The sequence below is a fragment of the Vicugna pacos genome, chromosome 5 (genome assembly GCF_048564905.1).
Source record: "Vicugna pacos chromosome 5, VicPac4, whole genome shotgun sequence".
NCBI lineage: Eukaryota > Metazoa > Chordata > Mammalia > Artiodactyla > Camelidae > Vicugna > Vicugna pacos.
This window is the reverse complement of record NC_132991.1, coordinates 2,994,076-3,066,164: the sequence shown is the minus strand read 5'-3', so window position 1 is coordinate 3,066,164 and position 72,089 is coordinate 2,994,076. Positions and strand designations below refer to the sequence as shown.

Genomic DNA, 72,089 nt, shown 5'->3' with positions numbered 1-72,089 from the left:
GCAATCTGACTCCAAAAGCCCGAGCTCCTGGAGCACAGATGCCCCGAGGGCAGGAGAAGGTGGCTGTCTCAGCTCCGCGGCCGGCGCACATTCTCCCTTCCCCCACCTTCCTGCGCCTCCCAAGCCCTCACGGGACTGGGCGATGCCCACGCGTATCCTGTGCGCCGTGGGATGGGGGCAACGGCTTCATGCATTTCACCAATTCAGATGCTAGTCTCTCCTGGAAACACCTTCGCAGATACACACAGAGGAGTAACGTTTTACCAGCACCGGGGCATCGCTCAGGCCAGTCGAGCTGACACGTAGTGGAGGTCCTGGCGTGCTGACAGTGGGGCTAGGGGACCCAGTTTCACCAGATCCCTGCACAAGCTTCTTTTCTCCCTGAAGAAAAAGTGTCTGGGGCGTGGAAGGCTCCAGCTTGTGGGGAAGGGCTCCCGTTCCCAGGGGCAGCCCTGCAACCATGAGATACAGCCTGGCCTCCCATCTTTTGCTCTCTCTGCATGTCCCCTCCCTTCCTGGGCCCCAGTTTTGAATCTTGGCTGCTTACCAGAAATCCCTAGGGAGCTTGGCAAAAGGGATGAGCGGACCCCACACCCAGAGCTGTGGCGGGAGCTTTGACATTGGTGTTTTTACAAACACTCCTAGGGATTCTAGACTCCAGCAGGACTGGAGGGCCACCCTCCCCACTCCCTCCCCACCCCCTCCCAGAGGTTTAGCTCCTGTGTTAACTCATGCGAGGGTCTTTTTTCTTTTTTCTTCTTTTTATTTTTAAGCAAAGTTCTGTTTTTGCTTTCTTTTTTTTTTTAAAGCTTTTTTGCTGTGGGGGAGTTTTACTTGTTTATCTATTCTTTTTTTAAATGGAGGTACTGGGGATTGAACCCAGGACCTCATGCATGCTAAGCATGTGCTCCACCGCGGAGCTATACCCTCCAACCTTTTTTTGCTTTTTTTGTGTGTGTGTGTCACTCATGCTTGGTAAGGATGGCTACCGCATTTCCACAACCAGGCAGCTGGTTGACAAGGAGAGTGTGGTCCTTCCTTCTCCTCCTCTTCCCTCCTCATCCTCCATCTTCTATTAACGCCTCTTCCCCATCCTCTGTCTCCTCCTCCTCCATCTTCCTTCATTTATGGAGCAAATGATCAGGAACGCTCTTTGTGGCAGACGCTGATTAAGACCTTGGGGATGGGGCTGTGAACAGAATAGTACTGATGCTGACCCCACAGGGCTTATATTCTGGTGGAGTGAGCTTGGTACATGAATGAATGAGAAATACGTCAGGTGGGGATGGGCGCCATAGGAAAAAAGAAAAAAAAATAAACAACAGAGAGAGAAGATAGGATCTGAGGATGGTGCTATTTTGGATCAGCTGGGTGAGAAAGACTGGTCGGAAGGCATCAAACAGATTACCTGGGAAACTGTGGGAGGAATTCACGTGGTTGGGGCGGGGGGGAGCAGGTACAGAGGTGCTGGGGCGGGAGCATCCTGGCAGGGCGACTGTGATTTTGTTTCCTCTGCTTATCTTTCCGTTGCTTCTCCTGCTCTTTCTGCTTCTTGAGCTTTCCTCCCCGCGTTGTTCTGCTGTCATCACCACCACCATCATATTCACCAGAACACTTTCCGAGACGCTGCTAGTGCCTGTAGGTAAGATGCCTTTGGCCGCCAGTGGCAGAAGGATGGAGAGAGGTCCCTGTGTCCTGGGGGCTGGGATAATTCCACGGAGGCAGGACAGATTTCCCTGGAAGGGTGAGCCGACTCTGCTGAAGAAGAAGGTGGGCTCTCTTAGCTGATGGAACATTTGTGCATTTATCTGTTTGTTCATTCATTCATTCATTCTTCCATTGACTCATTCAACTGCAGCTCCCTGAGTGCCAGCTCCTTCTTGAGCTAAGGGCTTGGGCCAACGTGAATCAGCCACAAACCCTGCCTTCAAAGGATTCCCCATCCAGCAGGGAAACAGTCCCTTGAATAGACATAGAGACTAGACATGACTGTCCTCTGTTGGGCCCGGAGGAGAGGGTCACAGGAGCCTGAGGGGTGGAGGTGCTGTCTGCGCAGTAATGCTTAAATGACACATGCAGGGGGAGTGCTGTTGGCTGGCACAAAGGTGAGGGCAGAGTGTAAGTGGAGAAGTGCAACCACCCAAGGGCTGGAGGTGCCTGGGATGCTCAAGGGATTGGAGGAGGCTCAGCAAGGCTGGAGTGTGGACTGTGCACCAGAGGGGCACTGTGGCTCCACTGCAGTCACTTAGAATAGCTGAAAAGAATGAGCACTGACGACATTCCAGGTGCTTGGTGATCTGCACGATATCTGTACATCTGTTACCTCATTTAATTCTCAGAAAACTGTGAGGTGGGTACTGCTGGTATCCCCAGTTTAGAGTTGAAGGGTCTGAGGGACAGTGAGGCCAACAACCTGCCTAAGGTCACACAGGACTTGGACCTGGGTCTTTGGCTCCGTGGGGAAGGATTTACGCACACTCCGCTGTCCGCAGAGGGCTGTGTTGCCATGTCAAGAGGCTGGACTTTCTCTGAGGGCCCTAGGAAGGACCAATCTGCTCTGAACAAGGGGTGAGCCAGGTTGGGGTTCAGTTTTGCAGATCACCCTGGCTGCGGTGTGAAGAATGGATTCTAGGTATGGATAGAGCAATCTTGGGTGAGATTGTGGTCGGGCTGGTAGGCTGCAGGGAGATGCTGTTTTGGGAGATGCATGTTTAAGAGGCAGAAGGGACAACTGGGTGACTCCAGGCTTCTGCTCAGGTCTGCGTGAACTTGAATGGCTGTGGGATACCCACCCAGAGCAGCTGGGTCTGAGGACCAGAGTGAAGTCTGGGTCTGAGGACCAGAGTGTTCTGTGCTGGAGAAGCAGGCAGAGGAGCCCAGGACTCATTCTGAAGGGAACTAAGGAAATGGGGAGGATGGAGATGTGATTGCTTGGAGTGAGTAGAGCAGGCAATGCTGGGAGAGAGCTGCCTTCTGGCCCAAAGGGTGTTATTGGGGACAGATGTTCAGTGGGTCAGTCAATTAATCCAAAAAATTATCCATTCATCCATCCACCAACCAACCGTCCACACTTTCTCTAAGTTAAGTGTTAAGAATTGCTTGTCTATTCTGAGCATCTGTTTCCTTCTCTGTAAATGACACGTGTTTCCCTTTTCCCTTTGGCCCCTGGGAAGAACAGAATCAACATATATTGTAGAGTTAGTTATGCCCTATAGTTGAATTTCAATTATACTTCCCTGGCTTTGACTTCCAATTGTATATATACATACACATACATACATATACATATTTTTTTCTTAATCCTAATTTGAACATGGAAATGTCACAGTTTAGCACATGATTTTTTTCTCTGAGTCACCTTTGATGTTGTGTTTAATAAGGAATATTTTGCAGTTATAAACTTGTATTTTAGAGAACCTCTGGGGTGGTCAGGACTCTGGTCAGGTAGTAAGCAACATACTAATTTTTAGGAAGAAAACTGTAGGATTGAATGGTTAATTCAGAGAAGGGTTACGGGAGCAGAGAAAGAGAAGAAAAGAGTATGTTGATGGAAGATGGCAGACTTCACATTGGTGTTGGTACGACTCACATATGGATGAATATATTACTATTAGCAGTAATTATAGTTACAATTAAAATAATAATGATAAATAATGGTAAAATAATAATTAATAATAACAATGATGATGATATTTACAAAATATCATTGTAGATTTAAAATATGTTCGGAGGGTAGGGTGTAGCTCAGTGGTAGAGTGCATGCTTACCGTGTATGAGGTCCTGGGTTCAGGCCCCAGTACCTCCGTTAAATACATAATAAATAAATGAACCTAACTATCTCCCTCCCCAAATATTAAAAAAATGTGTTCTAGATTTATATAGCCTTTCCAAGTTAACACAGTGATTTCACACTTATTTTTTTGTATGTTTCTGTCCACTCAGGGTTCCTGCATCTCTTTGTTAAAATAATTCAGAAGCACTTTTGGCAGGGAGGGGATGGGAAATTCCAATGATCTTTGGGATTATGAAGCAATACTGGATGATATTTCAGATTCCAATATGAGTGGCTCTGGCCAAATTATTTAACCCTTCTGCCCTCTGTCTTCGATGGGTATAACTTACTGGAATAGTGCAAGGTTGTTGGGCTTCTGTGATAGTAGAAGCAGGACTTGGCCTGTAAACTCATCCAACAACCCTTTTCTGGGTACTGGTGCCTCGTCCAGGGACTGCTGAGCTCTGAGGACGTTCGCTAGTGCTCAGGAAATCCCAGTTCTAATTTGTGAAATGTGCTGATGTCCTTTACACTCAGGTGACCTCTTAATCTGGGCTTCTCAAAAGCCTCCTGGGGTGCTGGTTAAAAAGCAAAGTTAGAGAAAATGAGCCTCTCAGGGTGGGCACCCCAATGTTCACAGCAGCAGTATTTACGATAGCCAAGATATGGAAACAAACTAAATGTCCATCAATGGATAACTGGATAAATAAGATGTGGCTTATGTCTATATAGTGGGATACTACTCAGCCACAAAAAAGAATTAAATAAGGCCATTTGCAGCAACATGGATGGACCTGGAGATTGTCATGTTAAGTGAAGTAAGTTAGACAGAGAAAGACAAATATATGATATCACTTATATGTGGAACCTAAAAAGAAATGATACAAATTCTATTTACAAACCAAAAACAGACTCACGCACGTAGAAAACAAACTATGGTTACCAAAGGAGAAAGGGTGGGGAGGTTGAGGATTAACAGACACACATGACTGTATATAAAATAGATAAACAACAAGGATCTACTGTATAGCACAGGGAACTATATTCAATTTCTTGTAATAACATGTAATGGAAAAGAATCTGAAAAGAAAAAAAATGTATGTGTACGTATAACTGAATCACTTTACTGTACACATGAAACTAACATTGTAAATCAACTACACCTCAATAGATTTTTAAAAAAAAGCAAAGTTAGAGGGTAAGAGCCTCTCGGGGTGGGCTTAGGAGTTCATGTTGAAGACTCGGGCTCACCCGCCCTGAGCCTGAGGGCTGCCACTCTAGGTGCTGGGCTGCTCCAGAGCGAACCACTGAAGAAGGGTTGGAGCCGGGAATCACTTCCTGTCTCACGCATCCCTAATCAGTAAGGTATGGAGGATGGGGGTTTCATACACAGTCTGGTGGGCAGAGATGCTGCGACCTGGTTCTGCTAACCTGTCCTTGGGTCCTGAGGACTCTAAAATGAAAAAGGCAGTAATTGTGTCCTTAAGGCATTCAGCCCATGGAACAGACTGGCCGGAGGCAGGTAGAGGGTAGGTGAGTGGGCCACTGATGGGGGCAGCTCAGGCAGGACTTTAGCACATGTCACCCGCATGGGGCATCTTTCAAGACAAAGGCTGTGACATTTCTGGTTCCAAGACAATAGATGCCCTTCTCCCTATTCCTCTTGCAAAATAAGTGCTGGGCCTCATGGGTAAACATGAGAAGGCTCTGAAAGCTGTGGAGAGGAAAGAAGACTGAGGAATGACATGGTGGTGACTTCCGGGTTTTCTTTTATCTCCATTACCATTGTTTTAAATTGAAGTATAGTTAATTTACAGTATTGTGTTAATCTGTGCAGCATAGTGATTCAGTTTTACACATAATGTACATAATATATATATAGTCCTTTTCATATTCCTTTTCTTCATAGGCCATTACAAGCTATTGAATAATTAGTCCCTGTGCTCTGCAGTAGGACCTTGTTGTTTATCTATTTTATATATATAGTAATTCGTATCTGTGAAGCCCAAATTTCCAATTTATCCCTCCACCCTCCCCTTTCCCCCCTGGTAACCATAAGTTTGTTCTCTATGTCTGTGAGTCTGTGTCTGTTTTGTAAATAAGTTCATTTGTGTCCTTGTTTTAAGATTCCAAATATAAGTGATATCATATGGGATTTTTCTTTCTCTTTCTGGCTTACTTCACTGAGTATGATGATCTCCAGGTCCATCCATGTTGCTGCAAATAGGATTGTTTTATTCTTTTTTATGGCTGACTAGTATTCCATTGTATAAATATACCACAGCTTCTTTATCCGGTCATCTGTTGATGGACATTTAGGTTGTTTCCATGTCTTGGCTACTGTAAATAGTGCTGCTGTGAACATTGGGTGCAGGTGTCTTTTTGAATTAGAGTTCCTTCTGGACATATGCCCAGGAGTGGGATTACTGGGTCATATGGTAAGTCTATTCCTAGTCTTTTGAGGAATTTCCATTCTGTTTTCCACAGTGGCTGCATCAAACTACATTCCCACCAGCAGTGTAGGAGGGTCCCCTTTTCTCCACAGCCTCTCCAACATTTATCATTTGTGGACTTTTTAATGATGGCCATTCTGACTGGTGTGAGGTGATATCTCATTGTAGTTTTGATTTGCATTTCTCTGATAATTAGCAATACTGAGCATTTTTTCACATTCCTATTGGCCATTTTGTTATGTCTTCATTGGAAAAATGTTTGTTTAGGCCTCCTGCCCATTTTTGGATTGGGTTGTTTGATTTTTGTTATTGAGTTGTATGAGCTATTTGTACATTCTGGAAATTAAGCCCTTTTCTTCATATGTCTCAGACTGGGGACTGGGTGCCAGAGAAGCTGGTGACCCAGATATGCCAATGGACACAGACAAAAAAAAAACCAAAAAAAAAACCAAAAAACTCCAAGAAAAGCCTACTTTCTCTGGTTAAAGGACCAGAAAGGAGCAACCTAGCAAGACAGAAAACTTTTAGGCAATAACCCTTTACCCCAGTGAAACAGCACAGAAGAAACGGCACCTCTCGCCTCCCAGCAGAGACTACGAGGGCATCTCACCTCTGCACACAACAATTACAAGTGCACTCCTCCTGTCCCCCGTCCCTGGGGTGTCCATGGAGGCAGCGGGCGCAATGTCCACCTCCTGGTGGGATGAGGCAGCATTCCCATTCCACCACTGGCACAGTGTCAGGGGAGGCCTGTTAAAGCCGAGAATTTAATAACTTCCAGAGTCTCATTGCAAAATACCCAAATGCTCAGGATACAATTTAAAAGTACTCTTCATACCAAGAATCAGAAACATCTCAGTTTGAGAAAAGACGGCCAACAGATGCCAACGCTGAGATGACAGAGGCGTTGGAATTATTGGAGGATGATTTTTAAAGCAGCCATCATAAAACCCTTTGACCAGCAATTACAAACATGTTTGAGGCAAATTAAAAAATATAAAGTCTCAGCAAAGAAATAGTAGACACAAAGAACCAAATGGAAATTTTAGAATTGAAAAATGCAATAACTGAAATAAAAATCTCAGAAGATGGGCTCAACAGCAGAAGTAAATCTGCAAAGAAAAATATTAATAAACTTAAAGGTAGAAAATCAGAAAATGCCCAACTTGAACAAACCACAGACTGAAAAAGAAATGAACAAAGACATGTTGGACCTTCACAAGCGATCTAACACTTGTGTCATCAAAGTTCCAGAAGAATGGAGAAAGCAGGGCTGAAAAAGTATTTGAAGAAATAATGACTGAAAAGTCCCCAAATTTGACAAAAGGCATAAACCTAGAGATTCATATCAGTGAGCACACTCCAGCCAGAACTGTGATGTTTCATTGTATGTGTCAGTTTGGCATGGCTAAGAGCTAGCTGGTGTTATTTCTGGGTGTGTCTCTGAAGCTGTTTCTCGGAGAGTTAGCATTAGAATTGGTGGTCTAAGAAGATCTCTGTCACCAGTGCTGGTGGGCATGATCCAATCTGTTAAAGGCCAGAATAGAACAAAAACGTTGGAGGAAAGGGGAACTTGCTCTCCGGCTGGGCTAGGACACCAATCTCCTGCTCTCAGACATTGGCACTCCTGGTTCTTGAACCTCCAGACTTGAACCGGGACTTATACCACTGGTTTCTTTGGTTTTCCGGACCTCAGGTTTGAACTGGAGCTACAAAGCTAGTTTTTCTGGGCCTCCAGGTTGCAGATGTGAGATTGTGGAACTTCTTAGCCTCCATAATTGCAAAAATCAATCTCTCATAATAAGTCTTTATCTATCTATCCTCTATCCCATTGGTTCTATATCTCTGTAGAACCCTTACTAATAGAAGAATATACCCAAATAAATTCATACCAAGATATATTATAATCAACTCTTGAAAACAAAGATGCAGCAAAAAAATCTTCCAAGTAGCAAGAGAGAGATGGCACCTTTTTTGTAGGGGAAAAACAATTAGGAAGATAGTAGATTTCTCATCAGAAGCCAGGGAAACCAGAATGCATTGGCACAGCATTCTTTACGTACTGAAACAGAAGAATCATTAACCTGATATTTTGTATCCAGTGAAAATGACCTACAGAAATGAAGCGGAAATCAAGACATTCTCAGAAGAGGGAAAGCTAAGAGAATTTGTCACCAGCAAACCTACTCTAAAACAATGACTAAAGGGAGTTATCTAAGCAGAAATAAAATGATGTAAGAAGAAACCTGGAACATCAGGAATAAAGAATAACCAAAAGAGTACAAATATAGGTGAATACAATAGACTTTTATTCACCTTTTGGTTTCTGAATTATGTTTGATGATTGACACAAAATTGTAACACTGATGTAATTCCCAAAGTATGTAGAGGAAATATTTAAGACAGTTACAAATGGGAGAATGTAAAGGGGTTTAAATGGAGGTAAAATTTCTTCATTTTATTCAAATTGGCAAAACAGTGACACAAGTTATGTATGTGTAATTTAATTAAGTCCATAGTTATATATTAAATAATTTAATTATTAAAGAAATTTAGTGATTAAGTGGGTAATCACTAAAATATCTATGCAAATGTACACACTCAAAACACTGCACAGATATATCAGGATGGAATTCTAAAGAAAGTACAAGTAGCCCACGAGAAAACAAGGTGAAGGAAATAGAGAAATAAAGTAAGAAGGGAAGAAACAGAACACAAAAATTAAAATGCCAGACTTAACAAATTTAAATAACTGTAGTCATCAGAGTATGTTATCTGACCACATGGGAATCAAACTAGAAATGAATAATGGAGGAAAAGCCAAGACAATGTCTAAACATTTGGAAACTTAACAACATCCTTCTAAGTAAACCATTGATCAAGGGCAAATAAAAAATACATTAAACTGAATGAAATAAAAATACAACATATCAAATCTCATGGGACAAAGCTACAACAGCACTGAAAGGAAAACTTACTAAATATTTACATTATCATAAAGAAAAGATCTCAATTTAATATTCTTAAGTTTTCACCTTATAAAACTAGAAAAAAGAGCAAAATAAGTCAAAGCAAGTATAAAAAAGGAAACTGTGGAGATAAGAGCAGAAGTCCATGAAATTGGAAACAGAAGACAACTGGGAAAACCAAAGGGACAAAAAACTGGTTTTTTGAAAAGTGTAATAAAATTGACAGACTCTAGCAAGACTGACAAAGGAAAAAAAAGGGAGAAAATATGAATTATCCATATCACGTGTGAAACAAAGAATATCTCTACAGATCATAGAGTTTCAAAATGAGAAGGGAATACTACAAACAACCCTACAGACATAAAGTTGACAACTTAGATGACACAGACCAATTCCTTAAAGTATGAATTCCTAAAACTTCTCTAATACAAAGTAAATAATTTGACTACCTATATAACTATTAAAAATTGAAATTTTAATTAAAAATATTCTTCCAGAAAATCTCCAGGTCCAAATGACTTCACTAGAGAAATCTATCAAACATTTAAATAAGCATTAACACCAATTTTAAACAATCTCATCCAGAAAGTAAGAGGAAACACTTTTCAAGTCACTTTATGAGGCCAGTTTATTCTGATGCCAAAACTAGACAGACAGTAATAAAATAAAATTAAAGTCAAATATCCCTCATAAATATAAATGCAAAAAAGCTTTAACAAACATTAACAAGTAAAATGCAGTTATAGATAAAAAAATTAAGCATCATAAGGGGGGTATATTCCAGGGATGGGAGGCTAATTCAATGTTTGAAAATGTGACCCATTGTATTAACAGACTCAAGAAGAAAAATCACAGAATCATATCAAATTAATACATAAAAGATATTTGACAAAATTTAATGCACATTAATGATTCCTAAACTTGATTAAAAAAAATCTACAAAGAATAATTGACAGCTAACTTCTTACTTAATAGTGAAAGCCTGAATGTTTCCCTCATAAGTTTGGGATCAAGGAAAGAATTTTCACTCTCATTCCTCTTTTTCAACATAGTACTGGACATCTTGGCCATTGCAAAATAGCAAGAAAAGGAAATAAAAAGCTATAGGTCAGAAAGGAAGAAATAAAATTGTTACTATGTACTGATGACATAATGGTCTATGTAGAATAATCCTTGTGGAATTTACCCAAAAGTTCCTAGAACCAATAAGTGAATATAGCAAGCTTGCAAGACATGAGATCAACGTACAAAAATTAATATATCTCTATATACTGTCAGTATACATGTTGAAATTAAAATAACTAAAATTAAAAATATAATACTTCATATATATTTCTTAATTAAAAATATAATACCATTTAACAATTGCTTAAGAAAGTGAAATATTGAGGTGTATAAGAAAACATATACAGGACTTGTATACTGAAAAGTATAAAACAAAGAAATCAAAGAAGATATAAGTAAATAGAGAGACATACCATCTTCATGGACTGGTTGATGTCAATTCCATCCAAAATGATGTATAGATTTAACACAATTCTTATCAAAATCCCAGAGGAGATTTTTTGTAAATATAGACAAAAGTACTCTAAAATTTATATGGAAAAAGAAAGGAATTAGAATAGGTGAAATAATTTTTTAAAAGAAGAATAAAGTAGGAGGACTCAGCCTACCTGGTTTTAAGACTTATGTTACAGTACTCAAGACAACGTGGTATTCGTGGAGGGATAAACACACAGCTCAATGGAACAGAATGGAGAACCCAGAAATAGCTCCGTGCAAGTATAGCAAATAGATTTTGACAAAGTATTCAATGAAATGAGGATAATCTTTTCAATAAATAGTTCTGGAGAAATTGGATATCATAGGCAAAAAAAAAAATCCCTGAAAAATTATGCCAAAATTAGTTCTAAATGGATCAGAGAATTAAATGTAAAGTGTGAGACTACAACACTTATAGAAGAAGATACCACACTAGAAAATCTTTGGGACTTTGGCCTTGGTGAGGAGTTTTTAAGACATGACAATGAAAGCACAACTCATAAAAAAAATTGATAACTCAGACTGTATCAAAATGAAAAGGCTTTTGGCCAGAATACTCAAAGAATTCTTAAAACTGGACATTAAAAAACCAAATAACCTGATTAGAAAATGGGCAAAGGATATGTGGAAAAAATTCACTGAAGGGGCTACATTGATGACAAATGAGCACATGAAAAGATTTCAGCCTCATCGGACACTAGAGTAATGCAAAATTAAGATGATACCATGATGAGATCTAATTTCTCCTGTCTATCCTACCATTGGAACAGCTGAAATAATAAAAAAAAATGACAATACCAAATACTGATGAGGATGTGAAGAAATTGCATCTCTCATAATTGCTGATGAGACTGTAAAATGGTTCCGCCATTCTGGAAAATAATTTGGCAGTTTCTTAAGAAAATGGCACATAACTTACACAGCAATCATTTTGGGCATTTGTACCAGATAAATAAAAATTTATAGTCACACAAAAAGCTGTACATAAATGTTCATAAGAGCTCTGTGATGCCCCAAACTGGAAACGACCCAAATGTTCCTCACTAGGCGGATAGCTAAGCAGATTGTGGTACATTCATACAGTGAAATCCTGCTGTAGTTACCAGAGCCCTAACTACTGAGCCACTCGACACCTTGGATTGATCTTAAGGACACTGAGGGAGTGTTCCCTCCAGGGACACAGATGCCCTTCTGCTTAGATCTGCCGGAGCTGCGGCCGCGTTGGAAGCGATGCTATTTGATTTCTTCGCCTGGATCACACGGGGTGATACAGGTCACAGTCTTTGCCTTGGGGAGCTCACCAAGGACCCAGCACCACCTTGCGAGGAAGCCAAGCACATGGGACCTGCCGTGCTCCAGCCCCAGCTGCAGCTGGGCTGCTCTGATCCCCACCAGTGGGTCTCAGCAGGACATCAGGCATTCCAGTCCAGCCTCTGAGTCCCCTACTGATGCTAAGTGGTGCAGAGATGAGTGTTCCTGTGGGCAGATGAAATATCACTATTGTTTTCATTCACGAGGTCTTCCAAAGGAGCAAAAGATGCTCCGAACAGTCTGTGTGTCGGTGTGCGTGTGTCTGCATGCCTGCAGAGGGGAGGCTGGCTGCCTGATTCCTGAGATACTGAAAGGCCAGGACCCAGGCAGCAGATGTGCTGAGTCCACAGGAGAACCAGCTATGGGGATGAATATTCCGGCCCCCTTCCCTGGAGGCTGTCCACCCATCTCAAGGCTGTGTTCATTCATCTGTGGGATTCCAGGTGGAAGCAGGGCCAAGGCACGGGGACATCCAGGATTGCCTGACAATTTGGTGTCTCTTTTAATAGACTGCCTTTACATTTATCCGCGGTGCACAGGCCAAGGACACCAGTGCTGAGGCCAGCTCAGCTCTCCTCAGCAGTGAGGGTCTGCTCTGACCCTGGTATGCAGACACTGCTCAGCAAAACAGGCTGCAGTGGTCTGTGGCGAATGCCCTCTCTCCAGACTCGGACGGGTGTCCCCTCAGACAGGGTATCCTTGTCTCACATGACTGGGATCTTTCTGGACCTCATGTGCCTGGAGCAACCTGCCCCTTCTTCTGGTTCCAGAAGTCTTCCCAAGACTCTGCAAATTTAGGTACGGATGTCCTGGCATGTTTCAGGTACGATGCAGCTGCAATGAGTCAGAGAGAAAGAACCTAACTTCTTTTACTAAAGCTTTGAGGCGTGATCTATCATGTAATAACAGTAATTAAAGGAGTGAGAAGGACAATGGGAGAACTAGATTGTTCAGAGAAGGGCCATTTAATACAATGAAATTGAAGGTAATAGATCTGGGGGGGTGGGCATAATGAAATCTACCTGTCAGGTAACCAATGGCAGGTGTCACGGGTGACTCAGTGAGGAGGAAAGACCTAGATGTGTGACCAGGGCAATAGCAGGTCAATATATGACAGCAAACTCTTTTTGAAGGAATTTGCAGCACAGTATTCTCATTCGTTCGTTCGTTCATTCATTCACACAGTTACTGAGCGCCTCTGTGAGCCCAACACCACTCGAGATACTGCGACACCAGACTGAACGCGGGAACCTGGTTTCTGCTGCCACATCACCCACACGTCACTTTCGCGGGGACCAGACACAGTACAAATATTTTAACAACTAAATACAGGTGTCCTTGATTTTCAAAAGATGGATTTATGCCACTTCCCTTTTGCGAAAATTCCACATTAGGACCGGTTTTCGCTAACCAAAAGAAATTCAGACCTTGCTTTTGCGCAAAAAGGCGAACGTGAAAAAAGCATTTCCCCTTGGTTTACAAGTGCCCTGCTCTGGAGGCAGCGCTCCCCAAGGAACTGCAAGCATGTCACCACCAAATTCCTTCCCTGGACCTAACACTCAGCATCTCAGCATCAAGCCGCCACAGCCTTGAGCTGTGCCTGTGAGCATCTGTGTTGATCTCAATGTATTTTGTGCCCCCCTTACCAACATGAGTCCTAAGGGTAATTGCTTCTTCACTTTAACGCCCGTTCATCTTAGGAAAGGTTTCATAGGAACATTTTTGCTTTCAGCTAGTTGAGAAATCTGTAGTTAAACTCAGATTTTGAATTTGTTATGAAGAGAAAAAATTGAGGCTTGGATACGCTGGGATCAGAAAGGCTTCCATGAGGGGGTGACACTGATGGAGGGTCCCCCACCACCATGTCGCAGTCCTTCATCCTACCCAAGGCTCTGTTTGCACCTCAGGGCCTGCCATCTGGCTGTCCTCATGCAGGGTAGGGTGTGCCCTTTTCAAGATGCAGAAACACGTTTTCCGAGAGATTCTGTAACTGTATTGGCCAGGGCTCTTGATGGCAGGCAAAAGAAACAGGCTGGTTGTTTTCAGCAGGCAAGGGATTTATTTCAGAAATACGGGGAACCCACACAATCACCAGGAGGCCTGGAGAACCGGGTTTGGCACGCGGGCTGGGATGAGGGAGGCCGGGGACCAGGGCCACAGCACCGCACGCCGCAAAGCAGCAGAGGAGACTGGGGCGGCGGCTGCCTGGGAACCTGGGAGCCACGGTGTGCCCACGCTGGCTCGGGGCCCCACGCACCGTCCTGCTGCCGCTCCGTCTGTCCGGAGACCAGCCTGCGGTCACTGCTCTGATTCCAAGTGATCACCTGGGGTTCTGATTGGTGGGGGCGGCCGTGTTTTCCCAGAGCAAGACAGTGAGTCTTGGATCTCTAATTCTGCACCTGGAGTGCACTCGGCCTCTCCACAGGTCTCAAAAGTGGGGATTCAGCTGCTGCTGGACAGCCCCCATCCCTAAATGCCACATTTCCACTCCAGGTAAGTTCACGGCTGGCAGAGGCCAGCCAGGTGGGCCAGGTGGGCCAGGTGGGCGTGACTCTCGGGCCCACAAGCTCTGGTGCCCCGCAGGACGCCTAGGGAGGAACGAGCTCCGCGGTGTGCGGCGCCGTGGGGCTACCGGTCTGACTGTAAAGTGTACAGTGCATTTGGATGCAGAATTAGCTCACCTATCAAACTAAAAAGCCTTTCAAAACTCCATAGTTATCTACTGCCTAGGTGGCGAGAAAAACACTCCCACACTGCGAGCGAATAATTGATCCAACATTTCTGGAGGGCAGTCTGACAATATGTATCCAAAAGCCTTGAAAATAACCCCCCTGACTTAGTGGTTTCAAGCCTGGGAATATAGCCTAAGGAAACAATTAGGGATGAAGACAGACACACGTTAATAATACAGGAGCCCACATCTACGTGTTGGAAAGGTTGCACCAGTTAGAATTCATGCACCTGGTGGAAAACCCAGTCTAATTGTTAGAGGCAGTTAAGAAGCCTGTCCCCGCACTTTCGGGGGTCGGCTGTGCTCAGGCACGGCTCAGTGCAGGGCGCCTACGAAGCTATCAGGATCTGTTCTATGTTTACATCTCCCAGTGTCACTTCTTGGGTTTTGATTCTGATCCAAAGCAGGATTTCTATGGTTGAGAGCAATTCGCAGGAGTCACACGTGGTAGCAAAGAGCGAGAACCTTGGCGCCTGGATTCTAAGAAAAAAAGACTCTCTCTGATTGGATGGGTGGAGATCACATGACCACCAGGAGGGTCTGCCAATCGGAGGCGGTTCTCCTCCCCCTCTGGGCGGGGCCTGAGTCTAGCCCTGCCCACACACGGACAGAGTTGGGAAGGGGGCAGCTCTTCGTAAAATTTGGAACTACTGTTGGAGAAAGGGTGAAGGAATTCCGGGGATCATATTGGAACCTTAAAAGAGAGGGAGAAAATACGTAAGTATTTATGCCTGTCATCTCTTGATATGGGGCTGATTGACTTTTATTTTCTGCTTCATTTTTTTCAGTCTGATCAGAAAAATAAATAAACCTTTTTTGAAAATCACAGAAAATCAGCTAAGGGAGTGCTGTGGTGGTCGTGGTGTGGTTGATCTTCCTATAACTCTGCCCCGTCCACCTGGTGACACCCATGTCGTGTCCCTCTCTCCCAGGCCTGAGCCAATCCGCACAGAGTGTCCCCTTGTCCAGCAGCCTGAACAGCCAGGGTCAGGATCAAGACTGGAGTTTGGTGGCTGAGGGAGGGGCTGTTCTGAGACACTGTGTGCTCGTGGCCCTCTTAGGACCAGGAAGGAGGCCAGCCCGAGGACAAAACTGCACAGGAGGGGCTGTAGGGGGAAGGGGGTGGGGGTAGAGGGCTGGGGCAGAACATAACAGGGCCGAGGGGCCCTGATTTAACCTTCCTCCCATAGACCTTTTCATCATAAGAGGCATGAACCTTCTGTTGTTTCAGCCAGTTTGAATTACATTTTCTCTTAACAAAAGCGGTTATCAATACCCGTTTACTTTGGCCCTACAATCACCTCTACTGGATTTGAGTACAAGATGGGCCTGGAATTTAAAGAGAGAAAAGAGAAGCTTCTGCTGTCCTGATGACTTCAAGGAGGATGTGAAAGTGGATGGGGGCGTCACATCTCCTGGAACATCTGCAGCCCCTTCCAAGGGGCCCTTTGGGACAGGCAGCCCCACCGGGGTGGAGGGAGCACAAGACTGGGGCCAGCAGTGACGGATCCAGGACGTGACAGCTGGTTCTGGGACTGACAGGAAGAGTCAAAACCTGTCTTTGCCTCCATTTCCTCAATTCTAAGATGAAGAAGTTGAAAAAAGAACATAAACCAAATACAACACGACAGCACAGCTTTGTTCAGTGAAAAGCAAAGGAGACCAGCCTAGCAGGGATTAGGATGCCAAAGCTGCAGGGACCGGCCCCTGGGCAGCAAACAGACTCAGAGGGCTTCGTCTGGCTTCGTCTCCAAGAGCTGAACCCACCTCCACCTCCACCTCGGGGTGGGGGTCGTGTTTGCTTTTGCAAAACCGACTTAAGGGACATGGTTAGATGCCTGTTCAGCAACTAGGAAGAGTGTGACAACAAAGTTGGCCACAGGAGAGGCTGTAAAAATGGGGCCAGTGCTGGAGGGGCTCACCCTAGGGTCCCCCTGAACTCGGCACATTTGATGCTTATTTGTGGACTTTGCTGTACCTTTGATCGGACCCTGACCCCAGGGAGGGCACGTTGTCTGCTGTGAGCCTCGCACAATGCTGGGGACGGACTGAATGAGGGAGTAGAAGTGATCGCTGCAGACCCCACCCCAGGTCCTGGCCCCAGCACGTGAGGCAGGCAGGAGGGGGCCAGCCGAGGCGAGGTCACCACTGTCGGCCCGGCTGCCCCAGTGACGCTGCCCGACGCCCTCATTCAAGTTCACGATTCATGTGAGCAGTGTCTCCTTTGGACCCAGGGAGTCTTGCCAAGGTGGACGGGGGTTATATTTCAATCTGACCGTAAAGCCGCACATTAGGAAAGGTATTTAATCAAGTAGTTCTAATTAATTATGAACAAAATGCATCTCCAGCTGTGGGATGTGGTTTGTTCCCCGTTCGCTGTAACTAGAAAAGCTTAGTGACTGTTTAAAGAGAAAATATCTACGTAAAAGGGAGGAAAAAGAAAACAAGAGAAAAAGCGAGTGGTTAGAATTAGTGTTAAATGGCTATCGAATGGTGTAACCACTGCCCACAGAAGTGGGTCCACTTCCTGGACACTGAATTAAGCTCTGCGATGCTGTTCGGCATAAACAAAAGCTCTCCTGTCCACACAGGCCCTTACCACTGCGGTTGTTTCTATCAGGCCCCCCAGGGAAGGGAACTGGGCGGGACTGGAGGGGCATGTCAAGATTTTGTGGCCCAGAGAATTCTGGTCACACAGCTGCTGCCACCGCTGAGGGGACACTTGAGTGCAGTCACTGAGTTATAGCCCGGCCAGGACAGGAGAGCCATTCCCCGCCAGGAGCAGAGAGGGGTCTTCCTGGAGACAACAGATCTCGAGGGAATGTGTCACTCCCTCTGTGGCCTCCTTGTCTGGGTGTTATGGAAAATTAACATTCTTCACTGCTCTCTCGTGGACACATTAAACTTGACTCACTGTGTCTAGTGTCTGTGATGCAAGGGCCCTGCTGGGATGAGCCGTCAGAGGTAGCTGGTGAAGTTGTGAACTGGGGGTTATGGGGTGTGGTGTGGAGCTGAGTGAAGTGACCTGAGTCACAGCTCATCCCCCCGGCTTTCTGGCTGTGTGATGTGCAACAAGTCACTCAGCCCCTCTGAATCTCACTCCACTCATCTGTACAGTGGAGCTTCGAACCCTAGTCTTGCAGGGTCACTGTGAGGACCACAGGACAGAGAATGGTGTCAGCGCATAGCTCAACACATGGCGGCTGTCAGTATGGTTGTGATTACCAAGTATTACGTAATCTCTGTTTCCTTCCTTTGCAGAAAATGGTCTTCAGCCCAGAAAGTTGCTTGAAGCTTCTTGGCAAAAAAGAGCAGCTGCCAGCCGTCCTCCCTGGCTCTGCCTGGCTGGGTGCAGGAGGCAGCTGTGGTGCACCAGCAGGTACGGAAGGTGCAGCCCTTTCGTGGCGAGAACTGTGTGCAGAGGGAGCCTCTAGCAAGTGCATCAGCAAAGACCGAGGGTTTCTGCAAAAGGACCTCAGGGCAGGGCCAGCCGGACCAGCCAGGCTGACAAACACAACTGTGGCCCTTGGGAATCGGGAGACATGAGTGGCAAAATCCTGACTGTGACAGACAAAGGCGGCCCCCACTAAGGGCTGTCACGGTGCTTAGTGGGGAGAATTAATGCATAAAAGCCCAATGCAGGGCTCGTTCCGGAGTACACTGCTTGTCACTGCCAGCTCACCGTTCAATTGTTCGAGGTCTTCTCTTTAGTCTTGGTGTGAAGAAATCCTCCAGGGTCTGCGACCTCCCCAGCTGTGTCGCTGGGCTACTCATTCACAGGTGGTGCTGGCAGGGATGGAGACAGTGGTCTCTGAGCACACAAGTCTGGGGACATTCCTAACCACCTGTGGCTAGGAAGACCTCTGTGACATCCTGACGGGCCCCCCACCCCGATCCATGGAAGCCAGGCCCAGCTCCGTGCCAGGCACGAGGCCCTCTTCCCTGCAACAGTGTTAGAACCCCGCTCCCTAAGAGGTGGCCTTGTGGTCCTGTGTGCAGGTCACCTTGGCGCAGGTTCAGCCTTGTGGCTGTGGGCTTTGTGACTATTTCTGACCTGTTTAAGCTTGTCCGTGTGAGTTTATTTTTGTCCATCATTTCTATGTGTTTGAAGCAAGCGATGGGTAGAGATGAGAAGGGTGGATTTCAGCATCTGTCCCCATGTTGCCAGGAATCCCCAGGCCTCTCTTTGGTTCAGTTTGCAGCACGTTTCTCCTCCTAGGCACCCAGCACTTTCTTATTACCTGCCTAGGATATTCCCATGTTAAGACAGATATGCCCTGAAATCTGAGAGGGGAAATGCTTAGTTCTGCTCAGATCTAATACCGCAGGTGGGGTGCTGGCCCTGGGCAGGCATTCAGAGACCCAGACTTTTCACAGACTTCCATCCTACGGGACCTGCTCCCTTCCATCCCAGGTGACTTTCTTTGGCGCCCAAGGATGATATCTCTAATAGTAATCCAAACTCTGATTTCACCACTCTTATTTTAAACTGATTTTTAAGCATCCTGAGAAAATAAACTAAACCATCCAGAGGACACATCTGCAGGCCTGGCATCCCGTCCTCGCTCCTTCGGGACGCTCTGCAGAGAGCTGATTCAGCAGATGTGTTGTGGTTAATTTTATGTCAGCTTAGCTATGCCGAGGGACCCAGATATTTGGTCTAACATGTCTACCTGTTGCTGTGAGGATGTTTTTGGATAAGATTAAAGTTTAAATCGGTGGCCTGAGGGAAGCAGGTGAATCTTCATACTGTGGGTGGGCCTCATCCAATCAGTTGATGGCCTTAAAGGAAAAGGGACTGACTTTCCTCGAGTCAGAAGGGTCTCTTTCAGCACACTGCCTTTGGACTCAAATGGTGACATCAGCTCTTTGCCTGGTCTCCCGCCTGCCTGCCTGCCCCATTGGGTTTTGGACTTCACAGCTTCCACAGTCCTGTAAGCCAATTCCTGACAGGCTATCCCTCTCTCTGGCTTCTATTAGTTACTTCTCTTTCTTTTGACAGCCCTGACTACTATGAGGTGGGATAGGCTGATACTGGCCCTGAACCCCTATTTCACAAGATGACTTCATTCTTACATAGTTCCATGGCCAATCTCTGCCCACCAGACCCCGTAAGGAGAGAGGGCATCCCAGGGGCGGGCTCTTTCTTCACTATGACATTGGCCAGGGAGCATGCGGACCATTCATGATCCACTCTATCTTATAACCCAGTGTGGTCCCAGTGGTGTGGCCCTGGCCCCTTAGCAAGAGTTGTTGTGAGTTTCTGGCTGATAATGACGATGTTCCGCATTACAGGGTACTGGCTGCTTTTGTGCTTGATCTTTTATTTCCTCATCTCAACTACCCAGCAATTTAAGTCTCTCTTTCACCATTTCTCAGATGAGCAAACTGACCCTCAGAGAAGTGAAGCCGCTTCTCAAAGATTGTATAACTGTCCCATGGGATCACAGAGTCCCATGCCAAGAACCTTCCCACCTCATCCTGTCTTTCATGATCTTTGTGGGCTCCTTGAGGCCATTGAGTTAGGAGCATCGTAATAGCTGACTCAGCTCTGAGCCAGAGGAAGAGTAAGCTTTTATGGTAGGCAGGTGTGCGGCTGGTTAGTGGGGGGAGTCTGGACCCCGGGTTCTTGGCTCCAGGAAATCTCATTTCATAGATAACCACCCCTGAATGTATATGCATCAGCAGTTCTGTTCTGCTACTGTATTAATACCGGGAAAGTTTGACTGCTTAAGACTGGAAAATAATTGAGAGGAAAGGGAAGACCTTGCTCTTTTGGGGAGATGGTGGTGGGAATATTGGTCTTCCATTTTTTTTCTCTCAATAAATTATTTAGTTTTATAATAGTTAGAGTTACAGAAAAGTCACAAGGATGTTCTGAGAGTCCCCATATGCACACACCCAGTTCCCCTTGCTATTAAGATCTGACTTTCGAAGGCTGTTTTGGTCACAGCGATTGACCCAATGTCAATACATTCGTATTAACTGAAGTCCACACTTTACTCCAGTTTTCTTAGTTTTTAACCTAATGTCATTTTTCTGGACTCCATCCAGGATCTCAAGTTACATTTCATCATTGCGTTTCTTAAGGCTCCTCTTGGCTGTGACAGTTTCTCAGACTTTCCCTGGTTTTGATGACCTTGACAGCGCTGAAGCATAATGGTCAGATGCTTTGTAGAATGTCCCTCAGCTGGGACCTGTCAGACGCTTTTCTCTTGATTAGATTGGAGTTGTGGGTGTTGGGGAGGAAGACCACAGAGATAAAGTACCATTCTCACCACATCATGTCAAGAATAGATACTCTCATCGGAATGTTGATGCTGACTTTGATCACCTGGCTGAGGTCGTGGTTGTCAGATTTCTCCAGTGTGAAGTCACTCTTTCCCCCACCACCCCCAACCTTTTCCATCCTGCACTTTTTGCAAGGAAGTCACTATGCATAGCATCCACTTACAGAGCTGGGATTACGTCCCAAATCCTTGAGGGTGGAGTATCCATGTAAACTATGTGGAATTCTTCTGTAAGGAAATTTGTCTAGCCTCCCTCATTTATTTATTTATTTATTTATTTATTTATTTATTTATTTATTTATTTATTTAAGCCTTTGTTTATATCAGTGTGGACTTAAGGATGTGTATTTTTCACTTTGGATTGTAACCCAATACTTCTTTTCAAATTGTGTTTTGCCCAAATCGCTCCAGCTCTGGCCATTAGGAGCTCTTTCAGTTGGCTCCCGTGTCTCTCTGCCAGAACGTGTCATTGTGTGCATGCTTGGATGTGTGTCTTAGCGCTGTATTACTTTCCGGCACTACACAATTCTCTAGGTTTTGTGTATTTCCTTCCCTACTTGTAGGATTATTTATTTCTTCAAGGAGCTTAGGTTCCTTTTATTGGAGGATGGTATTAGAAACCAAGAACTGGAGCTAGATGTGCTCATTGTTGCTGGGGTGTTATTGTTTCTAAGCTTTCTCAGCTGACAGTGTAAGAACCACTCAAAAAAATCTCCTGCGCTTCACATCTTCAACCCTCTGCCCTACCCCTGCTGAATTTCTAGCAAACACTTAACTGTTCATAGTTTTGCCTTTTCTGGAATGTTGCATAAATGGAACCTTACAGAATGTGCCATTTTCAGATTGGCTTCTTTCACATAGCAGTATGTATTTCAGATTCACCCACGTCTTTATGTGATTTGATAGTTCATTCCATTTCAGTGCTGAATAATATTCCACTACTTGGATGTACTCACTGTTTGTTTACTCATTCATTTATTGAAGGAGGTTTTGGTTTCTTCAAGTTTTTGGAAATTGTGAAAAGCTCTTATAAATATTCATATGTAGGTTTTTGTGTGGATATAAAATTTCAAGTCAGTTGGGTAAATATCCAGCAGTGAGATTGTTGGATCCTACAGTAAGGTGATATTTAGCTCTGTAAGAAACTGACAAACTGTCTTCTAAACTTTTGGAAAGTTCCAATGTCTTCGGGGCTATTTTGCATTCCTGGCAGCAAAGAAATGAGACTTTCTGTGGCTCTACATCAAAATCAGCAGTTGGTATTATCAGTTTTTGAATTTTGGCCATTCTAGTAGGTGTGTGGTGATATCTCATTGTTATTTTGATGTGCATTTCCCTAATGACAAATGACTTTGAGCATCTTTATATATACTTATTTGTCATCTGTACATCTTTTAAAATAAGATATCTGCTCAGATATCTTGTCTATTAATTGGGTTGTTTGCTTTCTTACTGTTAAGTTTCAAGAGTTCATGGTACTTTGTCAAAATGAGTCCTTTATCATATTTGTTTTGCAAAATTTTTTCCCAATCTGTAGCTTGTATTTTCACTCTCTTAAGTGTTTTCACAAATCAGAAGTTTTCACTTTTAATGAAGTCCAACTTATCATTTTTATTTCTTTCATGGATCACACTAAGATGTATCAAGAACTCATCACTGAAGCCAAGGTTATGTTGATTCTTTCTTGTGTTTTCTTCTAGAAGTTTTATAGGTTTGCATTTACATTTATCTCTATGATCCATTTTTAGTTACTCATGTAGGTGTAAGATCTGTGTCCAGGTTCTTTTTTTTGCATATGGGCATCTAATTGCTTTAGCACTATTTTTGAAAAGACTATCTTCTCTCTTTATTGCATTGCCTTTGTGAGTTTGTAAAAAATAAATTGACTCTATTTGTGGGTCTTTTTTGGGCTCTTCTGTCCCATTGATCTGTGAATTTTTTCTTTCACCAATACTACTCTGTCTTGATTACCTTAGCTTTATTGTATATATTGAATTTAGCTAGCGTGAGTCCTCCAACTTTGATCTTCTTAAGTATTATATTGTATGTTCTAGGTCTTTTGCATTTCTATACAAGCTTTAGAATTAGTTTGTTGATGTCTACAAAAGAGCTACTGGGATTTTGATTGGCATTGACTCTACATATCAAGTTGTGAGAACTGACATCAATATTGAGTCTTCCAATCCATGAACACGGGATATCTCTTTGTTTATTTAGACCTTTTTATACTTCTTTCATCAATGTTCATAGTTTTCCCCATACAGATTCTATGTGTACTTCTATCTAAGTATTTTATGTTTTGGTGCTATTTTAAATGGTATTATTTTTTAATTTTTCAAATTTCAATTATTCATTGCTGGTTCATAAGAAAGCAGTTGATTCTGTATATTGACCTTGTATTCTGTGACCTTGTTATACTCATATACTAGTTCTAGTAGTATTTTTATAGATTCTTTGGGGTTTTCTACATTGATAATGATGTCATATGTGAATAAAATGGTTTTATTTCTTCCTTTTCAATCTGTATGCCCCTCATTCCTCTCTCCCTCACTTCCTTCCTTCCTTTCTTCTTTCTCCTTTTCCTTATCCTCCTCCTTCTTTAGTCTTATTGCATGAGCTAGGATTTTCAGTATGATGTTGAATAGGATTGGTAAGATCTGTTATTAATATTAGAGGAAAAGCATCTAGTTTCTCACCATTACCCATGATGTTGGCTGTAGTTCTTTCTATGTGAATATCCTTTATCATGTTAAAGATGTCTCCTCTATTTCTAGTTTTCTTATAATGTTTTTGTTGGATTTTGCCTATTGCTGTATCACTTGATATGATCATATAATTTTTCTTCTTTAGACCATTGATGTGGTAGATCACATAATTGACTTTTGAATGTTGAACCAGCCTTGTATACTTGGAAGAAACTCAACTGGTTGTGGTGTACAAACTTTATATGTGATTACACTTGATTGTTTAATATTTTGTGGAGGATATTTGAGTTTATTTTCAAATAGATGAGAGATATGGTTTGTAGTTTCTTTTCTTGAAAAGTTATTATCTGATTTCATTATTAGGATACTGCTGGCCTCATAGATGACCGAGTAATTATTTCCCCTGCTTCTATATCTGGAATAGATTTTGGAGAATTAGTATTTGTTGGCAAATATTTGTTGCTGCTTTTTGGAGGGAGGTTTTTAATAATTGATTCAAATTATAATAGATACATGGTAATTCAGATCATCTATTTCTCCCTGAGTGAGCCTGTGTCTTTGAAGGAATTGGTGTATTCCTTTGGTATGCACTTTGCTCTTTCTCCCTTGGACCTGGCTCCTTTCACTGGATGTAGCATTTACAGTCCATATTCTTGAAGCCCTTACTCCCTTGGGCTGTGTCCCTTTGCCCCTCTTAGATGATATAGGAAGATTGGGGAAGGTTGAGTGGTAGGAATTCCCTTCTCCCAGCTGTTATAAGGCTCTGGTCTTGTCTCATGTGGTCTCTTGGATAGTAGATCTTTGTTATGGAGAAAGCTCTGGAATATTTCACAATAGTTACTCCTCCCTTTTTCTGCCAGAGTCAGGAGGTGAATCTTTGTAGGATCTTCACCATGAGAACCTGGTGGGGTCCCCAAATGCAAAGGCTATAAATAAGTAGGGTCATCCTTAAGTCTGTGGCCCCCAGGAATTCCTCCCTCTCATGTGAGTCTACACTCAATGTCCAGTGTTTCTACCACTTTATGACTCTAGCAGCTTCTGTCTGAGCAGATCTCAGCTCTGCCTCTCCGGATGCACCTGGCTGTCCACATTTTGGGATGTTAGCCTTGCAACCTTGGTTCTGTGATGGCTCTTAGAAAAGTTACTGATTTTCACTTTGTCTAGCTTTCTTTTGCAATAAGGAGAGGAGTGATGACTTCCACGCTGTACATGTTGGAGCAGAAACCAAAGTCCCTCATCTTCTGCTTTGAAATGGACTTCTCGGGATCTTGTAGAATCGGTATCTTTTCCTTGGCACAACTGAGGCCCAAGTTGGGAGTTGCAGCTGGGAGCCAGGAAGCCTGCACTCCAAGACCAAGGACTAGTTCTGCTGATCTTTTATACAACAGGTTATGAACTGACTTTTGATACCAGCCTGTCTGGCTTTAATTTCTTATGCATTCATTACATGACTGAAGCCCAATTCATGTAAAGTCTCAGTCTGCATACCTCCACCTTGAGGTCCAGGCCGTTTAGCAGCCCTCCTCATCTTGGCCCAGGCAGAGCTCCCAACACACCTGTCTCCACCACTAAAGCTTTGCTCTGGGCCTTTCTAAGGAGATGTAGGGTCCAGCATTCACTGTCCTCGTGGTGAAGCAGAGCTCAAACAGCCCATCTGGCAGTGCAGAGGCCCTGACCACTGGCTGTGTTAACCACAAAGAAACAGGATACTCTCTTCCTAGCCAGGAGGTAAAGACTCCTCAGCCTGTGGGCCCTCTCATCCTATGCCTTTATCTGGGTAACTTCCTCCCTCTGATAGGTTATGTCTATCTAGTCACTCAGTCATTCATTCAACAAATATTCTTTAAGGGCTGCTATATTGTTGGCCACCAGAAGCTGAGTAGATGACCAGATGGACACTGCTCCTAGCCTACAGGAACGAATGATACAGGACAGTCAGATCCTAGAGACACAATTGCAGCAAAGAGTGGTGAAGCTTTGCACGATGCCATGGGAACAAATAACTTTGCCCAGAGGCCCAGGAAGCCTTCTTTGATGTATTGATGTTTCTACATAAGTTTTGGATGTTGAGACGGAGTTGACTTTGAGAAGAGGATGAAAAGAATGTCCTATACATAGAAGAAGAATGTTCAAAGGCTTGAAAAGTGGGAGAGAACTTGGGCCTTTCAAGAAGCTGAAAGACATTTGGCCATATCAGGGCACAGAGTGAGGGGAAGAAGTAAGAAGGAGGCCAGAGGGTCAGTCCAGGCCAGAATACTTGGGGACCACTTACACCTCATTAGCGACTTAGAGATTTTATTCTAAAGTTGAGCAGAGGTTTCTGAAGGGTGTAAGCAGAGGTGTGCTGGCTCAGGCTGTATTACTGAAGGACCACATCAGGGTAGGGGATGGATTGCAAGATGGGAACCAAGGAGGCCAGTTAGGAGGTCCTTGGTGTTGTCCAGGTTGGCAATAAAGATGACTTAAATGGGAGTAGTGCTGAGGGGAGGGAGAAGGTGTGAATTCAAAAGACACTTACCATGAAGAGCTCTTCCCTACATTCTCCTGATGGCATCCTTCCTTGTTCATGTCTGCAGAGCCTCTGTCTGGCACTCTATCCATCCCTTCCCTTGGCCAGGCTCCTCTCACCCTTGTCCTGCTTTTGTTTGTTTCATAGCACTAGACATTACCTGACATTATATCATCTCAGTCATTTCATATCACGTGACTTTCTATTTTCTGCAACACTAGTTTACTCAAGGGGCCACATTTGCTGGATTACAACTAAGAAACAGATTCATTCTCTCCTACTGGCCTTCCAATGCATCACTCCTCCCATCTTTACCACTCATGGGCATCTCATTCTATAACCTTCTGATGACTTTCAGGAAGGAAGACATCTGGTCCAGTTTAAGCTGAAATCGTGATCACGCAGTGAATTTGAAGCCTCAGCCCCACATGCCCCAGGCGGACTTGCGGGGTGGGGCTCAGCAGTGCGGAGTTGACCTGCCATCTGTCTAATCCTTTTGTTCCTCCTCCTCCTTGTCCCCACCACATTCTAGTTCTTTTAGGGTTGGAAGCAGTTGAGAGGGATCAGAAGGAAAGAGATGAAGGGCTTTTTGACTTGGCTGGCTCTCTGGGTAGTCCTTTCTTTTCAAAGCTTTTAGTCGTAGGAAACATCCGTGGTCCTTTGTGAGGCGCATGAATGGTTTCCTTGGAAACTTCTGGCAGGACTCTCTGCACTTCTCATGCCCTAAAGCAGAACCCACATCCCGGAGTCTTCTCACCTTAGGATGCAACTCTTTTGGCGAGGTGGTTAACATGAGTGGAGCCCAGACCACTCAGAGTCCTATCAACCTAACCGAGGAGATGTCAGGAAAACTCCTGCATTCTTGCCCCACCTGACACCAGCAGAGGTGCCCAGCCTCCCTCCTGCCTGTAGGTGCTTCCATCATGCCCTGCCCCACAGTCCTGGGGACCACTGCCGTTCTCTCCCGGGTGCTACTGGGGGCTCCTCTCCCCAGACAGTAGGGGACCTGCAGGACTTGAACTCAGCCCTCACCCAGCCAAGATGCAGGGTTCCTATACCTGACAGTCCCAAGCTCTAAAAACAGTTCTTTGGTACAGGGGGTGAGCTCTCCAGTAACCTGGCTTGAGGTAGTAGGAAAAGGCCACAAAATTCTCTTTCTCTAATTTTCAGAGAAGTCGGCCCACATGGACTCTCTGGGTTTCTCTCACGTGGGCTGGAGGTGAGTGCTGGGTCCAGAGCACGAGGACAAGGACTGTCTAGTGCTTCTCTGTGGAAAGTAGGAATCTCATCACCCACGGCTCTCCACTTAGAGCTTTTGCCAAAGTTCTCAAATACCAGGATGAGGTCTATGGCACATAATTCTAATTAATTTCCCACTAGAATTATGAGCCCCATAAGGGCAGAGGATTGGCTTGTTAACATCTCTATTTCTAGTAACGGGAACAAACAGTGTCCAGCACAAAGAGACAGAGTTAATGAATGCATGAGTGCCAGCAGCAACCCTAGAAAAGGGAAAAGAGAAAAGATTGGCATACAGTTTATACTGAGTTTGGGCTCTGGTGATCACCACGCTGTTTTGTTTAAAAAAAATTAATTATTTTATTATTATTATTGTTTTATTTTAATTTTATTTAATTTTTATCTTATTATTTTTAATTATTATTATTTTAGTTTATTATATTATTTTATTGAAGTATAATTTATTTATAATGTTGTATTCGTTTGAGGTGTACAGCAAAGTGATTCTGTTATATATATATATAAATATAAATATTCTTTTTCAGATTCTTTTCCATTATAACCACACTGCTTTCTTTTTTTCAGTCTTATTTTTTATTGAAGTGTAGTCAATTTACAATGTTAGTTTCAGGGGCACAGCAAAGTGATTCAGTTATACATACATATGTGTATATATACATAATATGTATTTTTCAGATTCTTTTTCATTATGGCCCATTACAAGAAATTGAATATCGTTCTCTGTGCTGTACAGTAGGTCCCTGCTGTTTATCTATCCTACATGGAGTAATGTGTATCTATGAATCCCAAACTCCTAATCTTCCCCCCGCCCCGGTAACCTCAGTTTGTTTTCTATGTTCGAACCACACTGTTTTCTAAATGCCCATTTAGGAGACAGTCCTGGGACACAGATGAGCAGCAAACTGATTCAGGCATGTGGGTGAGCCAGACTTAGGTCTTGGGGGTGTGGACGAGCAGTGGGCTCAGCTCTGGGTTTTGAGTTAGAAGCCACGGCTCACTGATTTGGGGCTCCACTGAGACCCCTTTTAACTGTACCTGGAGGGCATTATTTGTTATCTGTTATTTGTTTTATACTGGTGCAGGCTTAACGGCTAATGAATCTGTTTCAATCCTTGCATCAATCTTAGCAAGAGGCAGACCTTCCTGATGCCCCACCAGTGCTGTGGCTTGTCGTGCTCTCACGCCTTCCTTGCCTCTGCTACCACTTGGCTCTGCCCCGCTTGCATCTTGGTACCTCCATGTAAACCAGGGACCCATCCCCCAGCCCCTCCTCCCACCTGCATCCTGGCCTGCAGTGAAGAGTCATGAGAGTGTCTTTCAGAGATTCTGACACTCCCCTCTCTAGTTTGCCTTGGTGACAGGAGTGCCCTCTGGGCTCTTTCATTAATCCCGTCATCTGTCGATGGACATTTGGGTTGCTCCCGTGTCTTGGCTATTGTAAATAGTGCTGCTGTGAACATTGGGGTGAATGTGTCTTTTGGAATTATAGTTTTCTCCAGATACATGCCCAAGAGTGGGATTGCTGGATCAGAGGATAACCCTATTTTTAGTTTTTTAAGGAACCTCTATACTGTCCTCCATAGTGGCTGCACCAATTTACATTCCCACCAACAGTGCTGGAGTTTCCTTTTTCTCTTAACCCTCTCCAGCATTTATTATTTGTAGACTTTCTCATGATGGCCATTCTGACTGGTGTGGGCTCTTTCCAAAGATGCAGTTAGAGTGTAACTGGCTTCCTGTCAACACCTGCAAAGGGCTGAGGTTCTATCAAGCCAACAGGTTAGTTTCAGGGACAATAACAGGAAAAACTAGACTCTTGGACCAGAGATGAAAGACTGTATTACTCACAGTAAAAGCAGTAACCAGTGTTAGCATAGTTTGGTGGTGTTTTTTTGCCCCTAAACTACACGAAGGATGCAGTGGGCCCAGATCCACATCACACATGTTGCGGGTTTGTGTTTCAGCCAAGGAACCCCGGCCAAGGGCCCATGGCTCTTTAAGCAAGTAGCAAACACTGCTGCAAACACTGCAGCAAACACTGACTGCATGGGAGGTGGTCATGCCGCAGTCACCTTGACCCGCTCAAGTGCCTCAGAAATCACTTAGCATTTTGGTAAGACTGCAGGGTTACATAGTCCATGGCAAACTTTGGTTCCCAATGGCACATATTGTCAACCACCCCAATGTTTCTATCTCCTAAAATCTCCTAAGGACGCCGCTGGCTTCTCAGCCTCATTTTGCATGGGCCACCACTGAGCCAAAGTTCCAGAGACCATCTGAGCTCACAGGTAGGGCTGCTCCCGGCCGCTGGGCCCAGCCATGGGCCCAGAATGTGGGTGAGGGGCTCAGGGGAATCTATTCCACACATCTGAGATCATGCTTTCCCGCTGCGATCCATTCCCCAGATCGACGTCCATCCATGTCCCGCGGATTCTGGCTGATGTAAATTAGCATCTTGCCATCCTCCTGATGCTGGCTTCCCAGTTCTGCCCTCGTCACTGAACCTGGGACATTTCGGACCCTGAGGAGGGCTTGGGTTGGGATGTAAGAATAGGTAGGTTCTTTATCAGAGTAACTTCCTGAGAAGGTCGTTAAAGAGCAGTCAGGCAAAGTAGGAAGGACTGTGGAGGGCAGTGAGCACGGTCCCGAGATGCTCAGGCATACGAGAGGGCTACTGACTGCTTGACCCCACAGGATCTCACTTGGGTCTGTGTCCCAGGAGGGGCCAGTGTGATCTAGAAAGCAAAATGCAGGTCATGCAAACCCACCCCACACCCCCCCGCCCACCACCCTGGGTCCCCACTCCTGCCTCCCTTCCCGTCATATCAGGGTGACATGCTAGGTCTGCTCCGTGGTGGCTTAGGTTCTCCACGATGCTGCCCAGACTCACCTTTCTCTGCCTGGCTGGCTCTGCTCTGGCCACGTGGGGCTCCCTCGTGCTTCCAGTGTAGCAGGGTGGCCCCGCCCTCTGTGGTGCCCCCTGCAGAGAGCAGAGAGCCCTGCTGCCGCCGCTAGCAGCGCCCCACCACTCACTTTCTAACAGCAGTCGCTGCTTTCCTCCAGGGCACCGAGTCCATGTGAAATAGATTTTCTGGTTTCCTGTTTCTTGTCCCTTTCCCCCGGCATGTCAGGTTGTGGGGGCTGAGGACATCCCCCTTGCTCACTGTTGGGTAGAGTTGGCTTCCGGGTTTGGAGTAACAGTGCAGATGGGTTCTGTTGGCCACGCTGATTCCTTCTGTCATGGCCCAGTGTGTGCTGACCTCCTGGGGCTTATAGTCTGTGGGGAGAGGCAAATGCTACAGGCTTAACCAGACACATAATTATGGAGCCTCCCGTTTTCTTCCACTTGGACCCCTCCCCAGGGATCTAGAAAGTTCTTGGTGGGTTTCTCTCTGCCAGGCTCCTCCCAGGCCTGCCTGCTTCTGATGGAACTTGATGCCACACATGTCTGCTACCACCCATGTGGCCCAGACCTGGATGTCCTGTCACAGAGCACACGGTCTGGGAGCTGGTCTGCCTCTTGGGTGCATTCTGAGGTGCTCTGGCTGGCCACGGCTCAGTTCTCGACTCTTCTTAAGTAACATGTATGTCCTAAGTGTGTGGAAAGGACACTGAAATAGAAATGGGCAAATCAAAATTCTACCCCTAAGTTTGTACTCTAATAGCTGTGTGACTTTGGGCAAGACCCTCAACCCCTCTGAACATCGCTTGTCTTGTCTGGCCAATGGAGACACTAACACGGTCTCTAAATATCTTTTAGGAGAACACTAAGTAGAAGCTAAGAGTGTGCATGTTAAATCACCTATAAATGTGCTTGGTCAGCATTCCAAAAGCAAATGGTTGGTGTTTGTAATCCCTATGGCCCATAGGTGGCAGTGCTTGGAATTGTCTGTCTTGCCCTTGTTGGTGGGGTTTGGCTTAGTAAACTCCGAGTTGGAACTCTGGCTAATCACAGGGTGAGCTTCTTAACCTTGCCAAGCTTCCATTTTCCCATTGATGGAATACAGATTCTCCCAGCAGCAGAGATTTGGGGTAAAGGTGAAGAATATAAAGTTCTCATTACTGTTCTTGTCACATAGGATACTCCAGATGAAGGTCAACTCTGCAAATACACTTTATCGAAATCTCTTAAAAGTTAAAGATTCTGTGTCTTCCTTCCCAGGCTTTTGCTAAAGAAGTACCACCTGTCACTGTCAGCCTGGAGGTGGCCCGAGAACCAGGTGGAGGGGCTCAGAGCCCACGAGCCAGAGAGGACATGCTGCCTGGCCACGCCCGGGATCTACAGGCACCCACTCGTTTCCCAACATGACCCCGATCGTGGGGATAATTCTGCACAACAAGGAGGACAATGAACAATCACGCTGGTAAACAGACGACTGTGAGTAGTGAAAGATGTTTCCAGCAAATCATTCTGCAGATAGTATTTATGGACTGTAGCTGTTACTGGGATATTTATAGACCACATGCAAATGTAAAGCATATGGCGCCCTGCTCCAGAAATACTCTTTCAATTAAGCTGTGCGCAGCGCTCAGCCGTGCTGCCCTTTCATCTGAAGATGCTCTCCCGCCCATTTGTGCGCAACATCACTGTGCAGAAAACAAGGGTGAACAGCTCTCTCTGGGCAAGAGGCTGTTACCCTCTGATTGATGTTCGCCCAGTCCCCAGGGCCCATCCGGAGGTGCCCTGCCGGGAAATGCATGGTTGAATTTTTCCCTCCCTCTTCCTTTTCCTTGGCATGTGGAGATCACCGTGGGGCATGTGGCAGGAAACTGATTTAAGAATAATCTGGAAGGAGGTACCTCGTCTCTAACTTTCAGTTTGGACCTACAGGTCTGGGAGCTGCCAACAGAGGACGTATTCTGCACCTTGCCCCAAGTGACCATGGGGGATTATGTCCCTGTTTAGAATGGAACAGGTGTCCTGAGCCCGCTCCCCACAGAAGGCACGTCATGACCTGGGACTGGCGGTTGCCAGACACCAGACAGTTAAACTTGGGGTCAGCGCCGTGGGAGCCCCACGTGTGTGGTCTCCACACCAGACAAACATGGTGCGAAAACACCAACCATCTTTTGCTTATGCTGAGCTGGAGTGGCGCACACCTCTTTCACGGTGGGTTTCTTAGACTAGCTGATTTTCTTGAGCATTAAGAAGAGACACGGGTTTTTCTTTTTAACAGACAATACACAAAAACAGTTTTGGAGAAATGGAGGAATGCAAATTAATGCAAGTCTTTTGGAAAGACTTTGTGAAGTTGAATCAAGGACCAAGAAAAGGCTCACATTTTAGCATCAGTATTTCCACTTCTGGTCCTGTTTCCACATAAATAACCCACATGTGGTCGTGGTTTCACACCAAGCATTTTACTGGTATTACTGTTGTGTGTGCGTGTATGTGTGTGAGTTACAAAAAGGCAACAAAGAAATAGTGTAAATATCCAGCATCAAGGAAATCCCTTAGTAAACTACTTAATAGCCACTAAAGGCTATTATGTAGCTATTAAAATTAAGTTTATTTGAAGTCACATAAAAATTGGTCTTTATGACACACTGTTAAGATTTTCAAAGCAAGATGCAAAATTAAATATATGAGTGTAGCTACAAAGAAACTAAAAAAAAATTCTGTGACGGTAGCATTTCAATTTGGACAAAAGACATTCAAATAATCTAGTAACAGGCACTTGGGGGAAATGTTCTAACTCACTACTAATGAATAACATAAAAATTTTTAAAAAGAAGTAATTATTTTTTTACATATTAAGATGACACGGGTTTAGAAAATGAGAATGGGACGAAACACTCAGTGCTGGTTAAATATAATGAGGATATGATTTTTGTTGCTGTTTGATTGGTTTTAGATTATCTAGACTGCAGAGTCCTTGGTTTCGTAGTTTAACTGTCATCTTTACACACACATCTGAATAATTCAAACACATCAAGACAAGTTAGTTCATGGACATAATCTAAACAGAGAGATACTGCATAATAGTGAAAAGAATTGTACTACCTGTGGATGGACCAAGAATTGAACAGAAAGGGCTAAATTAAGAGCTTGGGATTGACAGATATACACTAGTATATTAAAAAAAAAAGAATTGAATAGCTGGCCTATACATGCCTATCTCATTAAAAAAAAATGCCATTTGCAGCAACATGGATGGACCTAGAGATGATCATAGTAAGTGAAGTAAGCCAGAGAGAGAAAGACAAAAAAATGGTATTATATACACGTGGAATCTAAAATATGATACAAACAAATTTATTTACAAAACAGAAACAAACTCACAGACATAGAAAATAAACTTATGGTTACCAAAGAGGGGTGGTGGGAGGGATAAATTAGGAGTTTGGGATTACTAGATACAAATTACTGTATATAAAATAGATAAATAACTAGATCCTACTGTACAGCACAGGGAACTACATTCAATAACTTGTAATAACCTATAATGAAAAAGAATATGAAAAAGGATATATTTATACATGTATAACTGAATCACTACACTATACACCAAAAACTAACACAACATTGTAAATCAACTATACTTCAATAAAAAAAAGCATGTCATTTGCAAGCAGTGACCATTTTGAGCTTTTTTCACCCCGATACATGTACCTCTTACTTTATTACTCTTCCAGTGGGATTACTTGGTAGTTTAGGAAGAGGTTTACATAATCTGCTATTCCTGACCTCAACTCATAGTTTTTCTTGAGGAAGATGGCTATTTCCCTTTTCCGTTATTTCTTCACCTCTCACTTCCCTATTCTTAATTTTTCCTTTCTTCCCATATTCCATTTCCAACTCTGACCTCCACGATGAAACTGACACATCTGCACCCTGGCCCCTCCTCTCCTTGTTAGTTACTGCCGGAGCTCCTGACAGTTTCCAGGTCCCCAGGCTGGATGCAGGACCTGACCCAGTGATGGGGCCATGCAGCGCCTGGGGTCCCAGTGACATGTACCCCTAGGGTGAAAGAAAAGATGAAAGCTTTAATTACTCCATCTAGGTTTCCTTCCCACTTTTGCCCTGGACCAAGGGGTTTTGATTTTGCTTTTCTGTAATTTCAAGAGATTTCAAAAGAGCAATTTGGAAAAATCAAGTTTCCCAGAAGAGGAGCATTCCTTGGCGACACGTTTCTTTTTCTTGGAAAGGAGTCATGCTTTCTTTGGACACTGCCTGATTCTGGGGACAAGATCCAACTTAGGGGTGTCCCCTGGCTCTTCTCAAGGGTTCTGCCAAAACCAGCATCATCTATCTGCTTGCTCCTTCCAAAACTTGCCTGGAGGGAAGGGCTCGCGCAGGTTCCCAGGAAGGGGTTAATGTCTGGTGACTAAGTTACACAGGACTGTCCACCAGGGCTCAAGTTCAACAGGGGCTGTGCTGTGGGGTACAGTGTGCTGGTTTGCAGGGTCAGAGGGGGCCTGACTTCTCTCCTGCTGGGCTTCCTTGGGTTTATGCACACGCCATCCAGCCAGGTAAATCCGCATCTACAATTGCACTATTAATATGCACCCAAGGTGCGCTTGTGGGCGCTCGGAAAGGCATGTACACCCGGCCCTGGTAGGCGTCCTGGGAATCCAGCTCTGGGGACTCTACGGTCCACTCATCCATCACAGAGTAAATCAGGAATAGCCTTCCCAGCAAGGCAGCCTGCGGCCTGGCAGTGTTGGGGGGTGTGCGGTTTCCTCCCTGCCGCTGCAGCCATAGCTGGCCGATCACGGCGGTGGTGCCTCCCGCTCTTCCCACGCAAAGAGTGGGACCACATCTGCCCTCGGGGGCCGGGGGTGGGGGTCGGAGTGGGAGGGAGGTGGCAGGCCGCGGCCTCGGGCCGCTGCTGGGCGCCTCCTTCACTTTCCGGATGGTGGCAGAGCGCTTGTTTGCCCCTGCTTTCTGAGCTCCCGCAGCCAGGATTCCCACCGCAGACGCGCCGCCTCATCGCAGTGCGGTCGCTGCCTGGAGGGTCGCCCAGAAGCCAGAGGGGGTGACTTGGTGGAGCGCAGGGGCGGGGGCGCGAGGTCCGGGAGCAGGAGGATTCCGGGCCGGGAGGCGTGACGGTGACGCGCTGGAGGCGAGGGAGCCCCCACGCCTGGGGAGCGGCGGTGGCGCTGAGTCGGGCCGGAGTGCGGAGGGGAGGGAACTGGCAGAGGAGACCGTCCGGTGGGGAAGGACCCTCTGGTCTCGGAGAGACCCTTCCTCCCGCAGGGCATCTTCAGCCTGGCAGGAGGGCGCTGAGGGTGAGGCCCCTTCTCCCCCCAAGCCTCTGCGATCCCAAAGGGCTCCTGGCATCTTCCCCGCCTCAGCTGGGCTGCCCCTGGGGCGCGCTGTGAACTAACGCCTATTTAATGTCAATAGGCAGAAATGATTTCTTATTGAATGTCATTTGCAAATCACTAGTTTGCTGCTTCAAACAGCACTTAATGTCAATTACTTTTTTTATACCAACTGAAAATCACTAGTTTGCAGTTCCAGGCCTCTCTTAATGCCAATTACTGCTCGGAGTGCTGGCGACACTGTCATTTGACACTGGATTTCTAAGCAGTAACTTGCTCTTATGGGCTCCATCTGGCTCGGCCTTGGATTAACCCTTATTCCCTCTCACAAGCAAGGGAGCAGAGCTCTCTCAGTGTGGCTTGGCCGGGGGCGGAGGGGGGGGGCTCTTTGGAGGCCCAGCAATCTGGGATCACCCCAGACACCCTAGGCAGCCCCAAAATCCTTGGGAGGGGAGGGAGATGTTGGAGCCCCTGCCAAGCCTCTCCTCCCCCTAGGACCAGCAGCTTCACGCCACCCTCCCTACCCTCAGACTCACCATCCTTTTCCACTCACCTCACGGAGGATCCTGCAGGCAGGCAAGCAGTGAGGTCAGAGGAGGGAGGTTGACCCCCTCAGCCTGGTGTAGCCTGGCCCTCCTTTTCAGTTCCTGGTTAGGATCCAGCTGCGCAAGACACCAAATCACCTCTTGCCATCTGTGCATTTGGGCCACATCTCCTCCCTGGGGTCTCACTGTTGCCGAAAAACGGGCCTCTGTACGGCGATAATCAAATTGAGACTCGGGAACAGAGTTCTGGGAGAATAAGAGAAGAGTTGTTTTACTGCTTTGCCAGGCAGAGGGGAGTCACAGCAGGCTAATGCCTTAGAGACTGCGAATTCGTCTCGGGGTTGGCATCCTGAGGTTTTATGGAAAAGCTGAGCAGAACAGAAAGGTGGTAACCATCAGGGTGTTTTCCGGGGTGCTGTATTTTTCTTAATCTTGATGAATCCACCTGGCGTCAAGGAGAAACTCCAGAGGGCCTGTTCATTCTTCTGAGGCTATCAGCCCGTGACCACCTCTCTAGAATACAGCTTCTGGCTTAAAGGATAAGCTATTCTGGGTAAAGGTTGCCTAGGGAGTGGAGTGTGTCATGGAAAGGCTGGGGACTGTTTAGCACCAAAGCAGTTGAGCCAAGTGAAGCAGAGATGGGGGTTAGTCTGAGAAAAGAGAAAAACAAGTTGCAAGAATTTGAAGTCAGAATCAATCAGCAAACAGCTTTAGTATCATGGAAGCCTTTTTTTCAGTTAGTTTCCTACTCTTTTGTCACCTGTACAGCAGGGATCTCTTCTCCTGGCCCTAGAGTGGTTTGGAGCATTAAGTGGTGACTGTGCATAGAGTGTCTAGTGAATTATTCAGCATAAAGGGAGCGCTCTGGGCATGCTCGGGGAGCCCCCGGGATAGGGGCTCCTGGCAGGCTTTGCAGGGATGACTGGTGCTGCTGCTCCCTGTCAGCCTGCAAGGCTTCCCCTGGGCTGTAGTCACATTGAGGCCACTGCGAAGCCACCCGTTCACCGGCCAGCAGCTGGGTCCGATCCATCTTTACCCTGCCTGTGAGCTAATGGCAGTTCCCTGGAGGGGAAGTGGTTTCCCAGAGAGGGGAGGTGCTGGAACCGGAGGAGGAGGATAAAAAGGGAGAGAGGATAAGGGGAGGGGAAATCGCGGAAGACAGGAAGACGATGTCCTGTGTGTTCTTTATGGTTCGCAGCTCTGCGGCCCATCTGGGATGTGTCTGTCTTTGGGTTGGCACACAGATGCCTAATGATAAGTTCAGGGACCAAGAGCTAAGTTTTATCTTCAGAGAGTGGTGACACTTGGGGATGATGACGCAATTGGAAATGCCGTCTTCTGATGAACATGGAAATGTATCAGCGCAGTTGGATGGAGGAGTGACCCGGGAGATGTTCCAGTGCTCTGGAGGTCCCAGTGGTGTTCCCAGCTCCGTGAAGTCCGTTACCCAGCTGTCCAGGGCGGCCATTCAGATTTGCTGGCAAATCTCTTTACTAAGCAGGCCTGATGCTGGCTGGAAATAACTGGGGAAGGGGCCAGGCGGCAGGGAGGGGCCATTCATTGAATCCTACTAAGCGACAGCCCTTGAGCTGGCGGCCTTGTGGTGTGACTTTGCTCAGTCTTCCTGTAACTGAAAGGTCAGCAGCATTGTTACCATTTACAGAGAACTCTGAAGCTCAGAAAGGATAGCTCGGCGCCTCTCAAACTCTAGTGTCCATCTCCGTCACCCCAGGGTGACGTCGTGGTGCGGGTTCTGAGTCAGCAGGTCTGGGCCAGGACGGGACTCTGCAGCCCTGACAAACGTCCCGGCGGTGAAGATGCTGGCAGTCTGCTGATTGTACTCTGAGGAGCGCGGGCTTGTGTCATCTGCCCGGGACACGCAGCTGCTTGCAGGGCGAGCTCTGACTGACTGTAGTTATTGGCAATGGGAGGTCCTGCAGAGTCCGCTGTGGGGGCCCAGGTGTGCCGGTCGAGGTCCTGGACTCCTGTCCATTGGTAGACTGGACCCTGGGAACCTGATAAGGCAGGAGCTGCTGGGGCTGCAAACCTGATGGTGACACTGTGACTCCTGCCACATGGGGTGGAGACGTCAGCCCAAACCTGCGTGGGGCAGACTTCTCAGGCAGACCAGGACACCGTAAGGTAAGGTTTTAGGTTGAAGATAAGTTTTAAATAAGGCTGAGTGTGAGAGCGGAGATGAGATGTGCAATAATTCTCAAATTTTCCTTTGAAAATAATTAGATTTTAAATTAACTAAATTAATTAAAACATTTTAAAAAATTAATTAAAAAATTAAAATTTTAATGCATTCATCAAAATTTAATCCATCCATTAATTAATGTTTAATTAATTAATGTTAATATTAATTAATTAAACATTTGAAGTATGTTTTACAGTGCTAAAATAGTACCCATTTAGGTTTGGGATTAGCAGACACAAACCACTATATACAAAATAGATAAACAACAAAGACCTACTGTATAGCACAAGGAACTATTTTCAATACTTTGTAACAACTTATGAAATGAAAAAGAATGTGTGTATATATTAACTGAATCACCACGTTGTACACCAGAGACTAACACAACAGTGTCAATCAATTATACTTCAATAGAATCAATCAGTCAATCACAGCAGAAAAGATGGACCACACTAAGAATAAACTTAGCAAGAAATGGGTGAGGAGGGTAGAATATAGAAACCAGGGGGGAAAAGTATGGGGGAGAGATAGATTAGGAGTCTAGGATTAGCAGATACACATTACTACATTACTATTACAAAATAGATAAATAACAAGTACCTACTCTACAGCACAGGGAACTATATTCAGTTTCTTGTAATGAGCTATAATGGAAAAGTATCTGAAAAAAAATAGGTACATATATATATATAACTGGATCACTTTGCTGTACACGTGAAACTAACATTGTAAATCAACTACACTTCAATGAAAAATAAGAATAAAAAAAGAAATACGTAAGGAGGAGAAAAAGAAAACTTAAAACATCACTAAAGATTAGTGGAAACACACGTTCTGTTCTTTGATAGGAAGCTTTTAAGTGTACATAAAATTTTTACACGGCTCCCCCCAAAAGTACCAAATGGGTTATTTAAAATAAATTTTAGAAAATGAAAAAAAAAGAACACGGTTCAGTAACTCTGATAGATGTGCACACCAGGTGTTCATAACCACTGTCAAGATGTGGCACATTCCCAGCGCTCTGAAAGCATCTTGCATCGCTTCAAGCCATCAGACTGGTACCCCGCTTGCTCCTCTCGGTAGGTTCCTCCTTTCTTCTTGCCAGGTGGTAGTTCATTGTTTGGCTAGAACACACTTGCTTATCATTTTCCTCTTGGCGGTCAGTCAGACTACTTCCAGTTTTTGCCTGTTAGGGATAAACTTGCTGTGACCATTCACAGAAAGGCATTTTAGTGACCATGTTTTCTTCGCTCTTGGATAAATAGCTAAGAATACAATTGCTGGGTTGTGGAAGTGAGCTTTCCTTTCTGAAATTCTTCCATTTCTAATTTTCCTTCGGTGAACTCATTGATTCACTCAGTTTGTCAATATATTGAGCACCTACTATTTGCCAAGCCCTATTATGTGGGATAAAGGAATTGAACTGTTAAAACAGGAAAAAAAAATCTCATGTAAATTGTTTAGGGGAAAAAGAAGACAAACCAACAAAACCCCCAGATATACAATAAAGATATCAGATAGCTGTGTATTTTATGTAGAGAATTAAAAGAGTATGCTGTGATAGAGACTGACTTTGTGGTCAAGGAGTAGCCCTCTGAGGGGCTGACTTTTAAAGCTGAAATCTGAATGCTGAAAAGGGTCCACCCACCCGGAGATCTTGGGGGTGGAGGCCAGGGAGGGGCCAGGGCAGAGGCCCTGGGACAGACATAGGACACAGGAGTCGTGTCACTGGAGCACGGCGGGCAGAAAAGCGTGTCCTCAGAGGGGCCGGGGAGCTGGACGGGAAATTGTCTGCTATTTCTCTCTGTGTGTTTATTTGCTTACCTTCAGCCTCTGAGGACAGAGGCTCTTCTTGTTGCTTCACCCTTTGCTTGGAACAGAGCCTGGCAAATGGCAGGTCCTTATTAAATATTTGTTGAATAGGTAACTGAATGAATGGATGAATGAATGAAAGGACCACTTGTTCAGTGTCCTGTCTGGGGCACGGTGTTGGGTGTTGTTGCTACAAAATGAAATAAGACAGTTCTTCCTCTCAGTGAGCTGCCCAGGAGCTGGGGAGGAGAGACAAGAGATCATTCCATGATAAGTGCCTTGACAGAAGAAATCAAAGGGTGACAGAGAGATACAGAGGAGGGCACATGGTGGGCACTCAAGGCAGATGTTCTGGAGGAGTGGTTCTTGATGGTGGCAGTGGAGTAACTAGGCTGGACAAAGTAAGTTAAGAAGAAGGGACAATTACTGCAATTGCAGACAGAGCTGCCTAAAAGAGCACATGTTTGGTAAATTACACGATGTTCTCTATGGTTATACCCACATCCATGGAAAAGATGTGATAGAGCTATCCAGGGACAGCTCAAGGAAAGAAATTTGAAATTTATTCTGAGAACCACTGAAAGGTTTTAGTAAAGGTGAGAGACGTGATCAAATTGGTGTTTCGGTTAAATGAAAGCCTTGGCTGGCTTTCTAATTGACACAATAAAGTCTACTTCCTTTTCGATCCCCATGAAAATGACAGTAGAAGAATTTTTTTAAATGCACAAACACCCACTAGAAAGTTTACAGTGAAAAGAGATGTTAATAATGAAATAGAACGGCCAGAATTCTTATACACAGCTGGTAGGAGTGTCAGTGGATACAAACAATTTGGAAAACAGAACGATGGTCTCTGCTGAAGCGCGCGCGCTCTCTCTCTCCTTCTCTCTCTCTATATATATATCGCTCATATATATAAAGCACGCTATCTCTCTCTGTCTCTGTCTCTCTGTCTCTGTCTCTCTCTCCATATATATCTCCTATGACACAACAGTTTCACTCCTAGGCATATACCTAGCAGAAATGCATACATATGTTTACCAAAAACATGCACAAGAATATTTCTATCAACAGTAGGTCCCACATTGGAAACTACCAGGTGTCCATCAAAAGTGGGTAAGTAAATTGCGGTTCATTTGTACAGTGGAGAAATGAACCATATATACAGCAGTGAGAATGAACTAGCTACATTTTACATTATGGATTAATGCCACAAACAAAATGTGGAGTGAAAGAAGCCAGACACGAAAGAATCCGTACTGCATCATTCCATGTACATAAAGTTAAAACAAAATGGGAAACACTCATCTGTGTTGTTAGGGAAGTCAGGAGAGTGGAGACCATTGTGAGGAGGGAGACTGAGGCTGAAAAGTTGCCTAAAGGGGTCTTCTGGGATCCTGGTAATGTTCTGTTTTGTGATGTGGGAACTGGCTATAAGATCGTGTTTTATTTTTGAACATTGATTGAAATCTATTCTTATGATATATACAATTTTCTTTATTTTTAATATTGTACTTCAAAAGGGAACATTTTAAAAAGGCAAAAGCCTATATGGACTAAAATAACAAAATTTGGGGAACTGGAAAACAGATGGTGAGTGGCAAGTGATGTAGCTCAGCTGAGAAAATTGAATTTTTCACTGGCAGAAGTAAAAAACAAAAAAACCAAAAAGCAACCTGGTTTACAAAGTAGAATCCCCCAAAGGCCAAAGAATTTGCAGCATAAGATGCCTCTGGAAATCCATAAAACCAGGAGAAATGATTGGAAATCTATTTCAGAGGCAGATAATGTCCCAGATCTCTTCCCAAGTCTTTGCAATGGGGCAACTGATCCCCCAACCCTGGGAAGAAACTGAGGTTTAATCTGTGGAGAGGATAAAATAGAGGGTCTCTGGACTGGATAGCAAATCCGGCTGAGAGCAGAGGTGTGAAACAGACAGCAGGGGATATGAGAGAACACTTGCATGCCTCTGTCCATCCTGGGTTCCGACAACTGACTTCTCCTCTCAAGGCAGAAGAGCATTTGCTGAAGAATCTGACCAGCTCAAGAGAAATAAAAACCTAAAGATACTGATAATGGGGTTTCCTGTAGGATATGTTCAAGTTACATCCTTCACCAGGAAGACAGTTAATGAGATTCTGACACAGAGAGCACCCATCGACTTTTCTCTACCCCCCAATATAATAATTGCAAAGTATTGAATCATATCACATAGATAAAATCTATGACTTAATAATCACACTCAGAAAAATATTAATCAAGGGTCTCAAGATCTTTGAAGACAACATGAGATGTCAAAGAAGCAGAAAAACAGAAAAAAATAAAATGAGACAAACTCAACAAGAAAGAAACAGACTCTTTAGGGAGAACAAAAATATATCAGTATTAACAGACAGGTGAGAGTAGATGTTTTATCTGTGAAGGAACAGGAAACTACTTTTAAAAGGCATATACAGAGAAAGAATCCTGGACATTATTGGAAAAAAAAAAAGACAAGCAAATTATAGGATGAATTCAGGAAGTCCAAGTTAAGAAGAACAGCATTTACAGAAAGAACAGAAAAAATAGTGGGAACAAACTCATTAGAGAAGTCAATACATTTTTCTGGAGGTGAGTGGCATGAGTTTCCAGATTGAAAAAATCTGCATAATAGCTAAAAATAGAAACCAATAACTTTTCCAAACTCTAGGGGCAAAGATATAAGAGCTTACAAGAATGAAAAAAAAATCAGTTTTCATGTGAAGAATCAAGACATAAAATGCATCAGGCATTTCAAGACCATCCTAGAAACCAGCAGATGATGAAACAATGAGGCTGGGACCTGAAGAGCTGGGGATGGCAAAGCCCCTGCCCTCAGGTAGCTTACTTTCTAGTGGTGGGATAGACACAAACAGGGAAACAAATGATGTGTAATGTGATTATATACGAGCTAGTGACCAGAGCTATGAAGAAATAAGAGCATAGACAGGGCTTGTGATTTTAGCCTTCTCTGAGGACGTGACTCTTGAGCTGAGATCTGCATGAAGTGAGGAAGATGTCCTGTATTGGAAAGAATATTCCAGGCAGAGGGCAGAACAACCCACTATGACTGGAAGACTTCCAGGAGCTGGGAAGGCAGACTGAGAGGCCCATCTGGGGTCTGGGGGAAATGTGGGGAAAGCCTTCCTGTGTGGAGAACGGATTACAGGATGAAAGTGGAGTCAGGGACCCTGTGTAGGATGCTATCACATTGGTCAAGGTAAGATATAAGGTGAAAAGAATATTGGACTTTGGATCTCTTTTTGAAGGTGGAGGTGGCAGGATTAGCTGATGAACTGGATGTACAATACAGGGGAAAGTGGTCACAAGACTGACTGTAGGATTTTGCCTTGAGCTACTGGTTGGTTGTGGATACTGTTTGCTAAAAGGGGAAGGCAAGGAGGCCAGGTGCTGTTGGGGGAAGGGATTGAGGTGTTTGTTAGAATCCAAATGGAGAGGTCAAGCATGCAGTTTGATGAATAAATTTGGTGGTAAAGAGTGAGAACATGGGTGGAAAAATGGACTGTGGAGTTGTCAGAATGTGCTTGATACTGAAAGTCATAGGAATGTCTGCGAGTCTGTTTCTGTTCTATCAATAAGTTTACTTCTGTACTTTTTTTTTTTTTAAGATTCCACATATAAGTGATACCTCATGGTATTTTTCTTTCTCCTTCTGGCTTACTTCCCTTAGAATGATGATCTCCAAGTCCATCCAAGTTGCTGCAAATGGCATTATTCTATGCTTTTTTATGGCTAGTAGTATCCCATTGTATAAATATACCACAGCTCTTTTATCCAGTCATCTGTCAGTGGACATCTAGGTTGCTTCCATGTCTTGGTTATTGTATATAGTGCTGCTATGAACATTGTGGTGTATGTATCTTTTCGAATTAGAGTTTGCTGTTGGTTACTGTGGAAGAGGGAAGGAGGTGAGAAGGGATAAACTGGGAGTTTGAGATTTGTAGATATTAAGTATTATATATAAAAGAGATAAACAACAAGGCCCTACTGTATAGCACAGGGAACTATATTCAATATCTTATAGTAACTTATAATGAAAATGAATATGAAAAGGGATATATATACACTGAAACATGCTGTACACCAGAAATTGATGCAACATTGTAGACTGACTATACTTAAATTAAAAAAAAAACAGTCTTAAGAATGGATGCAAATACTTAGGAAGATAGTGTAGACAGAGAAGGAACAAGGTCCAAGGTTTCAGCCCTGGGGTAAGAAAGGAGGGGTAGAAGGAGCCATAGAAGAAGGATATTCTGAGACTGATCCATGCATACTAAAGAGGAATTACTATAATAAACAAGATTATACTGATAGCACAGGGAAATATATACAAGATCTTATGGTAGCTCACAGAGAAAAAAAATGACAATGAATATATATATGTTCATGTATATCTGAAAAATTGTACTCTACACTGGAATTTGACACAATATTGTAAAATGATTATAAATCAATAAAAAATCTTAAAAAAAAGAAAAAAATGTCAAAGCATGGCACAAATCTGGAATAAGATTCTAAGGGAGGTGGAAGATAGGAGAATTTCATAAATGAAAAATATGTTATAGATTTTTTTTAAAAGGATTTCAAAAGTTTTGTTGACAGAGTCCAACTGTTGATGGCATATGGTGTAACATTAGAAGGTGATGGAGAGAAAGCAAAATGTCTCAATTCCTGTTTTACTGCCACAATTTTGTTAAAAAAGCAAAACTTACAAAATGGAAAGCAGGGATGCAACATGGTTAAGAGGCAGAGGACTCAGCCTAAATGAGGCTCAGAGCAAGACAGATCAGGGCTCAGAATACGAAAATCAGTAGGGTCATAAAACCACCATTGGTAACTAGTGACAAAGCTCAGAGCAAGGAAGGGTTTTCAGAAGATACCAAAATGTTTATATTCTATCAGTCTTTAAAAGGAGGGTACAAATAGCTTTTAGAAGTTATAGATCAGGGAGTTTGATGATTTCTAGTGAGATTAAATACCTGGCTGTGGTAATCTAGAAAATGTAATGTGATTACTAGGAACCAACAGCATTTCTTGAAGTTGAGGAACCCCTGCTTAATCTTGTTCATTTTTCTGAATGCTCACCCTGGGCTGGCCGACCAGGGGATTCCAGCACACTGCAAGTGTGGCCTGTCATCTTAAAAGTGGGATGATGCACAGCATCACTCAAGATCATAAGAAAAATGGGCTGATTGACAGCACAGTCAATGGCAACCACCATTTATTGAGCTCAAATTTCTGGTCAAGGCATTGGACAAACTAAAACTGAGCACTCTCTTCTGCCTCCTGCTCCAAGCAACTGGTGACCGTTGATGTCATTTGCTGAAATATGGAAGACTGACAGAGGCCAGGCTGTGATCGGGGAAGAGGTTCAGATGTCTGTAGATATCAGTGTAGAGATGTCAGCTTATTACTTTGACTACAAGTCTGAGCTCATTTAGACAAGATAGATGACATGAAGACATTTTTATAAGAAGCCAAATTTCCATTTAAGAATTGAGAGAAATCACCGGGAGCCATAAACAAAGAGGGACATCACAGCCATAAAGGAGAATCAATATTGAAGCTGCAGAGATCTAAGGGACTGAACTGATACCTCTGGACAGGGTTTTAATGCTGTGTAAAGAAGGCTCACAGCCTCAGACACTGTGGGAGCTGGAACTCTGCTCCAGGTGGAAATTTACATGAAAAGGAACAGTCTAGCCTAGGGTTGTAACACAGGAAGAGCCACCCATGATGGAATGTGGTAGAAAAAGTCACCTTTGAGAAAATAAAATCCAAGACTCTGCCACAGAGAGGTGTGGGGCTACATTTTACACCATCTATGCTAAAAACAAAAGAAAACAAAACACGAGAAGCCATTGTAGAATTTGACCTCTTGAAACTATAAAGTTCTGGTGGAAGCAAATGTTATGTCACCCATAGGGACATCGTTACAGCTCAGGAGATGCCCTGGATCCCTATAGAACTTACCTCCTGATGAAGATGAATTCGCAGGCAAAAATTCAGAATAAATGAGGATACCTAATGCCATGAAAGAGAGGAAGTATATGAAAAAAATGGGAGTTTTTACTGAGGAAGCAAGTGTAGGTAAATGTCAAGTAAGACAAAGAAAAGGGGACACTCTATAAGCAAAGGAAGGCCATTTATGAAATTGGACAGACAACTAAGGAAAAGGACCAAATGATAAATCTAGAAATTAAATATACAGTCATTAAAATGAAAGGAAATGACGCCTTCAATAGATAAATGCTTCAGTAGTCTCAATGTAACTGAAGAGACAATTAGTGAATAGGAAGAAACAGCTAATGGAATCTCTCAGAATCTTATACAGAAAGAGAGAGAAGGATCATTTGAGAGACATGGAGCTAGAGTGGAAAGCTGAAGGAGAGCTCTAATAGAAACTCTTGAAGCAAGACAAAGCATGAGAAAGTGACAGTTTTTTGAAGGAGATAAACAGGTCTTAACATTGATGGAGCACATCAAGACTTAAGCAGGAAAATTGAAAACAAGACATCTAGAAACACCATGGTGGAACTGTAGAACAGGAAATGAAAGGTGAAAATCCTAAAATCTACCATAAATGAAAGTCTTAAGCATGAAGGAAAAATTTCAGATGGACAGCCACTTCCTATCAGATACATACGTCTCCAGAAGATGGTGGAATAATATGTATAAGACACAAAATGTTCTTCTTTGTCTCTTGTTACAGTCTTTGTTTTAAAGTCTATTTTGTCTGTTATAAGTATTGTTATCTCAGTCTTCTTTCCGTTTCCACTGTCATAGAATACATTTTTCCATCCCCTTACTTTCAGTCTGTGTGTGTCTTTAGATCTGAAGTGAGTCTCTTGTAGGCAGCGTACATACAGGTCCTGTTTTTCTATGCATTCAGCCAAGCTATGTCTTTTGATTGGAGCATTTAGTCCATTTACACGTATAGGTGTGCACTTATTGCCATTTTGTTAATTTTGTTTTGGGGTTGTTTTCGTAGTTCTTTTTTGTTCATTTCTTCTTTTGCTCTTTCCTAGTGATTTGATGACAATCTTAGTGTTAACATTTGGGTTTCTTTCTCATTTCTGTGTCTATATCTACTGTTGATTTTTGGTTTGTGATTACCATGAAGTTTATATATTGCAACCTATTTATATATATATACGCGATCATGTTAGGTTGCTGATCTCTTAAATTAAAAGAAAACATTTTAATATGTATGTTCATGTATAACTGAAAAATTGTGCTCTACGCTGGAGTTTGACATAACATTGTAAAATGACTATTACTCAATAAAAAAATGTTAAAAAATTTTTAACAATTCTGCATTTTTACTTTTACTTTCCCTCCCATACTTACTGTATTTGACATCATATTTTACACCTTTTTGTTTTGTGTAGCCCTTAACTACTTATTGCAGATACAGACGATTTTATTACTTTTGTCTTTTAACCTTCTTACTAGCTTTGTATGTGGTGAATTTACCACCTTTACTGTATATTTGCCTTTACTGATGAGCTTTATCCTTTCATAATTTTCATGTTTTTCTTTTATGAGTGTGTGTGCCTTTTTCTTTTTCACTTAGAGAAATGCCTTTTAACATTTTTTGGTAAAGCTCATTTGGCGGTACTGAACTCTTTTAGCTTATGCTTGACTGTAAAACTTCGATCTCTCTGTCAAATCTGAGTGAAAGCCTTGCCAGGTAGAGTATTCGTGGTTGTAGGTTTTTCCTTTTCATCGTTTTAAATGTATCACGTCACTCCCTTCTGGCCTGCAGAGTTTCTGCTGAAAAGTCAGCTGACAGCCTTATGGGAGTTTCCTTGTGTGTTACTTCTTGTTTTTCCCTTGCTGCTTTTTACATACCCTTCTTATCTTTTATTTTTATCATTCTAACTACAATGTATCTTGGTATGGTCCTCTTTGGGTTGATCCTGTTTGGGACTCTCTGTGATTTCTGAACCTGAATGTCTGTCTGTAGCCTTTTCCAGGTTAGGGAAGATATCAGCTATTATGTCTTTAAACATGTTCTCTGTCCCTTTCTCTCTCCCTTCTTCTGGGACTCTTATAACATGAATATTTGTGCACATAATGTTGACCTAGAAATCTCTTAAACTATCCTCATATCTGTTTATTATTTTTTTTTTTTCTGTGTGCCTTCAGTGATTTCCACTCCTCTGTCTTCCAGCTCACTGATCCATTTCTCTGTATCATCTAATCTACTGTTGATTCCTTCTAGGGTATTTTAAAGTTTTAGTTACTGTTTTTTTCATCTCTGTTTTATTCTTCTTTATATTTTATAATTCTTTGTTAAAAACTTATAATTTCTCACTCTGTTTATCCATTCTTCTCCTGAGTTCTTTGATGATCTTTACAATCATTACCCTGAAATCTTTCTTGGGTAGATTGCCTCTCTCCACTTCTTTTAGTTCTTCTTCTGGAGTTTTACCTTGTTTCTTTATTTGGAACATGTTCCTTTGTTCCCTCACTTTTGCCTAATTTGCTATTTTTATTTATGTGTGCTTGATAGGTTGGTTTTGTTTCCTGACCATGGAGAGTAGCTTTTGCCTTGGGTCCTCGAGTGTGTGAGATTTTGTGTGAGCCCTTTAGGAACGGAATCCCTTATTTTCCATACTCCTCAAGGTCTCCTGAATGTAAGTCCTGCTGGCCTTCAAAGCCAAATGTCCTGGGAGCTCATCTTCCCAGTGCAGGGCCCCGAGGCTGGGGAGTCAAGGTAGGGCTCAGACCTCTGTAGTTGTCATTAACCCCTCATTTGTGGGTGGCTCACCCTGGGGTGTGGGTCTTGACTGTACCACGTCTCCACCTCTCATACCCATCTCATTGTGCTTTCTTCTGTACATCTTTAGCTGCAGGAGACCTTTTCTGCTAGATTTTTATCTTCCTCATCATTAGTTGCTCTGTAAATAATTGTAATTTTGGTGTGCCCATGGGACGAGGTGAGCTCAGATTTTCCAATTCTACCATCTTCCTTCCAATCCTGAAATAAAGTATTTTTAAAATAAGGTATGTAGAGTTTTTAAAGACATAATGCTATTGCACACTTATCCTGTAAGTAGCACAGTGAGTGGTGTTAATTGCAATGAAAAAGAATAAAGCAGGGCGAGGGGCAGGAATGTGATAGAGGGTGGGGTGTCCTTTCACGGATGGGGTCTCCTTGTGATCAGAGATGGGAAAGAAGTGAGGGAATCCTGGAGAGATCTTGGGATCAGCATGGAAGGCAAAGGGAGCACCTAGTGAGGGTCCTGGTGGGGGCCGTGCAGGCTTCACTCTGAGAAGTCACCCAGGTCCTTTCTGTCTTGTTGCTCACAGTTCCCTGGGGACCTATCTTCACTCTCATGGTCCAAGCTGTCCCCCTCCATCCCCACATTTTCATTCCTGCCCAAGAGAAGGGGAGGAGGAGCAGAGGGCAAGCAACTTCCTTTCAAGGGACTGCTCTGGAAGTTGTGCACCTCCACTCTGCTTACATTCCATGAGGCCACATGGTGCCATGTGGGCCACACGTCCATCCAGAGCAGAAAATGTGGGTCCGACTGTGGTTTCTAGCTGGTGCCTATTGGGAGGTTCTGTGTCTGAATGAATCAGAAAGAGAATGGATACCTAGGGACTGTTAGCCCTCTCCTGTCTCCTTTTGTTACCGAGTCTAAACTTGTTCTGCTTGCTGCACAACAGGCCAATAAATCAGGAGACGTGGTGTTGGGACAAGGAATAACAACTTTAATCAGAAAGCCAGCAGACGGAGAAGATGACAGACTAATGTCCTTGAGAACCATCTTCCTCAAGTCAGAATTTAGGCTCATTTTATACAAAAAGGGGACAGGATGTGGTTGATTGTTGCAAACTTCTTGGTGTTGGAATCCTTTGTTCTTGCAGCTGTCCGCGCAGGTCAGGTCATGGTGTCCCTGCAAACCTCCAACAAGACAAATGTTATCCTCTGTTTTGCAACTTTTTATCTCTATATGAATGGGAAAGTGTTAATACCCTTAAAGGTCAGAGCCTTGAAAATGGGCTCTCCTGTCTATTTCAGGCTCTAGGCAACATTCTTTTACAAAAGGTGCAGAAGCAGCGTGACTGAGCTCAGGAAACAGGGTACAGGGTTAGAGCTAAAGGAGCAGATCCAATATGGAGTCAGATTTGTTTTTCCCTACACACTTCTCTGTTCTCCCACAGGGCACCTGGCTGGCAGGTACAGCTGAATACCAGCAAAGTGTGGAAAGAATGCAGTGGGCCTGGCCTGGGACCCCTGGAGCCCAGACCTGAGCTCTGCTAACTACGGGCAAAGTTAGTGTCCGTGGGTGGAGGGGGGAGTTACTCAGTCCATGGCAGGAAGTAGTCAGCCAAACTCCTTGGTGCAGAATGTGTGCCGACTCAGAGGCTGGCAGAGAGAGCGCTGGCCCCGGGCTGTTCAGACCTCTGTCTCGTCCCAGACATCTGCTCGTGATACGGGTGGCCTCAGGCAAGTCACAGCAGTGCATGTGGCTTAATGATCCGGGCCTTCCCTACCTCACCGGGCCTGGTATATTCCAGGCTGGCCATAGATGTCTGTGGTTGATGTTAGCCCAGAAGCATGCTTGAGCAATCTGGTGACCTGGTGTGGGACAGAGCGTCGGCCAGGCACGGCTAAGTGGGACGCAGACTGCAGAAGGGGCAGCTAGCGCAATTAACACAGCAACATTTGTCCAAGGGCTTTACGGAAATTAATTGTCTTTATACAAACCCTGAGCTAACTGAAGCTAGGTCTTAGCAACTTATTAAAGCAGGCACCTCAGAACCTCACTGAGAAACACTCTCCTGCAGTCAGTTTCAGTAATTGTGATCTTTACATGACCAGGGCTAGAGTTCCCTTTTCATTTTTTGACATAGCTCTTGCCATTTCAGGCTTGCATTATCTCTGCCTCCTCCCCAGCCCGGAGTCTCGACGTGACGGAAGAAGGCTCTGGAAAGGAGCGCCTTGACTGACTCGAATAGAACTCATCTTAGTGTCCAGACCCAGTGACTCTGCCCAATGTCCCTGTCACCTGGCTGCAAGGGCTGCATTAGGTTTAGAATCATTTCTCCTCCCCGCCCCCGGCACTAGTTTCTTCCAGAATCAATTCATATTAAGTGGGAGAAATTACACTTAAAATTATAAGTAACTTCTGGGGGAAAGGTATATCTCAATGGTAGAGTGTGTGCTTAGCATGCATGAGGTCCTGGGTTCAATTGCCAGTACCTCCATTAAATAAATATATTTTAAAAAACCTAATTGCCTCCCTCCCTTGCCTCCAAATAAATAAACTAAAAGAAATTTTTTTTAATTATACGTAATTGTAAGCAATGCCTGCCCCTCAAATGTGGTGAAGGGCTACTGTTCAGAGCAGCACACATTACTATTTGATGGATAATCAAACCCAGTTAAGTCTTGTCCATCCCTGAGTTAAGGACTAGGTAGTGTATCTGGTTCTTCTCTTTTGAGTGTTGCAGTGCGTGTCTGGAAGTCTGGTTTTGTTTTCAGCATCTACCGCTGGACTCACGTGTCGCTGCTCCTCACTGGACAGTGGCTCCGGGGGCGGTGTCTGGGGGCGGGGCGTGGCCGGCGCGAGCCAATCAGTGCCCGGAAGCACCGGGCTCCTACCCTGTGGCGGCTCCCGCGTCAGTGCTGCCCGAGTGACAAAGCGGAACCCCGGGCACTGCCTGCTCTCACTCCGCAGTGCGGGAGGAATCGTCTCATCTCAGTGTCCCCGTTCTAAAACCATCATAAAAATGAATCCCGGCGGTGTCTCTGCGTAGGAGACTGACCTGGATCAGGGGCTGGAGGCGGCTTTTCTGAGTGGTGGGCGGGGCGCTGGGAGAGGCGTGGCTTGCCCGTCGTCTTTATTTGTGGCATCAGGCTGGGACTTGAGACATTCAGCGGTCCTAATTACCCATTTGGTCTTTCTTGCACTGCAGCACAGCATCCTCTTTCCTCTGGAGGGAAAATCACCTCCAAATGCACATGCAAAAGCAATTCTTCCAGACCGGGACTTCCGATGGAGCAGAGCACACATTTATAAATGACACCATTCCCTTCTGCTGACTCATCGGTTGCATTTGTCCTGTTTGTCTTTGGGTGTGGACGACCTCCTCGCACACACAGGGGCAAGCAGTGGGACGGGAAATGCTTGTTGTCTGGGTACACCCCGCCGACCTCCCTGTGGGTGCGTTCTCCTGGTTTGCACTTTGCGGATGGGGACAGTGAGACTCCCAGGGCACACAAATCTGACCCTTCCTGACGCAGGAGAGTGAGAGGTAGACACAGCCCAGCGCTTTGGGGCCCTGCAGGCTCTGTTCCAAATACTGGCCGCCCCACTAATAATAAGAGGTGCTCCAGGAAGAAAGAAGGCCAAGGTGGAGAGGGGTCTGCCCCCCAGGTGAAGGGGGAAGGTTGGACAAGAACCAGCTCCCCGACAACTTTGGGGGCCACTGGGTAGAGGAGAGAGTCAGAGAAGCAACACGATCTGACCTGCATTTTCCGATGATTGTTCTAAGGACTGGGTGGCGATTTCACAGCAGGGACAGGGCTGTGGGAAGGTGGGGTGTGGCTGGGGTGCGGTTGGGAGTTGAATCACGGTCACTGCAAGGGAAATGGAGAGAAGAGGGTGGGAGTGGGAGGTGGAGTTGACAGCAGGGAGTGTGGACAAGGAGGATGGGGGTAAGGTGCGCCATCAGCACCATCAGGTGGGAGTGTACTCGGCTCCCAGGGCAGAGGGTCCAAGCCTGGTGTGGTTTAGTGCAGTGAGGGGCTCGGGTGGGGAGAGGGGAGCCAGGCTGCGGTGGGGGCTCCCTGAGGCCCTGGGGACCAGGTCTTCACATCTTCCTGCTTCATCGCCCTCCACACAGAGACTGGCACCTCCTGCCCACAGCCCCTGTAATAGAAAAGAACAAACCTGACTCCACATGAGATCTGTTCCTTTGGCTCTAACCCTGTGCTCTGTCTCCTGTGCTCAGTCCTGCTGTTCTGCACCTTTTGTAAAAGGATGTTGCCTAGAGCCTGAAATAGACAGGAGAGCCCATTCCCAAGGCTCTGACCTTTAAGGGTGTTAACATTTCCCCATTCATATAAAGATAACAAGTTGCAGAATAGAAAATATTTGTCTTGTTGGAGGTTTGCAGGGACACCATGACCTGACCCACGTGGACAGCTGCAAGAACAAAGGATTCTGACATAAAGAAGTTTGCAACAACCAACCACACCCCTTCCCCTTTTTAGTATAAAAGGAGCCTGAATTCTGATTTGGGGAAGATGATTCTCTAGGACATTAGTCTGCCATCTTCTTTGTCTGCTAGCTTTCTGAATAAAGTCGTTATTCCTTACACTAACACCTTGTCTCCTGATTTATTGGCCTGTCACGTGGCGAGCAGAACGAGTGTGGATTTGGTAACACCCCAGGGTGCAGGATGGCCCTTGACTTTCCAGACCTTGGGCTCAGGATACATGGAATGAGGCAGAAAGGTAGAGGAGGCCCCTTCCAGTGAGGCTCTTCCTTTGTTTCTAGAAGGAGCACCCTCCCGGGAGCATCTGGTGAAACAAAATCTTGATTTGGACACAGCGTCACCCTGACCATCTCAAAGTTCTAGAATTAGGGACAAACAAAGTGGGATTCTGTATGACAACTCTTTGTGCCTGGTCCCGGGGCCCCAGGGCTGGCTCAGGCTACTTGTCCCAGGTAGTGCTGAGCACTGAGCTGGGAGACCCTGAAGGAGCTCCGGTCTGGGGCCGCTGGTGAGGTCAGCTGGACATATCACCTTCCAGACACACAGGTCAGGATGCCATCAGCAGTTCGATCTGGAGTCTGGAGCTCAAGAGAGGCCCTGGGCCAGGGGTCCTGCTCTGGGCTGTGTCCATCCACGTGCCATCTCTGTGTGTCTCCCTCTTGTCCTTCTTTCTGTCCTGTGGGCCTGGTTTGCTGGCTCAGACTGCATGCCTGTGTTGGCAAAGCCATTCTGGAAGCACTGCAGACCTTGGTGAGCAATGAGCTAGCAAAGAAAGGATGTAATTTAGAGTGGCTGGTTTGGACAGATGTGGGTAAGGCTATGAGGGAAACTGCCTGTCCCTCTTGGATTTCAAGCCATGGGGTGGATGGAGCCTGGAATGCTGGCAACTTGGGAATTACAGCCTTCCCTGAGCCAGTGGTCATGACTGACTCAGAAATATGCCCTGGTGCGGCAAAGCCTACATGGGGCCTTTGTATTCTTAGAAGCCTAGGACCATGTTTAACTTGAATTAAAACCCAAAACAACCCTTCTTGGCAGCTCTAGAAATGTTCCACCCACATCCACTACATATGACGCACCAGAGAGCAAGACTTCTCCCCAAAGGGCTGCCTGCAGTTCTCATCCTTGCCACAAGGTGGCGCCAGGCAGCGCCTCAGGGACATGGATGAGGAAGGAGGCTTGCAGGACGAAGACTGGGACATTGTGCTCCCCAGGATACCAGGGTCAGCATCCAAGTTGGCCCCTCTGGGGCTGTGGCTACAGGCTCTCTGGCCAGGCAGCAGGTCCATCCGTGGGGACCTTGACCAAACAGACTGAGAGCTGCCATTTTTCTGCATGAAGAGCCAAGAGCAGGGGCCTGGGTCCTGTCGTTAATATGCCCTGAGAGGTGCTTAATTCTCCTGCTCCCATTTTACAGGTGGGAGACTGAGGAGAATGGAAGTGGCGTGGCCCAGGTAATGCAACTACTAAGTGATAAACACCGGATCCAGCCCCAGATGTCCACATGGCCAAGTTCCTTCCGATCATCCCGGCAGCACCCTGGGCGTCAGGGCCCACAGGCACCAGAGCTGGCTCTGGAGGAGCGGGGCTGGATGCTGACCCTAGGCAGGTGTGCTTCTTTTGAGCCAGGCTTGGCCGTGGGACCCTGGGCCGCGATGCTTGCACCTGCACCGTGCATGCGCAGTTGGGGCAAGTTATGAAGAACAAGATACAAAAAGACCAAAAATCCAACTGCCATTTGAAAGTGTCAGGAGCAGAAACAGGATACCCTGCATGACGCCTGCACACAGCGCAACCAAGGGGGTGGGCAGGCCAGCTGAGCCACTCCTCTGACCTAACCCCTGACCCGCCCCTACCCTCACCCCATTTAAAGGACCAGCTCACCCCCACTCAGGGAGCCAGCAAGGCCAGCTGTTTCTTGGTCTCACTTCCTCCTGCTGCAGCATAAGTCCTGAGAAAGCCTTGCCTGAAATTCTCGCCTGGACTCTTTTCCATTTCCATTGATTAAGGAGGCCAGGAGCCCTGGCTGGTAACACTTTCAGAAGCAGCACCCCACACGCCAGGCTTCACGTGGCCCAGCAGAGCTGCCCTGGGAGGGGGAGGCGCAGTGTATGGGTTCTAAGCAGATCTGCGGGGCTGCCCTGGAGGGTCTGGATCAGAAGGGCGTGTTAAGGAGACACATTTAGACAGACCCGACTATTACAGGTATTTCTGAGGCACAGGTGGGGTGTCCAGTGCAGCACAAGCAGAGACAACAGGCATGTGTGGTCACGCATTGGTGCCCTTTTCTGAGGGGTGAACGATGGCCAGGCTTGAGTAGGCAGCAAAGGGGCGGGGCGCACAGAGAGACAGAAGAAGGAAAGATTTGGGGAAGCAACATCGGTGTGTGGACAAGCAATTGAGATCGTTCGGATGTGATGTCTGACAGGTGGACAGTGATGAAACATGGGGCCGGACAGGGCGCACCGGACACGTTGAGCTTCGAGCCCCACACCGAGGTCACGCCCACACTGAGGTCACGCCCACACCCATGAGGGATGTGGACCTAACTTGCGGGGCTTTTCACTGCGGGCAGCATCATACCTGGATTTATCTTTGAAATAAATCACTCTGTTAATCTCAAGTCCCAAACCCTCCCGGATCCTCCCTGAAAATGCCAGCCTGTGCCGTTAACTTTCTTCCTGACTTCATTTATTCATCCCAAGCACACAGGACTGGAGTGACAATTACATTTGTCCTTGTGATTTCTCTGCAGAAATATGGTTGACTTCTGGAAAGAGGAAGTGAAGTGTTTCTTGTGCTTCTCCTGGATTCCTTGGGAATCCTATCCTCCTCATACAGCAGACATTTACTAGTTGTCTAAAAACAGATATTGGGTGCTGTTTACATACACCACATCGATGCACGTTTTTTTTTTTAAATCAGTTTTTTTTTTTACGGCTGCAAACCCCTAAAATATAGCAGAGGAGAAACATGCAGCTTACTTGGCACCGCTCCCAACCTGAGCACTGCTTTTGTAATTAAATGTAAATTATGATTCATTCTGAGGACAGTCACTTATGCTACTTTCATAAACTTTTAATTTCATTATTGAAAGTCAAGCTTTCTCTAATAAGTTTTCCATTAACTCAGAACTTGATTTGTGACTGGAGGCTTCGAAACACCACACAATCCACTGTGTCCCTTTTGCTCTAAAGGAAACAGTTGGATGTATGCCTCTCTGTTCACACCATCGTTGGGACCAGGGCATTCCTATGTGGACCACAGAGCACCCAGGCCCTCTGCTCTCCTTGCCTCTGACCCTTTCAGAGCTGGTATGGACAAGATAATCTTCAGTGCTCTGAGCCTCAGTTTCCTTATCAGCTAAATGAGGAAAGTTAATATGATAATGGATGTAAAGATAAAATGCCTGGCTCTGAGCCTCCCACATAGGTGTTCAGTGGACGTCTGTTTCCTGCCCATGTCCTTGACTTCTAGATGGACCCTTCTATTCCAACTGGGATATCCTGTATTTTATGACCCATGAGCCGAGAACCTAGGTACTGAGTTCTGTGAGCAGCAACTCAGTTTACCCACGGACCATGCTGCACGTTCCTCTACTGACCTCAGAGTTTCTCTCCTGGAATCTGTTCCCCGGCTTACTGTGATTGCTAAACATTTACTTTCATGTTTGGGTTCATTTCCTTGTGGGGTGGGATGTGGTGGGAATGCATGCTTGTTTTGTGCATCTTGACACCCTGCCTTTGGAAAAAGTCTGGGCTGCACACCAGAGCCAGGGTTGTCCCTTCTGCTGTCCCTTGGGATGGTCAGCCATTGCCTGTAGCATGTCTGACTGGAGTCACTCTCTTCCACATCTGAGGATGCTGCCCGACCCCTCATCTGTCCGAGCCCCCATCGGTTGGACCACACCTTGTGAACCCTCTCTTGTCCCCCCAAGACATGAAACCTGTAAGCCCCTCAGCCAGAGAGGAAGGCGGAAGGCGTGGACGTCTTTGCAGCGTGACAGTGACATGAAGGGAAAGCCCCCGAAAGCACAGTCTGAGCTGGACTGTAGCAGAACCCACCACCCCATGTCACACTTATGAAGATGGACTCTCCTGGCCTCAGGCTCTTTGCTTCAGTGACTTTAAGCTCAGCCACTTTTAACCCTTTCTGAGACTTCCCCAAGAACCCCCCTGACTTACCCTACTCTGGGCTGAAGCGTGCAGAGTGGCAGACCAGATGTCCTTCAGCGGCAGAGCCCCAGTGGACCACTGCTCTGCTGATTCGCTGGAGTTTGAGAATGGAAATGCCCCCAGAAGCTTTACGTGCCAGTCACGAGCCATTCCTGATGGCTGCATCAACCTTCTGAACGTCAGTAACCTAGAGGGCCCTTGAAATTTTTCTTTCATGAGTCATCTTTTATTAGGTGCTAATTCTCAATTAGGATATGAAATCATTCAGGGGTGCTGGGCAAAAAAGGTCATGGTTAGGAACGCGCAGTGTGCCCCCCACACTAAGGCCCCTTCAGTGGCACTTGTGTAGCCAGATGCTCAGGTTTGAATTCCTTGTAAGAAAGGCAGACGATTGAAAAGCATATAAGCTGCCAGGCCCGTATAAACCCCTTTCTTCACATGGACATATGTGTGGAATACCAGTAGGAATCTCTGTCTTCCAGGCAAATGTGGGACCCCCTTCTTCAGAGCCTCCCATCCCCCAGGGACGGCTGGAAGGCATGCAGCTAAAAGGGCCAGTCACTTTGCCGACTCTGCTCCGCAGACCAGGGCCAGAGGGAGGGCCAGAGGGAAGACCCTGACTTCTGCTTCCTCTCAGGCTCAAAGGAGCAGCAGTTTCCTCTTAGTTTCAAGAGGTTGATCATGTCTTCCATATTGCTTGCCTTTCTCCCCTAGCTTAAGCCCTCAGGGGTTGGATACTTTCAGACACATAATTGACACTTACATTTCCCTTCCCTGGACCCTGTAAGGTAGGTGCCAGCAGCTCAAATGCCTTCCAGGTTGGTCAAGAAAATAACATACATATGGCAGACACTCTAAATAAAATACAGAGTAGGGAGGTTTCTTCCCAACAAAAATGCTCTTACCCAACCTAAAAGGTAAGATCTATCAGTCAAACACCTCTCTGGGCTGCTTTCAGCTGGCTGGCCATTGCCTAAGCCATATGCTTATACCTCTGATAAAATCATGCCTGCGTCCCCTGGTTGGATCTTTCTTTTACCTACACGTTTGACTCTCCTCTTGGGAAGCCCGTCTCCTCCCACATGACACATAGTAATCACATCAGAATGGAAGAGCATTTCAGGCCAGTGTCTGCTGGTGGGGTTGAGGGCAGAGTTGACGATTCATTTCATTGCACAGCTTGTTTCTTCTTCAGCATGAAATTCTCCCCTTGCCTTTACATTCGCTCTTGAAAATGTCACCTCCTTGCTCTGCTGTTTCGCCAGCCAGTCACAGCTCAGTCCTTCGCAGGCAGGGCTTGTCTTCAGCTTCTGCCTAAACTGCTTGTTAAAGGGCATCGGTGAGCCTCCCATTACCAGCCCATTGTCCTCTGGCCCTGGCTGGCGCTCACCCCTCCTCCGAGCAGTCCTCCGCTGCTTGCACACCAGGACCCCATGCTCTCTGGTTGCCTTGGCTCCTCTGGCCTCTCCCTTGCCGTCTCTGTACCTGTGTCTGGGTAGATGTTCAACCTCTGAACTCTTCTCTACTTTGGGCAAGTTGAAAGGAGCAAGTTGGTGAGCCCTGACCGATGTTGGGTGGGCCCAGGTAAGGGGATTATTGAAGACGGTTCTGGACGTGAGAGTGGGCTTGGAGATTTAAAATTTATTTTTAAATGACTGTTGTACTTGACTATCTCCCTATCCAACAGGCACTTGTTTAGTGCCGATAAAATGTGCCAGGCGCTTTCCCCAGGTTGGGCTTGACTTCATCATGCCACACTCTTGAGATGCAAAGAGGAAAAACACGCAGGCACTCAGTGCCTCACGTTGCTCGCAAACTGGAGGAAAACGAGCAACGTGACCAGTGGCAGTAAGTGCAGGGGTGGCAGCAAAAACCAGCCAGGGGATCAGAGTACTTTTTGGCGAGCTCTTTAAGCACATTAGAGCACTTGAGGGAACATTTAGAGATCTTCCCAGACTGCAGTGTCTTCTGCCAGACTCACTAGTATCCGGGCTTGCGTATCTCCTAGGTATGAATTCACCACTGACTCTTGACTTTGACACATGGCCTTGATGCTGGCCCCACCTTTCCCACAGCTGCCTGACTGCCCAGGTCTTTGTGAATGCTCTCAGCATCAGGGCTCCCATCTCCCAGGGAAAGGACACTGAAACCTATTCTTCCCCAGAAGCCAAGCTCGGTGCTGGATGCGTAGAGAAAAGGAGATTGACAGGGTCCTTGCTTTCAAAGAGCTTAGCCTTTAATGGCCGAGATTTACAGCAAGTGAACATATGGTAGGTGTCTTTTATTATGTGACTGTTGCAGGAGTTCAGACAAGTGAGTATGTGCTGTTTTGCTCCCAGAAGACTTCATGGATGAGTGTGACGTTGATCTGGCTAGTAAAAGCCTGGAGAGAATCTGCATGGCTTGGTGGGGGGATCAAAGCATTGTGAGAGAAGAGGGAACATCTGAGCACGGCCCCAAACGGCCAGGGATTTTGTAGTTAGGAGAGTAGCCTTGTTAATCAGATGGGCGAGGTTAGCGATCAGTGTAAGCAAAGAGCTTAATATCTCACTAGGAATTTGAACTTTCCCCCACACAACCAACCAGAAAGAAAGCTGCCTTGGTCTTCTTCGTGGCCTCTGATGATGGGTCTGGTCTTAAAGGTTACGTGGCAATGGGTCAGAGGTGCTTGTAGAAGAGGTCACTTTAACGGGGGTCCTTTTTCTCAAGATCTGCGATCAGCTGAGATTGTCTAGAAACTTAACTCTGTGGTGCAGAAATCCGTCTTATTCACAAACCTCAAACTGACAGAAAAACCTGTACAAAGCAGCAGGGCAAAGATCTGGAGGATGTGAACACTTGGGCAGACGCGCCACCACAAGGAAGGGTCTGGGAAGGTCCAGGTGTTTGTGACTCTGTGCCCTGACTTGCGGGGCGGTTTGGGACTCTGGGAATAAACAGCGTCATCTGTTCCTGTTCTTTTCAGGACTATATTCTTAATGAGCAGCAAAGCCACCGTCTTCAGAGCGTGCCAGTTATTCAGCTCACAGACAAATGCTTCCTGGGTTACACTGAGCCAGTGACCGCGGCGAATCAGGCTGCCATCTCAAGTGTCCGAGCTGTGAGCTCGTATGCAGGGAGAACACGTCGAGGGGGCAGGTTTGCAGAATGGGGGGAGGAACGGCAAAGAAGGCGAAGATCGGCAAACAGGAAGGCATGCCTGTAGCAGTGTTTCTGCGGGCAGCAGGCTGATACCTAGGCCACCCAGATAGGCTGAGTAGTTCAGAACTTTAGAAAAAGATGTGCAAGGGCTTATTGGCCGTAATGGTTTAATATTGGTTTATCTTACTAAATTGGTTTATCTTACTGTCCTCTTACTAAAGACATGCATATCTGTGTTTAGGTACACAGGTTTCTCTCCCTTGTCCAGCTGGGATACCTCTCTGACCCTCGCTCATCAGATTGCCTCCAGCCCCCTGTCTGACCCCTTCAGTTTGCAGGCTTGGCCACTTCCTTCTCGTGATTATACCACTGTTCCAAGAGAAGTTTCTCCAAAGTGAGCTGTACTGTTATTAACTATTAATCACCAGCTGTGCCTCCCACCCTGTGACTCCCTTCACTTTTATATGCACCCAGGAATGCTCTCTAGGGCAGTGACATATCCTGCATGTAGCGCAGTGGAAAGGACACAGGCTTTGAAGCCACCGGAGCCCGAGCCCAAGCCCAACTCTCACTGACAGGTGCTGAGACCCTGAGCAAAGCACACAACCTCTTTATCGCTCAATTTCTTCTTGCAGCAGACAATTTAGGTCAAGGTGGCTAAGAGTAATCTACCAACCTCCTTCCATACTTCCAATCTTGAGAAGGTACAGCATTAACATATTTTACAAAGATTAAATACTCACCATTGTCAGATAACAAGAGAATATCACCAGTGTTGCAGACATTTTGAGAAATTACTAAGAAGATGGAAAGAATCATATCAATAAAAAAACTCTAGTCTGAAGTGCATACTTATGAATTCTAGAGCAGAAGATAGGGGAGCTGTTAGGGACAGGAACAACAGAAAACCAACCAATACAATTTAAAAAGTAGTAAAAACGTACCCTTAAAAAAGTCAGTGTGTCTGGACAGGTTTACAGGTGATTTTAAAAACCAAATTTTCAGTAAAAAGACATATTGTATAATAATAAAAGAAAAATCCTAAAAAAAAAAAAAAATCTGGAAAAGTTCCCAGATCAGAACAGGGAAAAAAAAATCACCTTAACAAACAAAAAACTCAGCTACTTAAAGACACAGAGGCAAGAGTCCCTAATAATGTATCGACTAACTAGATCCAGCACTGCATTAAAAATATAATATACCATGACTGGGAAAGAAGTGATACTTTTATGGTATTTATGATAGTCCTTGGTATATAATAAGGAATAAATTAAAGTCTGCTATTAGCACCTAATTACAAATGAGTGGTATCCTTTATCAGGGATAATTTTTAGATAATTCACCATATTAACTATTATTAGAGAAACAAATCATTTGGTCACTCTATATTTGGCTAAGTATTTGATAACATCCAATTCTCGTTTCTGGTTTTAAAAAATAATTCAATGGGCTTGAATAGGAGAAAAATTTCCAGTAAAGGACATAGAAGCATACAATAAATACTACCTTTAATGGTACTGTGTGCTATGATTAAGGACAGAAATGGGATGAGAACTCTGATTACCATCATTACACTGGAAGTGGGTCAGAATAAATCAAAAAAATTTTTTAAAGTGAATTATAGTATTGCAAATAGGAACCAATATTTGCCCATGTCTACATACAGAAGATACACAAGAAAAGAAACAAAAATTTTTGGTAAATCAGCTAAATATAAATACATGTACAAGAATAGAATGCATTCTTATATATCAGCAGTAACTGATTAGAAATGAAAAGGAAATTAGAAAATTAGAATCAGAAATAAAATTTGAAACTAAAAATTGTCCCCTGTATTCAGCAACACAAAACAAACTATTTAGGTATAAACTGTACAAGAAATATGCAAGATGTATTACAAGAAAATGGCAAAATTGTGAAACATGAGTCATTACGGGAGACCTAAGTAAATAGACATAATGTGTCTAGAAAGAAAATTCAGTACTTAAAGGTGTTAATTCTCTCCCCACCAACTTGTAGAACATAATAAAATCTCTGCCAGCATTTTCATGGAAATTTAAATGAAAGAGAAAATGCATGAGAATAACAAGAGAACATTTAACATAGAAGACTAATAAATAATATAAGGTCTGCTACTAAGTTAATAAATTACTGAAACCTTATGATACATACATGGGGCTCAACCAACCGGCTGACTGAACAGGATGCTAAGTTTTGCAATAGACTCAACCATTTGTGGTAACCTATTCCTTATCTGTGATTAAAGTAGCATTTCAAATTGCGGGTGTGGGTGGAATATGGAATTTTTAACAACACTGCTGGAATTGTTGACTACACATTTGGAATAACAAAATAAGACGCCTAACTGATGCCATGAAATATAAAGTAGCCATAGTAAAAAGCCAATTAAAAGGACATACAAGCATTAGGAAAAAGTTAAGAAAATAGATAAAAAATATTTTGGGGAAGCACATACAATCTAGATACTTTTAAAAAACATGTACAGAGTATTTGACCAAAAACTAAAAATAACTCTTAGAAGAGAAAAAATGCGTTAATTAATTAAATGACAAATTACAAACTTTTGGAAAATAATATTTATCAGGTTATGGATTATAATCTATAATTATATAAAGAACTTTTAAAAACCAATAAGAAAAATACAAGTAATTGAACAGAATTATTTAATAGGCAAAAGATATTTACAGGAAGTTCATATATTAAGAACAAAATATGAAAAAATGTTCAACTTAAATGGAATGTAATTTTAAGCCAGAGTACTATATTTTGTTCTGTTTCTCTGGTTTGCAAAAATTAAAAAGACTAATAATATCCACTGATGGCAAGAACGTGGAGAACCAAGCATTCTTGTATGCAGTAGGGAAAGAGAAGCTTGGTGAAGCTTCCTGGAAATGACGTTGCCAATCTGTTCAAATGCAAAATGCACTTATGCTTTGATAAGGAAATTTCACTTGGAGGACTTAAGCCTTAAAAAAAAAAAAGCTTTTATATGCACCTTAAGATGCTTATTCTAGAATATTTTATAAACAGAAAATTTGAAGCAATACGCCAACATGCAAACAGAAGAAGATTAGCAGTCATCTTTTACCAAGCTATACGCTGACTGTATGTATTCTGTAACAAAAATCACATGTAAGCTAGCCTCCCCACGACCTCTTTAGAGCAGTGCCTTAGAGCTGGCTAGAGGCTCTCTCCTGGGCAATACCTCAGTAAGACCCAGAATAAAACTTAACTCACAACTCTCATGTTGCGCGTGTTCTAACTGACAAACTTCTACTCTGGAATATGATGCAGAGTTATTAAATAGAATGATGTAGACCTATGTGAACCGATAAGAAAAGAAGTATTGTTAAACAAGAAAAAGAGATGTATGTATAAACGGTTGTTTAGAAATTTTAAAGTGACTTTTGAAATGATAAATGTTCATACAGATCGCTGTGTGTGTGCATAGAAGAGGGTCTGGATGTTGCCTCCTGCAGAGCTGACCTTGAGGAGCCCAGAGGCTGGTGATGGGGAGGATCCCTGGGGTGTGCTGTTTGACGCCCTCAGGCTGCTGTGAGGCTTGATGGAGCAAACCCAGGTGAGGCACCAACCACAGAGCTCGTTATTTTTGCAAAAGACAAGTTCCTTTTGCAGTTGAGGGTGAAGCTCGATGTGCCGCACATTATTACGCCACACTCTTCACTTCATTGACCTTCCTTGACCTTGAGCTCTAACACATCATCTTAGAGGGCTTACCGTGCATCACTTCTACCCAGCAGCCAGGGGCCCCATCCCAGAACGGAGGGCGTAGGGCACAGAGGACTGAGTCCCCCTCGGTGTAGCTCTGAGCTCTACTATGACAAAGTTGATTTGTGCTGACATGTTGAAGCCACACTTTCACTGGCAAAGCCCCTGGAGGGAGGGGAATTAAGATGCTGCAGGCCTCCCAGCCCTGTCACCTTTAGTGGGGCACGTAATTAATGTGTAAGCTGTTCAACCATGTTGTATTAACTGTGTCTCCAGCCAGTGCCCAATGTGACAAGATTAGCAGAGAGCACAGTTATTCATCAGTGAGTTGTCACAGTTTAATTGTCCTTTAAATGCTTCAGAATATAGCAGAGGTTGAAGGAGGCAGGGACAGATTCCCTTAGCTTCCCTGAGAACCAGCCCATGTAGACACTGAGAAAACTAAGCACAATTTCCAAGCAAATAGTGAATCCCAAAAGAGGCTGTGTTCACATGCATTGCCCTTCCCCTCTTTACATGTCTTTCTTCTTACCCTTGACCTTTAATAATCAGGGTATCTACTATCAGCTGAGCGTTAATCATATTCCAGTTCAGAAACAGCATCTCATGCAAATTTTGGAATAACCCCATGGAGTGGTTATTGTGTTATGCCCATTTTACAGATGATGAAGCTGAAGTTTAGAAAAGTTAGGTGACTTGTCCAAGATCCTCTGGCAGATAAATAGCAAAACTGGTGAGACAAAGGGAAAGGGGCAGGGCACAGCCATTCAAGGACTGACAGAGCCATTAACACCAAGATGGCGGAAGATTCAACTCCCAGTGGGCCTTGAGGCCCAAGATGGCGGGAGATTTGACTTCTGGTAGACCTTGAGCTTCATTATACACTCATCGTAATATTAACTTGGTAAATGACACTCCCACAGGCTCCATGACAGTTCTGAGGCTGACCACAAAAGGGCAGAGTGGGCCCAGTTCCTGGGACTCCCAGCCCCTTCCCCAGGGGGATAATCCCCCCACTCGTTAGCATATGAAGCTACCGAGCCCATAAAAGCTGGCAACACCATGCCTTGTGGCTGCCTCTCTCGCTCCCTCATCTTCGAAGACAGCTTGCACCCTGTCCATGGGGTGTGTATCTATTGAGAACTCAACCCGCACACCTCACGGCCTTTCTCTTGCCGTCTGAAACAACCTACACTCTATGCAGTATGTATCTCTCAAAATAAACCTACCTTTACTCAATTGTGGCCCACTCTTGAATTCTCTCCTGTGCAAAGCCAAGGACCCACACCTGGCAGGGCATGTCCCAGGGGCTCAACTGAGACCTGGGACTCGGCCCTCCTCACACTCCACATTCATTTTTCCTGGGTCACCGGGAGTACAACTCTGTCCCAAACTGTGTGTGTCTGTTGGGGAATGTGCTGAAATATTCCCCAATGTCTGAAATCCTCTCCATCTGATAGGACCTAGCTTAAGAGTGACTCTCAGAAATGCCAGAACTCTTCAGAGAATCTATCGCCAATATCTGCATCCTAAAGAAGTTTATTTTATTTTTTTTAAAATTCTCAAACCTCGACACATTGTTTTTTATATTTATTTTGATTGAAGTATAGTCATTTACAATGTTGTGTCAATTTCTGGCGTACAGCACAGTGCTTCATTCATATAGGAACATATATATATATTCATTTTCATATTCTTTTTCACCGTAAGTTACTACAAGATATTGAATATAGTTCCTTGTGCTGCACAGTATGAACTTGTTTATCTATTTAATATATATTAGTTAGTATCTGCAAATCTTGACTAAAGAAGTTTATTATCTAATGTCCCACGGGTTAGTAGAATTCACTCTTGTGAACGTACCCTCCCATGAGTTTGCCCACACATGGGTTCAAAGCAGCCATCGAATTGTTCAGGGACAGAAAGCTCTGTTCTGTGCGCTGGAGATTGCAATCCCAGCTGGAGTCCTGTCCCTTCTTCCCCAGGCTCTCTGATGTGTGCTGCCTTTACAAGCAGCCATCTGGGGACCTTGTCCCCTATCTGCACTAGGGTTTGCCCTGGATTTCTTTATTTGAAGCCAAAATCTTCTTGGAACCTTTTGATTGGTCTTCTTTGCCCAAGCCTGGGGGTCACTGTTTGTGTAAATGGATCTCTAATCTATTTTCCTGAACTAAAGAGACTGGTAGCGTCTAGCTCAACTTTCTGAAATAAAAAATCTCTGCACTTTCCATTTGTTACCAAGTCCAAGCTCCTACTGCTCGCTGCACGACAGGCCAGTAAATTGAGAGAGGAGTTGCTGGGCAAGGAATAGTGACTTTATTCAGAAAGCCGTTAGATTGAGAAGATGGTGAACTAGTGCCTCAAAAAAACATCTTGCCCGAGTTGGAATTCAGGTTTCTTTTATGCTAAAAGGGGGCAGGGTGTGGTTGGTTGCTGCAAACATTTTAGTGTCAGAATCCTTTGTTCTTGCAGCTGTCCATGTAGGTCCTAGGTTGGGTCATGATGTCCCTGTAAACCTCCAACAAGACACATGTTACTCTCTGTTCCACAACTTTTTATCTTTATATGAATGGGAAAGTGTTACAGTCTTAAAGGTCAGAGCCTTGAGAATGGGCTCTCCTGTCTATTTCAGGCTCTAGGCAACATCCTTTTACAAAAGGTGCAGAACCAGCAAAACTGAGCCCAGGAAACAGAGCACAGGCTTAGAGCCAAAGGAGCAGATCTCATGTGGAGTCAGATTTATTTTTCCCTATTACACGTCCTTGAGTAAATGGATTAAGGAGCTACTGAGATTCCCTCCCAATCTTACAAGATCCCACTGGAAGAGAGGTGTTGGGACTAAAACTGGCTGAGGTGTTGATTTTAATGTCAAAAGTTAGCAGAAACAACTTCCCTGGCCACATGAGATTGAACCCAACCCCTCACTCCTCCCTGCAGATGCAGGTTGTACCACATGACTTTTGCCGTCTCCCCCAGCTAAACAGGCAGAGTCTATTTCTCCACCACTTGACTCTGAATTTAACCTGTTTGCCTCTTTTGGTTCATGGGCTGTTAGTAGGCTTGTTGCAAGCAGAGGCATGAACAAGCACTTGTGCGATGGGCTTCCTTCCTCTGATGCGGCCACCCCTTGTCCCGAGAACCGCCTGGCCTGGGGCACCCGAAGGAGGAGGAATACAGGCAGTCCGCCTTCTCAGTCACCCCAGCCCGGCCACCTTACGTCATCAGCCAGCCAGTCCTGGACACTAGACACTTGGCCGAGCCTCCTGGCCACTCCGCACCTGACTCCGCCGGACGTGGGAGAAATAAATGCTTCCCTTACCCACCAGGACAGCATGAAACCTTTTCTGAACAAAATCTGAAAACAAAACGACACAATATTATAGAAATTAGTGTCTGTCTTAGTTTTCAAGCGTTTGATTTCTTTTAACTTATTCATCTTCTCAAATGATTGATTTGGGAAAAACGAAGCCTGTTCATTATAAAGAATGAAACTAATACAGGAAAAGAAAGATTTAAAACGACTTCACATCCAACTTCTCTGCCACAAACGTCTCAGCCTCCGGCAGCCCTCACTTCAGACATCTCTCTCCCCATATCAACGGTGAAAGAGGCAGGCGTAGATAAACCAAGAAATATCTTTCAATAAAAATGGGATTAATGCCACCTACTATTTTCAATATAAAAGTACTTTATTAAATTTTACTGTAATTTCAGAGAAGAAGATGGGGTGATGTTTGAACGAAGGGAACCACAGATCTCCAAATAAATGTTGCCTTGCAACAAAAGATATAATTTTTGCAAGAGAGCCCTCTGAGCTCAGGAACAAGAAGGCAAAAAACATTGAGGTGGGCTCCTTTATGTTTTTTAACTCCATGTTTTAATTTCAGAAAAGTTTAATAAGGGGGAAACTGGCAATCTGACACTTTGACTATTTCTCATGATTTTTGTTGGTGATATTTGCAAGGCAAATAGCATTTGCAATCTATTATGTAACAGTGATTCCCACTGTTGAGTCTTTTTCTATTTTTAAGTAGATTTGATACTTAGGAGTCCTTTTCCCAATAGCTTTCCCTCTCGTGGTTGGGTTTCTATTTAGCTTTATCTCCTCGCTGGGCTGGATTTTTTTTATCACTGAGCTGTTCTCCGCTCCTCTGTCCCCTACCAGGGTCTCACTGCTGCTGGATTCTTAAATTCCTGCCTGTCCAAGATTGCCTGTGGCCTTTGTAATCAAAGGGAAACTTAGCTAGATAAACAACTTTATCTTTCTCTCAAAATTTATACCCCGTGTCCTCCTTTTTTTCTCTTTTCCCTGATTTTAAGAAAAATTGTGCGGTAAGATATACGTAATATGAAATGTACCATTTTAACCATTTGTCTTCTGGTTTTAAGTGTTGACTTGTCCTTCCTCTGTTCATGCTAGTGGGCTGATTTTGTTTTTTCAAATGTCTCATGAAAAGACCCTATTTTTGGTGTGCTTCCCTGTGACTATGATTCCTAGAAGCCAACTTGGCTGGGTATAATATTCTTGAATAATGCGTTCTTTGCCCAGAATTTCCTCTCCACACCACTGTCTTCTAACTCTGAGTGCTGCTGTGACTGAGACCTGCCTGTTGGTCTGCATGTCCCTGGCCAGCTCCCTCCCTTGCTCTCTGCGTCTGAATGCTTGAAGCAAGCCTTGTCCTTCGTGTTTATTGACTCAACCAGGAAATATGTCAGTGGCGTTCATTCTGTATTGATGTTTCTTAATGAATGTTTCTTAACTAATAAAAGGAACAGAGTTCATCTTTTAGGTTGGTTTCAGTTCATGTTCCTTTGTTCATGAACATTTTCTTCTATTACATACTTTAAAAGACATTCTGTCCCCTTCTGTGAGGTTTTCACCCCAGGGACACCAAGGAGTCATATCTGACTCTCCTTTGCCTGTCCTTCCTTCTCTTGTTTTTTTCCATAATTGTTTTAATCTCTAGTCTTTTCTTGGGTGTTCACAGCTGTCCTCTCTGTCAGTAACCGATTACCCACCGTGTCCCTGGCTGTTCTGTTAATTTACCAGTTCAGTTAATAGTGCTGCTTTGGCACTAAATTTTTTAAAAAGTTTTCATCTAAACCCATTCCGTGCATTTTAATCTCACTGTTTAACTCATACATATTTTCACACAGTCTTTCTCTGCTGTGAAGGGCTCACAGGAATCTTTCTGTCTTCAGGTTTTATTTTCACTTGGACCACTTTCTTCATCAGACTGTAGCGTACTCTGTACTACCTTCCCCTTTCATAGTTTCCCCTGAAACATGTTTGTCTGGTTACTGTGTCATTTCCGTCTGTCTGTCTTGTTCTTAACTCCATTTGCTCTAATATCATTAGGAAAATTCTCCTCGAGAACTATTCTGCCTTCTGTGATTTTGTCTCTGTGAGTCTTAGTTCCAGGGCTGAACTGTGTTTTACCAACTTCTGTTCTTTCTCGCTGTTCCCGTGGTGGAATATTCCTGGGACAATCCATGGGAAACCCTCAATGGCAGGGCACCCTGGAGCTCTTCCCTCTCTCTGGGGGCCAGGAAGAAGCCAGGTGGGCCTCCTTTCCTTCCCTTCCCCCTTGGTCTTTGTATTTTTCATGCCGGCCTGATTACCCCATCATCACCTTCTCTCCAAATGCGGGAGCTTCGGGAGAACTCTTGGGAATTTTTTAAACTTCTTTGTCCTGTGTAGCTTCTGGTTGTGCCGCAGAGTGCCTTGCTGAGCATACGAATGCCCAGCTTGAACTTGGCTTTCCTTTTTCCAGTTACGGAATGAGGCCCCCTTTCCCTGGTTAGGAAGTGGCTGGCGAGGATTCTGCAGACCTTTGCCCTTCTGTCGGCAGGAAGGAGATCTGGCTTCGCTCTCCCATCCTTATCCCGTTTAATTTGCCATCACAGCCAGCAGCAGTCAGAACAGGGCCCCACCCGGTGTGTATTTAGAAGCACCTTCTTCCAGGACTGCATCGTCCCCCATTAACATATCAGTCGGATCCCTGCTCCCCACACAGGTGAGGAACTGTTTCTTTTCTTTCTTTCTTTTTTTTCTCGCGAGATCAGAGACTCAGCATCTTCGTTTTGCGCCATATAAAATCGCAGTTAGGAAATAAAATTCGGAGGGAGAAGGATGTTAAAGTCGCTTCTGATCACATCAAAGTGCAGCGGACTCTCAGTATGGGAGACGACTAGGAGGAGGAGCCTGGGCTAAAGACTCATTGGAGCCTCACAGATACGGACTGAAGTCGCAGCAGCCACAGGTCTGGGCCAGGGGGGAGTCGGGTGATCAGACCCCAGACAGAACCAAAGTCCCGTGTGGGTGAGTGCTGAAGGGGACCATCTGCTTATAAGAGTCAGGACAAGCTGCTGAATTTAAGAGCAATGCCTGTGGCAGTAAAGCAGAAAGTCACTCTAAGTACTGATAGCCAGTGGTGGTTGTCCTAGCTTGTCCTCCTTTATACTAACACTCGCCCCTCCCTTCTCCCAAATGGGTGCCTAGGAAGGCACAGGATGCTGCAGAACATTTCAGAGCAGGGTTCAGGCCCCTACTCTGGTCTGCGCTGCACGTGTACACAGGACAAGTCCCAAGAGAATCAGAGACCTGCCAGGAGCAGGAAGCAAGAGACTGCAGCAGCAACACTGGCACCAGGTCGACCCACCTCAATTACTGACGGTCCGCGGGGAGTCAGGAACCACGGTGTGTGCTTCATAGACATTGTCTCGTGTAAGTCTGCCCCTTGATACGGACAGGAGCATGGAAGAAAAAAAGTTAGGCTACACGTACAAAATCATGCAACTAGAAAAATGCCAGAGTTAGAACTTTTCCCTTAAGTATATCTCTGCAGTACAACATGTACTGACTTTTCATGCTTTTCATTTGACCTGAAACCATATGAAAAGGATCTAGAATTTTTGAGAGGACCCAGATCAACCCCTAGTACTGGATAAACACAGAGTCTCTGAGACCTTCTAAGAGTGAATAAACAGACAAAATCAGTGGTAATAGGAAAACCCCCAACATTCAAAATAAAGGTTTTTGTAATAACTTTTAATTAAAAAGAATATGAAAACACATATATGTATGTAGATGCATGACTGGCACGTTGTGCTGTGCACCAGAAATCGATACATTGCAACTGACTGTACTTAAAAGAGAAAAAAAGAGAAATAAACATATATATATGTTTTAATTTGAAGAGTTAAAGAAACGTTTCTCCCAAGATGCCATGGAATTGTCCTCTCCCCAAACAAAAAGCAAGAGGACATGCCAGAAATCTCCAGTTAAAAGAGACCACTGCACTGTGACAATGTATTTTCGGATGAAAATACATGAATTTATTTGAAAATGTATTGTCAATAGTGAATAATAGAT

General features: G+C 44.7%; 1 long non-coding RNA gene across 2 annotated transcripts; it reads left to right on the top strand.

The window, feature by feature from the left end:
- Positions 1 to 27,016: 27,016 nt before the first annotated feature.
- LOC140696550 (uncharacterized) lies at positions 27,017 to 32,899 on the top strand. 2 transcript variants are annotated; one of them, XR_012073007.1, is made up of 4 exons: positions 27,017 to 27,190; positions 27,453 to 27,501; positions 31,705 to 31,920; positions 32,374 to 32,899. It is a non-coding gene; the product is annotated as an uncharacterized lncRNA (long non-coding RNA). The 2 variants fall into 2 exon arrangements; XR_012073008.1 differs by lacking the exon at positions 27,453 to 27,501.
- The last annotated feature ends 39,190 nt before the right edge of the window (positions 32,900 to 72,089 follow it).